Here is a 72,089-nt window from a genome sequence, read left to right as displayed (position 1 = left end):
CATAAACGCTGGCATAGACCAGTTGGGCTGAATGGCCTTTTTCTGTGCTGTAGACCCGATGAAATTCAATGTAGCTAGGAAATCGTGTGAGATATAAAGAGAACTCAAGGAATGACATTTCTCCTGTCGCTAATTTTAGCAAAAAACGTTGGCGGGATTTCCTCTTGAACACGCTCACACTAATGTTTTAGATTAAAATTATTAACAGGAATATCTTCTCCCTCTAGAAACAGGGAGAAAAGTTAATTAAAATAAACAAATCACTTCCTCAAATAGTTATTCCCAAAAATTAACAAGCTCAGTGATAAGCAAGATATCATTTTAGTGTGAGTGTGAGAACTCTCTATATCTATCATTCTATATCAATGATTTGGATGAGGGGACCAAATATAATATTTCCAAGTTTGCTGATGACACAAAACTAGGTGGGAATGTGAGTTGTGAGGAGGATGCAAAGAGGCTTCAAGGGGATATAGACAGGCTAAGTGAGTGGCCGAGAACATGACAGATGGAATATAATGTGGAAAAATGTGAAGTTATCCAATTTGGTAGGAAAAACAGAAATGCAGAGTATTTTTTAAATGGTGAGAGATTGGGAAATGTTGTTGTTCAAAGGGACCTGGGTGTCCTTGTACATGAGTCACTGAAAGCTAACATGCGGGTGCAGCAAGCAATTAGGAAGGCAAATGGTATGTTAGCCTTTATTACAAGAGGATTTGAGTAGAGGAGTAAAGATGTCTTACTGCAATTATATAGGGCCTTGGTGAGACTGCACCTGGAATATTGTGTACAATTTTGGTCTCCTTACCTAAGAAAGGATATACTTGCCATAGAGGGAGTGCAACGAAGAATCACCAGACTGATTCCTGGGATGGCAGGATTGTCGTATGAGGAGAGATTGAGTAGCCTGTATTCTCTAGAGTTTAGAAGAATGAGAGGTGATCTCATTGAAACATACAAAATTCTTACAGGGCTCGACAGGGTAGATGCAAGGAGGATGATTCCCCTGGCTGGGGAGTCTAGAACCAGGGGTCACAGTCTCAGAATAAGGGGTAGGCCATTTAGGACTGAGATGAGGAAAAATTTCTTCACTCAGAGGGTGGTGAATCTTTGGAATTCTCTACCCCAGAGGGCAGTGGAGGTTCAATCATTGAGTACATTCAAAACAGAGATCGATGGATTTCTAGATATTAAAGGCATCAAGGGATATGGGGATGGTGCAGGAAAATGGCATTGAGGTAGAAGATCAGCCATGATCTTGTTGAATGGCGAAGCAGGCTCGAGGGGCCCGATGGCCTACTCCTGCTCCTATTTCTTATGTTCTTAATTTCTAACTCCTTGGCAATGTTGCAGTGTTCTGATTATTATAAGGATGTAACAAACTCATTCAGGTTGTATTGTGTGACTCACCTTTTTAAAAGGTGGCCCAGTGGTACAGTGTACCAGTGCCTTGTGCCATGCAGTGATATGAGGTGTTGCTTGTATCTTGTTTTCCCATGTGATTAGTTCCTGGTTGCTAGGGGAGTGGACAAGAGGCAACTCGGGAAGCAAGTAAAGAGAAAATGCGAAATGGAAGCTTTGCTCTTGTAGTGTATGATGTCTTTACTTAATTTGAATTGCTGTCTTGTAACACTGTCAGTTATCCATTATATGATATGTATTAGCTAACACGGATGTTACAAACTCATATTCTCATGAGCTAGTTTAGTACAAGTTAAGGGCCGGTACCTGCAGAATGTGATTGACAGATCTGAATTATGCCATTTGCGGTGCGTAATGCTCTGCCCAGTGAAAACAGAGCCCTACTTACCAGCGTTAAATATTAGGAGAGTGTCAACAGATCCTTTGCTAACATTGAAATGTTTCAAAATTGAGCTTAAAAATGTTAAAAGTTGATTTTGCACTAGTTTGCTGTTTTACTGCAGCTAGTATGAATGAACAACAGCAACAACAATTAGCATTTATATAGTGTCTTTAACATAGTAAAACATCTCTAGGCGCTTGACAGGAGCGTTATCAAACAAAATTTGACACTGAGCCACATAAGGAGATATTAGGACTGGTCAAAGAGGTAGGTTTTAAGTTACGTCTTACAAGAGGAGAGAGAGGTAGAGAGGTGGAGAGGTTTAGGGAGGGAATTCCAGAGCATAGGGCCTAGGCAGCTGAAGGCACAGCCACCAATGGTGGAGCGAATAAAATCGGGGATGTGCAAGAGGCAAGAATTGGAGGAGCGCTGAAATCTCGGAGGGTTGTAGGGCTGGAGGAGGTTACAGAGATAGGGAGGGGCGAGGCCATGGAGGAATTTGAAAACAAGGATGAGAATTTTAAAATTCTCTGGCATTCCCTGGCCGGGAGCCAATGCAGGTCAGCGAGCACAGGGTTGATGGTTGAACGGGACTTGGTGCGAGTTGGATACAGGCAGATGAGTTTTGTATGAGCTCAAGTTTATGGAGGGTAGAAAATGGGAGGCCGGCCAGGAGAGCATTAGAATAGTCAAGTGCAGAGGTAACAAAGGCATGGATGAGGGTTTCAGCAGCAGATGGGCTGAGACAGGGGCAGAGACAGGCTATGTTATAGGGGTGGAAGTAGGCGGTCTTGGTGATGGAGTGGATATGTGGTCAGAAGCTCATCTCAGGGTCATTTAGGACGCCAAGGTTGCGAATGGTCTGGTTCAGCCTCAGACAGTGGCCAGGAAGAGGAATGGAGTTGGTGGCTAGGGAATGGAGTTTGTGGTGGGGACCAAAGACAATGGCTTCGGTCTTCCCAAGATTAAGTTGGAGGAAAGTTTTGCTCATCCAGTACTGGGTTTCGGACAAGGAACCTGACGTGTTTTCCCAGCATTCAGAGTTTACTCCCTAGAAATGGTCTTACATCTCTTATCTTTAGTGTACAGGCAGATTGCCAAGATGAACATACAAACTTTCTTTACATTAAAAAAATCATTGAAATGTATCAGCTAGTTAGACCATGATTTAAAAGAAAATGTCAGGATAGATACATGTGTAGAGAAATGAAAACTTCATTTTGAAGAGACACATTGCTTTAATTTTTGTGTTTTATTTTAAAACAAATTGTCTTCCCCTCCTCCTCTTGTGAAGGAACAATCTCTTCCTGGGGTAGGGTTTGACAGGCACTGGTACCTCCCCCAGGTGACTATTCTTCACGTGCGTTGAGACTGTAAGTGTTGCAGGCCTTTTCAATCATAGAGTGTATCACAGTCAAGCAAAATCCTATTCACACTGAATGTCCAATTATATACAGCAGTTGCTGGGCAACAATCAGAAAGGGGATCTCTGGCTTATTTTTATCTCTCAATCCCAAAATGTAACCCCCGAACTGCAGTCCCAGCTGATATCAGTGCAGATTGGAAATCAGACAAAGGATTATTTTGTTTGTTCAAAGTGGTGTTTCTATTTGACAATTGGTTTTCAATTTTGTTTGTACAATGGATAAAAAATTGTGTTTTGTTGGATTTCATCACAATTCTTAGCCAATTAGGCTTTCCTTATTAATATTTGTCATTTCACAGAACCATAGAAATTTATGGCACAGAAGGAGGCTATTCGGCCCATCATGTCTGTGCCAGCTGAAAAAGAGCCATCCAGTTTAATCCCACTTTCCAGCTCTTGGTCCGTAGCCTTGTAGGTTGTGACATTTCAAGTAATTTTTAAATGTGATGAAGGTTTCTGCCTTTACCACCCTTTCAGGCAGTGAGTTCCAGACCCCCACCACCCTCTGGATGAGAAAATTTCTCATCAACTCCCCTCTAATCCTTCTACCAATTACTTTACGCCTAAGATCCCTGGTTATTGACCTCTCTGCTAAGGGAAATAGGTCCTTCATATTCACTCTATATAGGCCCCTCATAATTTTATACACCTCAATTAAATCTCCCCTCAGCCTCCTCTGTTCCAAAGAAAACAACCCCAGCCTATGCAATCTTTCCTCATAGCTAAAATTCTCCAGTCCTGGCAACATTCTCGTAAATCTCCTCGGTACCCTCTCCAGTGCAATCACATCTTTCTTGTAATGTGGTGACCAGAACTGTACGCAGTACTCTAGCTGTAGCCTAACTAGTGTTTTATACAGTTGTAGCATAACCTCCCTCTCTTATATTCTATGCCTTGGCTAATAAAGATGATGTGGAGATGCCGGTGATGGACTGGGGTGGACAAATGTAAGGAATCTTACAACACCAGGTTATAGTCCAACAATTTTATTTTAAAATCACAAGCTTTCGGAGATTATCTCCTTCGTCAGGTGAGTGAGTGAATAAGAGGTTCTCAAATCGCATATCTTATATTAGGCTGGGACACCATCACACCAATCAAAGGTGTCGTTGGTGTTCAGACAGGTTAGCCACGGAAAACAGTAGGTCCCAGTATGCTGAATACATATTATGTCAAATTACACAGACAGAGAGAAAGAGACCCAAAAGGCAGTGAGAGAGAGAGAGAATATTAAAAACAGATAACTTTTTTTCCCCCTTGCTGGTCGGGTTACGTGTAGCGTGACATGAACCCAAGATCCCGGTTGAGGCTGTCCTCATGGGTGCGGAACTTGGCTATCAATTTCTGCTCGACGATTTTGCGTTGTCGTGTGTCTCGAAGGCCGCCTTGGAGAACGCTTACCCGAAGATCGGTGGCTGAATGTCCTTGACTGCTGAAGTGTTCCCCGACTGGGAGGGAATCCTCCTGTCTGGCGATTGTTGCGCAGTGTCCGTTCATCCGTTGTCGCAGTGTCTGCATGGTCTCGCCAATGTACCATGCTCCGGGGCATCCTTTCCTGCAATGTATGAGGTAGACAACGTTGGCCGAGTCACAGGAGTATGAACCATGTACCTGGTGGGCGGTGTCCTCTCGTGTGATGGTGGTATCCGTGTCGATGATCTGGTATGTCTTGCAGAGGTTGCCGTGGCAGGGTTGTGTGGTGTCGTGGATGCTGTTCTCCTGAAAGCTGGGTAATTTGCTGCGAACGATGGTCTGTTTGAGGTTGGGTGGCTGTTTGAAGGCGAGTAGTGGAGGCGTGGGGATGGCCTTAGCGAGGTGTTCATCGTCATCGATGACATGTTGAAGGCTGCGGAGAACATGGCGTAGTTTCTCTGCTCCGGGGAAGTACTGGACGACGAAGGATTCTCTGTTGGTTGCGTCCCGTGTTTGTCTTCTGAGAAGGTCTATGCGATTCTTCGCTGTGGCCTGTCGGAACTGTCGATCGACAAGTCGATCCCGTTCTTACGAGGGCGTCTTTCAGCGTCTGTAGGTGTCCATCGCGTTCCTGCTCATCTGAGCAGATCCTGTATATTCGTAGGGCCTGTCCATAGGGGATGACCTCTTTGACGTGGTTAGGGTGGAACATCAACAAGTTCCATCCCACCATCAAGCTCACCATGGACTACTCCTCAGAATCGGTTTCTTTCTTGGACACACAAATCTCCATCAAAGACGGGCACCTCAGCACCTCACTCTACCGCAAGCCCACGGACAACCTCACGATGCTCCACTTTTCCAGCTTCCACCCTAACCACGTCAAAGAGGCCATCCCCCTTGGACAGGCCCTACGAATATACAGGATCTGCTCAGACGAGGAGGAACGCGATGGACACCTACAGATGCTGAAAGACGCCCTCGTCAGAACGGGATATGATGCTCGACTTGTCGATCGACAGTTCCGACGGGCCACAGCGAAGAAACGCATAGACCTCCTCAGAAGACAAACACGGGACGCAACCAACAGAGTACCCTTCGTCGTCCAGTACTTCCCCGGAGCGGAGAAACTACGCCATGTTCTCCTTCAACATGTCATCGATGACGACGAACACCTCGCTAAGGCCATCCCCATGCCTCCACGACTCGCCTTCAAACAGCCACCCAACCTCAAACAGACCATAGTTCGCAGCAAATTACCCAGCTTTCAGGAGAACAGCGTCCACGACACCACACAACCCTGCCACGGCAACCTCTGCAAGACATGCCAGATCATCGACACGGATACCACCATCACACGAGAGGACACCACCCACCAGGTACATGGTTCATACTCCTGTGACTCGGCCAACGTTGTCTACCTCATACGTTGCAGGAAAGGATGCCCCGGAGCATAGTACATTGGCGAGACCATGCAGACACTGCGACAACGGATGAACGGACACCGCGCAACAATCGCCAGACAGGAGGATTCCCTCCCAGTCGGGGAACACTTTAGCAGTCAAGGACATTCAGCCACCGACCTTCGGGTAAGCGTACTCCAAGGCGGCCTTCAAGACACACAACAACGCAAAATCGTCGAGCAGAAATTGATAGCCAAGTTCCGCACCCATGAGGACGGCCTCAACCGGGATCTTGGGTTCATGTCACGCTACACGTAACCCGACCAGCAAGGGGGAAAAAAAGTTATCTGTTTTTAATATTCTCTCTCTCTCTCTCTCACTGCCTTTCGGGTCTCTTTCTCTCTGTCTGTGTAATTTGACACAATGTGTATTCAGCATACTGGGACCTACTGTTTTCCGTGGCTAACCTGTCTGAACACCAACAACACCTTTGATTGGTGTGATGGTGTCCCAGCCTAATATAAGATATGCGATTTGAGAACCTCTTATTCACTCACTCACCTGACGAAGGAGATAATCTCCGAAAGCTTGTGATTTTAAAATAAAATTGTTGGACTATAACCTGGTGTTGTAAGATTCCTTACATTTGGCTAATAAAGGAAAGTATCCTGTATGCCTTCTTAATCACCTTATCAACCTGTCCTGCTACCTTCAGGGGTCTGTGGACATGCGCTCCAAGGCCCCTCTGTTACTCTGCACTTCTCAGTATCCTACCATTTATTGCGTAGTCCTTTGCCTTGTTTGCCCTCCCCAAGTGCATTACCTCACACTTCTCCAGATTGAATTCCATTTGGCACTTTTCTGCCCACCAGTCCATTGATATCTTCCTGCAGTCTACAGCTTTCTTCCTATCAACCACACGGCCAACTTTTGTATCATCTGCAAACTTTTTAATCACTCCCCATACATTTAAGTCTAAATCATTGATATATTCCACAAAAAGCAATGGACCTAGTACTGAGCCCTGCAGAACCCCACTGAAAACAACCTTCCAGTCACAAAAACACCTGTCAACCATTACCCTTTGCTTCCTGCCACTGAGCCAATTTTGGATCCAACTTACCACTTTCCCTTGGATCCCATGGACTTTTACTTTTCTGATCAGTCTGCCATGTGGGATCTTGTCAAAAGCCTTGCTAAAATCCGTATAAACTGCATCAAAGGCGCTACCCTCATCGACCCTCCTTGTTACCTCCTCAAAAAATTCAATCAGGTTAGTCAGACATGACCTTTCCTTAACAAATCCATGCTGACTGTCCTTGATTAATCCATGCCTTCCTAAATGACGATTAATACTGTCCCTCAGAATTGTTTCCAATAATTTGCCCACCACCGAGGTTAGGCTGACTGGCCTGTAATTACTCGGTCTATCCCTTTCTCCCTTTTTAAACAATGGTACAACGTTAACAGTCCTCCAGTACCACACCTGTAGCCAGAGAACATTGGAAAATGATTGTCAGAGCCTCCGCTATTTCCTCCCTTGCTTCACTTAATAGCCTGGGAGACATTTCATCCGGGCCTGCCGATTTATCTACTTTCAAAGATGTTAATCCCCTTAATACTTCCTCTTTTACTATGTTTATTCCATCCAATATTTGACACTCCTCCTTAACTACAATGTCTGCATCATCCCCCTCTTTTGTGAAGACAGACACAAAAAGTATTCATTAGGAACCATATTCACATCTTCTGCCTCCACACACAGGCTACCTCTTTGGTCTCCAATAGGCCCTACTCTTTCCTTAGTTATCCTCTTGCTCTTTATGTATTTATAAAACATCTTTGGGTTTTCCTTGATTTTACTTGCCAATATTTTTTCATGCCCTTGCTTTTATTTGATAGAAAACTGGGAGGAGGGAAGATCTAGTAACACCTTTCTCTTCATGAGTCAATCTGACTGATATTTCATGGGTCAGACTGACTGAATTTGCTGCTATCTGCCTTTGCCAAACATTAATTGGGTCACTGCTTTACTTAATCCTTCAGCCAAGTTAACAGTAAAATTGAGAGTGAGTGGAACACTTATCATTTTATAATTTTTGATCATGTGGCTGCAGGATGATTCTACAAGTGCCAACTAAACTATAAAGTCAACATATCTGCCATAAAATTAGATATTTTTGTCATCATTGAGAATGAATGCAAGAAACTTCAAATTTGCTTACCTATGTGAAGGTTTTCATGAGTAGTAATCTGTTAATCAACTATTTAAATAATAAATGATTCGACTACTGACGAATGATGCTAATGTTTTACACAGTGGAGTTTCTAATGTAATTTTAGTGAAGAACTGCTGAAGTTGTACCTTGACTTTTAATGGTTTGGTGAACATTGTTCACATTTTTGCTTTTCTTGTAAAATGCCTTACAATGAAACTCTTTAAGCCTACCTTTCATGGTAATGTGGTTGTAGCATACTGTGGCACAGCGAGATGGGGTTTGAGTTTGTGCTGGTGATTCTCTAGACACTGAGTTTCTGGCCTTCTTGATTCATTGAATTACACAGTGCAGAATGAGACCATTTGGTCCATTGTATCTGTGCTGGCTCACTGAAAGACCTAACCACTTAGCCCCATTCTCCTGATTTTTCCCTATACCCTTCTAAATTTTTTTTTCAAATATTTAGCGACTTCCCTTTTTAAAAGCTTTCTGGATTCTGCTTCCACCATTGTTTCTGGTAGGACATTCCATGTCCTAATAATCCTCTGTGCAAAAAAAAATCTCCTAACTTCTTCCTTTGTTCTTCAGGTGATAATTCTAAAAATTTGGTTAATGACCCACTCACCAGTGGAAATAGTTTTTCCTGATTTACTTTATCACTGAGGAATGTGCAGAGTGGAGATTTGTTTGGTTCCCTAGAGAGAAGGAAAGAGAAAAAGATGAGTTAATATATGTTACTGTTCTGCATCTAGCTTCAATGTGAGAGGCCTTGAAGAAGATTGCCTCCCTGTTAGAACATGGGATGGAGGATGGATTTATTTATTTTTAAGTGACTGGATAAGCAAACATTTAATCTAAGTCTCAGACTCTAAAATGAGATCTGGGAGAGACTAATGCATGTCTGTTTATAATATCTGAAACCACAACATTTTGCGTGTCCATAGCTTTTGCACATTGTTTTTCAAAAATTTGTGTGAATTATATATTTAATTAGTGTTCCTTTAAATAGTTACTAAGCAGTAAATGTTTGGATCTCTTCCTAGACTGAAAGAGAACTATAAGTTACAAGTGATTTATAATTCATACTCTGTCACACTCCTCTACCTTCCTACACTCCAGCTGCCATCCCAGGCTTGAATCCCCCTTGGGTAAGCACACAGCTACCCTCTGTGCCTCTTTCAGCATACTGTGAAGATGGCATTGAGGCACCTATCACAGCCTTCTTGCTAGCAGTAACTCCAGATGCCCCATCACCTTCTCTCACTAACTTTCCAGCCCAGCGCACTTGCTGGGGTCTAATTATACCAACCTCTTTCCTGTCCCGCTCACCCCACCCACCACTGCTGCCCTTGACTCCACCAGCAGATCAACAATTACTGCCCTTCTCCGCATTTCCCTCCAGAATGTCCATTCACTTGTGAACAAGCCCCTTTCCATTCGCAGCCTTTGCACTGACATTGTGGCTTTGACAGAAACTTGGCACAATGGTGGTGACACCTTGACCCTCATTTAAATCTGGCCACCTGGCCATACTTTGCACCATTTGTCCCACCCAAACTGCCACAGTGGTGATGTGGCCCTTATGACCAAATCACATTTTGGTTTCTCCACCCTACTCTTCTGGTACTTTCTCCTCCTGCAAGCACCTCATCTTATTCCACCTCTTGTGCCTTTCCTTTAAAATCCTCAATCTCTAATGCCCATTAGCCCTACCTCATGTTTCTCACTGACATATCCTCCCTGCTGAAATATCTGGCCCCTTGTGCATCCTCCACTCACCTTGCTCCACTATTGGTGGCCGTGCCTTCAGCTGTCTAGCCCCTAAGCCTTGGAATTCCCTCCCTAAACCTCTCCACCTACCTCTCCTCCTTTAAGTCTCTCCTTAAAACCCACCACTTTGACCAAGCTTTTAGTCATCCCTACCAATATCTCCTTCGTTGGCTCGCTGCGAGTTTTGTCTGATTACGCGTCTGTGAAGCAGCTTGGGCAGTATTTCTACAATAACAACTTGCATTTATATAGCACCTTTAATGTAGTAAAACGTCCCAAGGAGCTTCACAGGAGCAATTATCAAACAAAATTTGACACCGAACATTCCAGGCACTAAATAAATGCAAATTGTTGTTGAAACAAGTCCTGCAATAATGTAATGTATTCTAGGTTTTAAACGAGCTTATAGTGTTAAGAAGGTGACAACAATTGCATTTGTAGTGGTCATGTGTTATTAGATATTGCTCAGGATGATCCTTTTAACCTGTACATTGGTCTGATACACATAATTGAAAGTGGTGCACAACTAAGATCAGAGAGGAAGTAAAATAAGTGGATAAAGTCGTGAAATTGCTTCAGAAAGAATAAACACTTTATATTTGAAGAAATGTTTAAAGGATATGTGGAAAGAACCAATGAATAAAACTCAGTGAATTGATCTTTGTCAGCCAAAGAAGGCGCGAAGGGCTGAGTGACCTCGTATAGTACAATAAATATATGGACCTATTGGGTTTTTGCAACATTTTGCCTGGATTTAATCAGGTAAATTAAAACATCGTAAAACCCACTTAAGATCAAAGGCAACAACAATTTTCATTTATAATGCACCGTTAGTGTAGAAATCATCCCAAGGTACTTCAGTGACATGAGAAAAAATAACAGCAAGCCAAAGAAGGAATAATTAGGAGGGGTGACCAAAATGTTATTCAAAGAGGTGGACCTCTATCTCCTCCTTTAAGAACCTCCTCAAAACCTACCTCTTTGACCAAACTTTTGGCCACCAATCCTGTCTTCTTTTTTGGCTTGGTGTCACTTTTCTTTGTCTGATTACACTCCTATGAAGTGGGACATTTTACTACATCAAAGTGCTATATAAGTGTCCGTTGTTGTTATTTTAAGGGGGACTTTAAAGGAGCAGAGGGAGTTGGATAGGCAGAGTAGCATAGGAAGGTAATTTCTGAATCCCAAAGAGGGGGATATAGGTTGCTGTAGAATCCATAGTGCAGCCAAATTGCTATTAAGACTCTACTATTTTAAACCACAGTTTAATTCCTAACACTGAAGTTGGAATTTTGTCCTCAGAATGTGGATCTGTTACCAGCACTCAACTATATTTCAGAAGCCAAGGGTTTTTCTCCAAAAATGATGCTTTTCTATTTCCTGTGTTTATATTGATACTGGTTATTAATCTGTTTAAATGTTGCAAAACATTATAAAATGTCATTGAGATTATTTTTTGTGGCTCTTGGTGTGCGAGTACTGTTTTATATGCACCTTGGTACTCTGTGGCAATAGCCTACGTGAGCTCAGGATCTGATCTTTTGATCGCTATACTTTTTATCGAAGTGAGCAAACTGGACTTCGAGCTCCTGTACAGATAAAAAGTAAGACTGTGGATAGAAAGGGAGGATAATTCCACCTCTTGGAGTGATTTATTGAAAATTAAATCACAACTGAGACAATTGCTACTGTGAGGCTAAAGTTTCACAGTAATAACATTGAAGATTCCAGCATTAGTTCCATTCCCATTTTCAAGTTACATTTTTTTTTGCTTAGCACATTCAGTGAACAGAATTGATGATAATGACCATGGGTATGATCAATACCCACCTTTTGGCACTTGGTCACAAGTTATTGAGTCATCTTATGGCATGTAGATCCTATTTCACATGCATCATTTTGTGTCTCTACATACACTGGCACAGAATTTCCTGCAATGGCGAGATCAGCAACGTATGGTGTAAATTTAGCTGTTTTGCTCACCAATCTCACCGTTGCGAAATCACTACAAAATTTCCTAGATTTGTAATTTCGACAGATGAGTGCAAGGTGGTGCATTTTGGTAGAAGGAAAAAAAGAGGCCAACTACTCCTTGGAAAGTAAGAGTCTAAACGGGGAAGAGGCGCAAAGGGATCTAGGAACATAAATTCACAAATCATTAAAAGTAGCAATGCAGGTTAACACATCCATAAAAAGTGCAAACATAGCACTGGGGTTCATTTCTAGAGGAATAGAATTTAAAAACAGAAAAGTTATGTTAAACATATGTGGAAAGGATTCTAGGAGTAGGAGGCACAGTCTAAAAATTAGAGCCAGACCTTTCAGGAGTGAGATTAGAAAACATTTCTACACACAAAGGGTGGTAGAAGTTTGGAACTCTTTTCCGCAAATGGCAATTGATGCTAGCTCAATTGCTAAATTTAAATCTGAGATAGATGGCTTTTTGGCAACCAAAGGTATTGAGGGATATGGGCCAAAGGCAGGTATATGGAGTTAGATCACAGATCAGCCATGATCTTATCAAATGGCGGAGCAGGCACGAGGGGCTGAATGGCCTTCTCCTGTTCCTATGTTCCTATGAAGCTTGATTAGACCACACTTAGAGTGCTGTGTACAGTTCTGGTCTACATATTACAAAAAGGATATAAAAGCACAGGAGAAAGTCCAAAAAAGATTTACAAGGATGATACCAGAACTGAGAGAGTACAACTATCAGGAAAGATTGAATAGGCTGGGATTCTTTTCTCTAGAAAAGAGAAGACTGAGTGCACAGATTTAAGGTTGTCGGCAAAAGAGCCAGAGGCAACATAAGGGAACATTTTTTTATGTAGCAAGTTGTAATGATCTGCACTGCATGAAAGGGTGGTGGAAGCAGATTCAATAGTAACTTCCAGGGAGGGAGTGCAGCGTAGTTTTACTAGAATAATACCCGGACTTCAAAGTTTAAGTTACGAGGAGAGATTACACAAATTGGGGTTGTATTCTCTAGAGTTTAGAAGGTTAAGGGGTGATCTGATTGAAGTTTATAAGATATTAAGGGGAACAGATAGGGTGGATAGAGAGAAACTATTTCCGCTGGTTGGAGATTCTAGGAGTAGGGGACACAATCTAAAAATTAGAGCCAGACCTTTCAGGAGTGAGATTAGAAAACATTTCTACACACAAAGGGCGGAAGAAGTTTGGAACTCTCTTCTGCAAACGGCAATTGATGCTAGCTCAATTGCTAAATTTAAATCTGAGATAGATAGCTTTTTGGCAACCAAAGGTATTAAGGGATAGGGGCCAAAGGCAGGTATATGGAGTTAGATCACAGATCAGCCATAATCTTATCAAATGGCGGAGCAGGCTCAAGGGGCTGAATGGCCTACTCCTGTTCCTATATTCCTATGTTCCTAAAAGGGAATTGGATAAATATTTGAAGGGAAAAAATTTACAGTGGGGAAAGAGAAGGGGAATGGGTCCAATTGGATAGCTCTTTCAAAGAGCTGACATAGGCACGATGGGCTGAATGACCTCCTCCTGTGCTGTACCTACTATGATACTATGAGTGGTGACCTGATAAAGGTCTTTAAAATTATGAAGGAGTTCGATAGGGTAGATGTAGAGAAGATGTTTGCACTTGTGGGGAAGTCCCAAACTAGGGGGCATAAATATGATAGTCACTAATAAATCCAATAAGGAATTCAAGAAAAACTTCTTTACTCAGAGAGTGGTGAGAATATGGAAACTGCTACCTAATGAAATGGTTGAGGTGGATAGCATAGATGCATTTAAGGGGAAGGTAGATAAGTACATGAGGGAGAAAGGAATAGAAGAATATGCTAAGATTAAATAAGGTGGAAGGAGGCTTATGTGGAGCATAAACACTGACATAGACCTGTTGGGCCGAATGGCTGGAATACAAAGGGGTGGAAGTTGTACTACAGCTGTACAGAGCTCTGGTTAGACCCTATCTGGAGTACTGCATTCAGTTCTGGGCACTTACCTCAGGTTGGCCTTGGAGGGGGTACAGCGCAAATTCACCAGAATGATACCGGGGCTAAAAGGGTTAAATTATGAAGACAGGTTTCATAGACTGGGCTTGTATTCTCTTGAACACAGAAGATTAAAGGATGATTAAATGATTTGATAGGATAGATAGATAGAAACTATTTCCTCTGGTGGGGGTGTCCAGAACAAGGGGGCATAATCCTAAAATTAGAGCTAGGCCATTCAGGGATGATGTCAGAAAGCACTTCTTCACACAAAGGGTAGTGGAAATCTGGAACTCACTATCCCAAAAAGCTGTCGAAGCTAGGTAAATAGAAAATTTCAAAACTGAGATTGATATATTTTTGATAGGCAAGGGTATTAAGGGTTACATTGAGTTACATTGGGCCCGATGTTAGCAGGGCTGCGGGTTCTCGGCGGGGCGCGCCCGGTGAAATTAGTCAGCTTCCCGCGTGATCGTAGCATCCAATCCACTAATTGGATCCACTTACCTGCTCCTCCGGGTTCCCCACTGCTGATCTGCGCGTCGGGCGGGCTGCGCATGCGCAGTAAGATCTGTCAGCTGGAGGAGCTCTATTTAAAGGGGCAGTCCTCCACTGACAGATGCTGCAACAAATAGCAAAAATTACAGCATGGAACAGCTCAGGGGGAAGGCTGCTCCCATTTTAATGATGCCTCACTCCAGGTATCAATACATGGGGTGAGGAGGAGGGGGAGGACAGAGATCTTCCTCCCGGCGTGCGGGAGGAAGAGGCCTGCCTCTGCCACCAGGAAGGCCTGGCTCGAGGTGGCAGAGGAGGTCACCAGCGCAACCAACATATCGCCCACCTGCATACAGTGCAGGAGGCGCTCCAATGACCTCAGTAGGTCAGCCAAAGTGAGTACACGTAGTCTTTCCCCTACACTCCGTCTGCCACATCACTGCCCCCACCCCACATCTCCTTCAGCACTGCCAACACTACTCTGTCACATCACCCCTCATACCCACTCAAACCTCATCCTCATCTTACCTGCACCTACACACCTCGCCAGTACTCATCCCGCCACGACCACTCAACCCAATCCTCATACAATCTCATGGCTCTATCTCATACTCACCCTCTCGTGCATCTCTTTCACGGCCAGCCTCACTCAACCTGCCACTACCTGTGCTGCAGCCACAGGGCGTGCATCACACATGTGCAGTAGGCAGCGTAAGGCAAACGTGTCGTGAGCATGAAGGGGATGCACAAGGGTGTTTGAGGGTTTGTCGTGGGTGTTACTTATATTGAAGTTCTGACCAACTCACATTACAAATTATATTGGCACCACTACTGCCATGTCTTCGCGAATCCTGTCTGGTTTGTGCAATAATGCCCTCTCCTGAGGATCACTATGAGGACCCACAACTGATGCCACCCATTGTGTCACTGCAGAGTGGGTGTAGGTGTATTTGCAGGGCTCTTTTGCGCAGACGACTGAGAGACATCGGTGATGTACCTGGTTGCACCCTGGAAGGATGCGGAGGAGAAGTTGTTGAGGGCAGTGGTGACTTTGACAGCGACAGGTAAGAAGATGGTGCTCGGGCCAGCCAGGAGCAGCTTGGCATGAAAGAGGCTGCAGATGTCCACGACTACATGTCGAGTGACTCTGAGCCTCCGTGTGCACTGCTGCTCAGAGAGGTCCAGGAGGCTGAGCCTCGGTCTGTGGACCCTGTGGCGAGGGTAGTGCCCTCTGCGACGCATCTCTCTCTGCGGTAGCCCTCCCTCCTGTTGTACAGGTGGATGTGTCACAGCGCTCTGTTGTGGAGCTCCACGTGTCAGAGGTGGACGGCGTGGATGGCGAGGCTGGTGAGGCTGGTGATGCTGTTCGCCCTCCGAGGAGGTCATGACTGCAGCTACGGCGGCCCCCATCCGCAAGATGTACATCTGAGGGGGTCCACAAGGTTGGTACATGTCTCTGGACCCCGGGGTAAGTGTGCAGGTTGGTGACTTTGACTGTCAGGCGGAGGGTGGTGGAGGCCAAACTTTGTCCCAAGTGACAGAGTGGCCTCCTGCAATGGGTGAGGGTCTCCCCCCCCCCCCCCCCACACCTGTCAAATGGACCTTTGCAGCTGCCACAGGCTGACAGCTGCAACACGTCCATTTGACCTGGGAGTGTTTCCCCCAGTATGGGAAACAGTCCCAGTTTGCTCTAAAATCCCACCCCTCCTCACATAATCCCTTAATCAGGTCAGTTAATGATCTGAAATACCTAAATAAATACTTTCAAGTGGCATCCTGCTGGCTTTAATTGCCTGCGGGATTCCCACCAGCGGGGGCTGCGCGCGCACGCCGGCGCGTCAGCGGGGAACCCAGAAGTGCGCGGGTTCGGGGCGGGCTCCGGTCCCGCACCGGGATTCTCCGATTTTCGGAGCCCCCCCGCCAGGAACGCACCCGATAGCGGGTGCTAAAATGACGCCCATTGAGTGTACAGCACAGAAACTGGTCTATGCCAATGTTTATGCACCACACAAGCCTCCTCCCTCCCTACTTCATCTACCCCTTTCAGCATACCCTTCTATTACTTTCTCCTTCGTGTGCTTACCTAGCTTCCTTTAAATGCATCTATGCTATTTGTGGTAGCGTGTCCCACATTCTTACCACTCTATGGGTAAAGAAGTTTCTTCTGAATTCCCTATTGGTTTTATTAATGACTATTTCATATTGATGACCTCTAGTTTTGGATTTCCCACAAGTGGAAACATTTTCTCTATGTCTTCCCTATCAAACCCTTTCATTATCTTAAAGACCTCTATCAGGTCACCCTTCTCTTCTAGAGAAAAGAGCCCCAGCCTGTTTAATCTTTCCAGATAAGTATATCCTCTCAGTTCTAGTATCATCCTGGTAAATCTCTTTTGCACCTTCTCCAATGCCTCTATATCCTTTTTATAATATTGAGACTAGAACTGCACACAGTTCTCCAATTGTGGTCTAATCAAGGTTCTAAACAAGTTTAACATAACTTCTCTGCTTTTCAATTCTATACCTCTATAAATGAGCCCCAGTACTTGGTTTGCCTTTTTTATGGCCTTATTAGTCTGTGTTGCTACTTTTAGTGATTTGTGTATCTGTACCCTGAGATCCCTTTGCTCCTCTACCCCATTTAGACTCTTATTATCCAAGCAATATGTGGCCTCCTTATTCTTCCTACATTTACCTATATTAGAATTCATTTGCCAATTACACGCCCATTCTGCAAGTTTATTAATGTCTTCTTACATTTTAACACATTCTTCCTTTGTATTAACTACACCCACCAATTTCATGTCATCTGCAAATTTTGAAATTGTACTTCCAATTCCCGAGTCCAAATCGTTGATGTAAATTGTGAACAACAGTGGTTCCAGCACCGATCCCTGTGGAACCCCATGTCCCACCTTTTGCCAGTCTGAGCAGCTACCCTTAACTCTCTGTTTTCTGTTTTGTAGCCAGCTTGCTATCCATGCTTCTATCCATCTGGAACAGCTTTCTATCCATTACGGAACCAAGGCGGATAGATGGAGTTAAGACACAGATCAGCAATGATCTAACTGAATGGCGGAACAGGCTCGAGGGGCTGAATGGCCTACACTTGTTCCTATATTCCTATGCTTCTTTGCTGTAAAATTCTATGTGATACGCCACAGCGAGCATAGCAGCAAATCAGAAGCAGCGGAGCCAATGTCTGAGCAAGTTATCTAGAGGAGATGTTTCTACTTGTGGGGGAGACCAAAACTAGACCAAAGAACGGTGAGAATGTGGAACTCGCTACCACAAGGAGTAGTTGAGGCGAATAGCATAGATGCATTTAGGCTAGATAAGCATGTGAGGGAGAAAGGAATAGAAAGGTATGCTGATAGGGTCAGATGAAGAGGGGTGGGAAGAGGCTCATGTGGAGCATAAATGCTGGCATAGACCAGTTGAGCCGAATGGCCTGTTTCTGTGCTGTAGACATTATCTATGTATAAAGAGTTCCACAATTTACTTCATCTATTACATCCTGAGTCGAGGATGTTTATGAGACAGGATCTTCTAAAATCATTTTGTCTATTTATTACTAGAACAAATATATGAAACAGAGGAATACCCAGGATGTAAGATTTTACTGAAATTGTACTTTTTATTGTTCCTACTAAACATGTAAAAGGGTTTGCCAAGCTGCAAAACTGCAGAAATATAAGAATTGACTGTATGAAATCTATTCCTTTATATCTGTCTGTGTTGTGCCTCCGAGAACTCGATTGGTTATGGCTATTTTGTACACGTTTTTGTAGTACTTCTTTTTGCTGATCTACATTGTTCTACATTAAACAGTTTATTTATTGATTATCTTTATCATGGAGAATGTTGTTAAATATGCAAAGGCTTCACTACCTTTGTGAGCTTTTAATTACCTTAACCCTAGCCATTTTGCAAAAATTGGGAGGCAAAACAAATATGTTGCTGGTACATTTATAACAATGAATAATGAGGGGTAATTACAATGTGTATGGGCTGTTGCAAATTGAATTTTGCATTACACTGTCACGCGTAACGGCAAGACCTACTAGCCTACATCTAATAAGATACAACTCAGCATTTCACTCTTGTGCCATGGTTATTTGATACATAACTTTTGTGAGTACATTTACATTTCTGGTAAGCCTTATACAAGCCATAAACTTGAGCTAGGCTCTTTGGCTGCTGCTAAGTCAATGGAAGATTGTTGGAGTAGGATTCAGAAATGGTTCAATGGGCAAAAGGAACAAAGATGAACGGAACCATCAGTTTAAAAAAAATACTTTGTTTCAATCAACTGATGATCCCTTTAGTTCCACAAACAAACCAGGCCAATTTTTGGCATGGATTGAAACGTTACAGCCGCAGGCCACGTTTTAAATGCATTCAATAAATCATAGCCCAATAATAAAACGGTGACTAATTTACCAAGGTAAAAAATCTCTTAGCAGATAGCCGAAATAATTTCCTGTAGTTTTACTTGAAAAATAGTAAATTGCATCCTTTAAATCCATAAATCATGCTGCTGGCAGGTCACTAAGGGCCCACTGCGTCATTATTTTAATCTAAGTGGGAGTGGTGATAAAAGTGTTGGAGAAAATGCGTGATATTAAGGGGGGGTGGGGCTATGATTAACTTTTCACTGTTTTGGCGAGGGTAACAGCAGAGCGATGCAAAAGTCCCAGGAAATTTTGTCGTGGCGTAAGTAACAGTGTGATCTATTAACACCATCATTTCCTCAAAGGGATAGTGATAGGTTAAGCGAATGGGCAAAAATTTGGCAGATGGAATATAATGTGGGAAAATGTGAAGTCATCCACTTTGGGAGGAAAAATAAAAAAGCAAAATATTATTTGAATGGAGAAATACTACAAAATGCTGCGGTACAGAGGGATCTGGGTGTCCTCGTACATGAAACTCAAAAATTCAACATACAGGTGCAGAAGATAATCCAGAAGGTAAACGGAATATTGCCCTTTATTTCTAGGAGGATGGAGTATAATAGGAGGGAAGTCAAACCCTCTGGGAGAAGAAATTCCTCCTAATTTCTGTCTTAAATGGGTGACCCCTTATTCTGAGACTATGCCCCCTAGTTTTAGATTCCCCCATGAGGAAGGACATACTTGCATTGGAGGAAGTTCAGAGAAGTTTCACTAGGTTGTTTCCAGGTATGGAAGGGTTGTCTTATGAGGAAAGGTTGAACAGGTTGGGTCTATACTGATTGGAGTTTAGAAGAATGAGAGGAGATCTTATTGAAACATATAAGATTCTGAGCGGTCTCGATAGGTTAGATGCTGAGAGGATGTTACCCCTCATGGGGGAATCTAAAACTAGGGGGCATAGTCTCAGAATAAGGGGTCGCCCATTTAAGACAGAAATGAGGAGGAATTTCTTCTCCCAGAGGGTCGTGAATCTTTGGAATTCTTTACCCCCAAAAGGCTGTGGAGGCTGAGTCATTGAATACATTCAAGGCTGAGTTAGACAAATTTTTGATCAGCAAGGGAGATATGGGGAAAGGGCGGGAAAGTGGAGTTGAGGTAAAATTATGATGTTACATAAAATGGCCTAGAATTTCCCGGAGACTTGTACCATTGTAATGGTGAATCTACATAATAGGTCCCGATTTACACACAATCAGCCATGATCTGATTAAATGGCAGAGCAGGCTCGAAGGGCCAAATGGCCTACTCCTGCTCCTATCTCTTATGGTCTTATGGTCTCTCTCTTTTGTGTGTAAATCGGGACCTATTACGTAGATTCGCCATTACAATGGTACAAGTCTCCGGGAAATTCTAGGCCATTTTATGTAACATCATAATTTGTTTTGAATGAACAACAATTTGCATTTATATAGTGCCTTTAGCACAGGAAAACGTCTCAAGGCACTTCACAGGAGAGTAATAAGACAAAAATTGACACCGAGCCAAAAGAGGAGATACTAGGGCAGGTGACTAAAAGCTTGGTCAAAGTGGTAGGTTTTAAGAAGGGTCTTAAAGGAGAAGAGAGAGTTGGAGAAGCAGAGAGATTTAGGGTGAGAACTCCAGAGCTTAGGACCTAGACAGCTGAAAGCACAGCTGCCAATGGTGGGTCAAAGGGAGTGGGGAATCCAGGGTTGGAGGAATGCAGACTTCTTGGAGGGTTGTAGGGCTGGAGGGTTGTAGGGCTGGAAGAGGTTATAGAGATTGGAAGGGGCAAAGCCATGGAGAGTTTTGAACACGGGGATGATAATTTTAAAATTGAGGTGCTGGTGGAACGGGAGCCAATGTAGGTTAATGAGCACAGGGGTGATGGATGAGTGGGTCTTGGTGCGGTTTAGAATATGGGTAGCAAAGTTTTGGATGAGCTCAAGTTATGGAGGGTGAAAGATGGGAGGCCGGTCAGGAGAGCATTGGAATAGTTGAGACTAGAGGTAACAAAAGCATGGACGAGGGTTTCAGCAGCAGATGGGCTGAGATGGACAAAGTTATGGAGGTGGAAATAGGCGGTCTTTGTGATGGAGACGTTATGGGGTCAGAAGCTCGGGGTTAAATAGGACGCCAAGGTTGTGAACAGCCTGATTCACCCTGAGGCAGTGGACAGGAAGAGGGATGGAATTGGTGGTGAGAGAACGGAGTTTGTGAAATGAAGGAAACCATTGTTAGAATAATGTGCAACATGAAAAAATTGGATTCTTTAGGTTTACTCAATGATTAGGTAAAGATGAAAAGAAAAAATATTCATGCTGGAAATCTGAAATAAGAACAGAACATGCTGGAAATACACAGGATGTCAGTTAGCATCTAGAAAGAGAAAAGGCCCCTTTAAGATATTTGGGGTGTGTAATCTGTTACGTTAGGGGTGTTTCATATTGGAGTTTAAACCAAAAAAAACACAAACATTGTTTAAAGCTAATAACGGTCAAGGTGGAACAAAATTCAGATTTTTGGCTCAATGTACTGAGTTAGCATTTCAGCCTTTTTTTAAAAAAATGAGCAGCTTTCGTATTAGGGCCGAGAATAATACACAAAAAAAAATTACAGTCCCTCCCCATTTGTCCTCATCATTTCCAGTAATGTGTCTCTTTTTTTTTTGCACTGTTACCGTAAGTCCGGCCCCTTTTTCTGACACACCCCGCTGGATGGGACGAATAAGGAGGCGACAGTGTCATAAAGATCACCCTGCCTCCCAGAAAGTATGATTAAAAGAGGTTGGGCCACGGTTAAAGCGGTTTAGCAGTCACGCAGGGGAACCTCGTTGGCGTGTGAGCGGAGCGCACCCACCTCTCCCATTGAACAGTCAGCGAGAGTCTGATCTCAGCGCAATTCCCATCCCGGTCCGCTTTAGCGCAACGCAAACCCGGGCTCTCTGAAAGATGATCCTGGACAGAGTGAGCGAGAACACCAGCGATGGCTGCGAGCAGGAGAGCTGCATGATGTCGAGTCCCATCAACCTGGGCTACTTTTACCAGAGCTCCCCCGCGGCCAGCGAGCCGTGCTCTCCGTCTGCCCCCATCTCGCCGCAGTCAGACTCGGACTCGCAATGCGGAGCGGCAGACGCGGGCTGCGAGAGGGCACAGTCCACAGGTACGGACATTCCCGGCACCTTTTCCTTTGTTTTTTTTCTCCCTACTTTCACATTTTAAATAACCTGACAACTTTTTCTTAAACTTCCACTTTTTTTTTGCCTCGTCAACTTTCCCCCCCCCCCCACTTTCTTTATAAACCTTTCCCTTGTTAATGATTTCACTCTTTTTGTGTGTTCCCCCCCCACCCACCCACCCACCCACCCACCCATCTGATTTTTTTGTTTTGAGTCTCGGTGCACCGTTTTCGGTATTTTTTATCTTCAGTATATGGCGCCGTGCTGATAAAAATGGGGGAGGGAGCGTACTTTTTTCCTTTTGACTGCACGTACAATGTTTCCCATGATATGTTTTTTTAAAAAATTTAAAACCTGAGAACTGAGACGAACTAAACACTTCCTGATCTACAAGCACTTTAGAAAAAACCATGTTAGTCCATTTTAACCGAGAACCGTACAAAATCACGTTGAAGCCAAAATTGGAGTTTTAAGGACAGCAGTGAGTTGAACTGTTAAAAAGATCATTCGGTGAGTTTCTAAATTGGTTGATAGTTTAGGGTGTGCATTAACCTGTGCTTTCATTTCCTCACCTGTGTGTAGAAATTGGATGAGTAATCTGGCGGTGGGTGGATTTTCCACTGATTTTTCTTCCGCCAGTTGGCGCTTTGTTGCAGTTGTTCGTCATTCATATTTTCTTCCTTACTAAACAACCTACTTTGGTGCAGGGAGATCTCCGAGGCGAACCTTCCAAGGAGTTCGAGTGAAGAATCCCGTGAAGGAGCTCCTTAACCATTTCAGGAACACCCGCACAGGCACCAACCTGGTAACTGACTCCATCCGATTTTGTTCAGCATATTAAACCTTTTTTTTAAAAAAAAACTGCTTATCTTGATAGTCTGTTAAAATAAAACAAAACTTACCGGTTTTGTTTGTTATATGGTAAAATTTACTTTTAGCATGTAACTTCGAAAAGTTTCAATGTAAATAGATTATTTAGACCAACTGCAGAAGTATTGTGGAAAATAATCCATATATCTTGTGTAAAACAGAACTTTTTCTTTCCCTTCAATTTAGTCCCCATCAAATTCATCAGAAGAACAGTTTTGTCGTAAGTAAATTTCTTGCCAATCAGTAATTTTAATATGAATATCTTTATTAGGCCAAAATGCTCTATTATCCATTGTACAGTATTGATCTGTTTTTGATTTTAGCAGAAATAAGAAATCTCCTGGGTGGGGCAAAAAGATCAGCTTTGGAGGACCTGCCTGATGCACCTCCTTATAAACAATCACTGGCACTTGCATCGTCTTATCTGCTGGTAAAAATATCTAACATTCTTTCTTTCAAAATGTAATTTTAATTTAATTATCACTGGATTGTTTTCTGTGATGATGTAGCCTTTGGGTTGCTGATGACACTAATATTGAGTGGATGACCTCTGGAATTTGATTGGGATAAACAATGATGTTGTCATTTTATCAAAAGACAATGGGGAAAAAAAACTTGTTTTAAAGGAATTTCAGACTTGTTACTTTCTGCTAGACCAGTAATCAGGCCTGGTGTGGCCATTAATTGTGCCAACAGAAAACCATTTAAATATCTTTGTTACGTTACTGATGTCCATATCTTTTTTTTCTATTTCAATAGACTCCACCCCAGACTCCAAACTCTGTAGAGAATTCAGATGAAACCCATAAAATTGAACCCAGGAATGATGTGAATCCAGATGTTCTTCAGGAAATAATCAAAATGTTGCAGAATGACACACATCAGATCTCTCTGAATACAGTCCAGGTCAGCTGGGCCAATGCTGCCAAGAATGACCACATTTTTCAGGAAGAAAGAAAATTGGACAAAAACAGTTACATGCAGGATCTGCACCACAGCCAACAGTCCTCTGAACAGTCTCAGTACTTTCAACAATTCCAAGTCCATAGTCCACCACAAGTCACTGGGCAACATAAGGTGTTTCAGCAGTTTCAGGGTGTAGACCATTCTCCAACTTTCCAGCAGTTTCTGGCCTGTGGACAGCTCCAAGAATTTCAGCATCAGCAGAGTGCATTTGACATCCAAGACTTTCAAGAGCATCCTTCTCCATCTCAGGGGTTCCAGAATCCTCCAGTTGGTGGCCAACCTGTGGGCAGTCAACCATCATCTGAATTTTATGTGCAGGGTTCTAGCCCTCTGCCAGCCAGCACTCAGGAAGAGATATCCCCACATGCCTCTATGTACTATCCATCTGCAACTCTTGTACCACAATCTCAGAGTAATTCCTCAATGAACCAGACACAAGGCAAGTCTTTCTTTCAATGGCAACTTGAACAAGAGGAGAAGAAGTTGTCCCACCTTACTCAAGAGCAACTCCTTGCCAAAGACTCTGATGGTGACACGTAAGTATTACTAAATCATAGAAGTTTACAACATGGAAACAGGCCCTTCGGCCCAACACTGGCTATACCAAAACACAGTACATGTCCTTTTCCCACCCTAAAGGCCTGTTCCATCATGTTCCACCGTTGGAGGCCTATTCCTGGGCCTCTTCTAATGCTGTTTCCTAGCTGGGACCTAGAAGGTGTGTGAGAATAGTTCTAGATGACTTATTCTACAACTTTCCCCTTTCTCCCAGGAAGTAGTGTTTAGCATTTGCCAAAAGCCTCCCAGCAGCATCAATGTTTGGATTGGGATATTGCCTATGGTAATTGTAGATATGAAATTGCAGCCTTTACTTTGTGGTGCACAGTCAGGAGTTCCAATGCACAGAGCCATCCAATACTGCCTCTAATGTACACTGTAAATTCTTTCATTCTGTGTTAAATAGCACATTGATACCTACCCCTATTTATCTCCGGTCTTGATGATTAGTTTTAAGGTTCAAACCTGGTTGTGGTCTGAGAGTCAGTATCAGCAATTGTTCACCCCAACTGATTTGTTGACATTTATTGAGAAGAGGTGTCCTGGTTGGTGCTACTTATTGAGCATCTCATAGAAGCTATACACACTCTCTTACAATTGGGTTACCCAGTCTCTGCATCAGAAGTAGTAGCACTGCAGAAGAAATGTAGATTAGGGTAAAATGCTCCAGGACATATGGTTTCATTTTTGAAAATCAAGGATTGAGTATAGAGGCTAAGATTAATACAGCAAAGGAACTGAATGATTATAGTCTAAACACCTTTTTATTTTATAAGCTTAAAGCATGCTACATTTATATTTTCCAGTCTGCTACACATTGCTGTTGCACAGGGCAGACGGGCTCTTGCTTATGTCCTTGGAAAGAAGATGGCAGCTATTAACATGCTGGATGTTAAAGAACACAATGGACAGGTAAGGATACATTGACACCTCAATCATTTACTTGACATTGTCAGACTGAGGGGCTTGTGGAAACTCTGATTTAAGCAGAAGGTCTGTGACAATTTTCAGTTTTTTAATCTTGCTTTTCCTCAATTGTGTATATGAAGTTGAAAAAAGGTGATTTTAGATTAGATCAAATTGTTTAAAGTAACACTTTTCCACTAAAGGGTAGATCTGTCTTGAAGCCTTCATTGTATTGCAGGCATGATAACTTAGTGTTAATGTGTACTATCTTGCTAATATTTAACTTAAATTGACTTGTTTTTCAGTAACTGTCTAACTTGTATTTGCGAAATGGCTGATAAGCTGTTTGCTTGTAATACTGGTTACTTATTAATAAAAGCCCTGTTATCAGTTAGCCATTTGCGTTTCCTTATTTTTGTCATCAATTTCCTTGTTGGTCATTTGTCAAACATTACAGTAGGTTTTTTTTGTTTATAGAGTGCTTTGCAGGTGGCTGTTGCTGCCAACCAACACCTGATTGTTCAGGATCTAGTCAGCCTTGGAGCACAAGTGAACACTTCGGATCGCTGGGGCAGAACACCGCTGCACGTGATTGCAGAAAAAGGTCATGTTCAAGTGCTTGTGGTAGGTGTTTTTACTTGAGGAGCCATTTTAATGATTCTTGACATTCTATAGAGGTCTTGATCTCAAGTGGTTTTTGGGATCTGCAGAAGTGAGAGCTTCACAAGTGAACAATTTCATCATCATTTCCCAAACACCAGTCATAACATTATGGACAGAAATAAGCATACCTTTGTAGTTATCACATCATTTGGATTATGTTGAAAATATCAGAAATCCAATTTTAAGATGTGTAACAATTATAGCAGCCTAAAGGTTGCCCTAGTCAGAAAGATTCTTGCACGATTTTAGGATTCCTTTTGGAACTTGTAGGACAAAGTAGTCTGGAAGACAATTTTAAATTATGACTCATGATTTACACACGTCTTCACCTCTCCACCATCCAACCCATAGTGACCATGGAAAGCTGCATGGTCACCCCCACTTAATGGGGGTGATTTTAAATCCAAATAACGGGTGGGTTGGGGGCGGGTGGGAGTTGAAAATAGTTGTTTTTTTGGGTCGCAGTGCAAAATTTTCGGACTTTGCATTCCCAGTGGGAAGCCTGTACTTTTAACAGCCGACGTTAAACCCGGAAATAAAGACGGGTTGCGGTCGCGACCCAAAGAACACCTGTTTTCAGTTCCCACCTGCCCCCAGCCCACCCGCTCTTGGGGTTTAAAATCACCCCCAATAAATCAGAGTTTACTTGGGTAGTAAACCAGCAATTTTTTATTGTATCTTCCTCAAACCCACCTCTTTGATCAAGCTTTTTATTACACCTCCTATCTCTCCTTTGGCTCAGCATCTTTTTTTTTGATTACATCTCTGTGAAGTGCCTTGGAGTATTTTCTACGTTAAAGGCACTATATAAATGTTAGTAATGTTTTTTTAAATGCTTTTTTATAAATGTATTGACTAAACAAGTGACATTTCATTTCAGTTAGAATAGTTAAATAAATTAAGTTGTTTACATAATCTGCCGTTTTTATTTAATTGCTTAACATTTGTTTACATATCCTTTTTGTGTTTCTATACAGGCCATTGAAAAGGGGTTGGCACTAAATTGTCAGCATCTTAATCTCGAAGTTACAAACTTTGATGGTAAGATCAATTACTATCTCTTTAGTAATGGCATAATGGATATTCTGATAATCCCATGTTCAAATTACTTGTGAAAGGAAAGTGACTATGCACAGAAATGCACCTTTAGTAGATACCACCTTTTTACATTTGGTTTATGCCTATAATTTTCAACAAACCAGACAGGAATTTCTCAAACTTTATTCAGTAAAAGAAAAGGCCGAGCAATGAATCATGGAGGTCTTGTACATTTATGTGCTTAAACAATTTGTATAATGTTTTAATGTAAACTTGTTTACATTCACTGCTAGCTATAAATAACTATTCATAATTTTGAACGTTTCCTTCTATGTTTTAGGTATGACTGCTCTACACTGTGCTGTTCTGGCTCAGAACAGTGTGCTGCATGAGTTACAGAATAAAATTCACCAGCAGCCACTATCTGTTGAGGTACAGGAACTGGCTGTGAAAAACAGGAGTTTGTTGGATACAGTTAAAACCTTTTTGCAGATGGGAGCATCTATTGAAACTCGAGTAAGTTCAGATCTGATGCAAATAGTGATCAAGCCACATGGGAGAGTAAACACCATTTAAAATGGTTCTTGATGTTTGAATTTAATTGCAAATATTAAAATTATTAGTTTTCACTGTAAACAAATCTGAGACAACCTTTGACATGCTCTTAAGCATTATTTCAATTTTCCCTAGGATCGGAAGAGTGGTCGTACACCACTGCACTTGGCTGCTGAGGAAGCAAACGTTGAACTTCTGCGTCACTTTCTTGAGCAGCCAACCAGCCTCAATGTTGTAAATGCTAAGGTAAGATGTAACCCAGGCACTTATCAACCATTCATTTGATGAAAGGAATTTGGTGCAATGAGCAAAGTATTTTGACACCTTTTTTAAGGGTCGTTTAATAATAGGTTTGCTAAGATTCCTGGCAGTTTTACTAACAGTAGTCAGTAATACTGATGATTATCAGTTTGTAAGACTTGTAACTTCTCAATGTGCATGTTATTTATTTTGATGTGAAAACACAAAAAAATTCACAGACCAAATCAATTTTTAAAGGAAAGAGATTTGTGTGGTGTGTACAGAAGTTGTAAACGCTATTATAGAAATCATTGTTTTCCCTTTTAATGATGAAACAAGTACCATTTAAACCAACATAGCAAATGAGAGTTCCAAAAAAATCTGCTTCACTTTAGCGAAACCCATTGGAAAGATAACCACAGCAGTGAATTCCTCTATTTCAGAATACTTGTGCTGGGAATTTCCCAATCGGCCACCATAATTTGAGTGGAACATTGGCAGAAACCCTGTCTACGTCGTAGTTACGGTGGCTGATTGGGAGAACGTTCGAGGAAATTTTCAATGTTGATATTTTTGTTGTTGATCAAGAGCTTTTGTTCATCTTACAGGCGTATAATGGTAACACTGCTCTTCACGTCGCAGCTGGCATGCAAGACCGGGTCTGTCAGGTAAACGCTGTCCGGCTTCTGATGAGAAAGGGAGCAGATCCCAGTGCCAGAAACCTGGAGAATGAACAACCAGTGCATCTGGTGCCAGATGGTGCAAGAGGAGATGAGGTGAATGAGAGACAAAGTAGTCTCTATCAATTTAACAAAAAAAAATCTAGTTTTGACAACCTAGAAATTACTTTTAAAGAAGAGAAATTAATGGAAAATAAAAATAAAAGCAGCTTCGTTATAAAATTAAGATTAAATGAAGCAAAAATAATGTTTAAGCCCATTTTTAAAATAATCTCTATCACTTAATTGCAGGTCAAACGCATTTTGAAGGGGAAAGCTGTCCAGTCAAGAGTGCCTCTCTTCTGACTTCCTGTTTTGGAAAATTTACCTGTCACCCTCACTGTCAGTTAGGCAGTCCTATTAGATTTGTATAGAGATATTTGCTAGTTACTGGCAAATGTGTGTTGTTTCTGTGAAAGAAACTTTCATTGTTGACTACAGTGTAGTATTTAGTAAAAATTATGGTAGTATTAACCTGTATCTTGTTTTAAACTCTGAGCATATTATCCATTTTTGTGAAGTTAAAAACTTAGGGCTTCAGCTGACTTTTGATACATTTAAAAAAAAAATGTATTCCAAAGGATCAGTGCAACAACATGTAGTTAAGACCAGGTGCTTTTATCTTTTTTAATTTAAAAACACAACTCAAGTATATTTAAATATCATGTACACTTTTTTGTCCTGAACTAAGTGTGTGTCATTTAGGCATAACATTCACATCTACTTGAAAATTGTTGTGTATGAGTTTTAACTTTGCCTTTGCTGTGGTTGGAAAGGTGTAGAAGCTCAGATGTTCAAATGCAATAGGTTAGAATGATCTCATTCAAATTCCTTTTTGCAAATGAAAATCCTAAAGGATTTATTGCATAAACCTATACATTCTATAGATTTATGGATCTTTAAGTGAGATGTTTTGGAAGGAAATGTCCAGATGAAACAATAGATATGATTTGGAATACAATAGATAAGATTTGAAATGGGTTACTTTCAGTTTTTTAACACTGACAAATGGATATTTGCTTTAATTCATACAAGACGAGCTTTCTCTGGTAATATGGTAGTCTATTCACAAACAGGCATCAAAGCAGTGAAAGCACATTACTGTTGTAAATGATTGTGGAATTCCTCTACTTGCCATGTAAATGTACTTTGCTTTGGTGATATGTATTCCATTAACACAAATGGGCTTTGCTTATTCTCGTACCAGATTTATTCACCAGAGTATTTGTAGTGGGCATCCTGAGATTGATGGGTATACCAACTGAAATGGAAAGGGGTCAAGTAAACAGTGAATATAAGGTGAGAGAAGGGGTTGCACATGGTGCATTTTTAAAAAAAAAACAAGCACACCAAGAGCAGGTAACTGAGGGGAAGAGGTTAGATGGGAATAAGATGTAGGATATGGGGAAAAAGTTGATGAAAGTCACTTGCAGATTAAGGAATTTTGGCTGAGGAGAGAATTATTTCACGGCTGTAAACCAGAAGACTGATTTATAAAACAGGCTGCATTCGTGTGTTGAAACACTGTGATAGGAAATGGATTGGAATAGATTTGGATGCAAATACAAATTGGTACGATGAGTGGGCTCTACTGCATGCTAATGCCTGATTCCTGAGTCAAGTGGAGGTATAAATATCCTTCTGTTATTGGGTATCTGTTTCTACAGGTATATAATTGTAGTTCTCACTAGTAAGGAAGATTGTGTTCTCTTAATTTGTGTAGCTTATGCTGGGTTTAAGAACATCTTAGTGTTTCACTATAATTGTCAAAAGTGATCATTCTATGCATATAATTGTTTTCCATAACTGATTTTAAGAGAATAAGTTTTTTAAATGTATCAGTTTTTTTGTTAACCTAGATTTTAAGCTCATACTGAAATATAGTTGCACTTGTTAAATGTATAGTAACTTTTTAATCAAGTTAAATGTAGTATGAATTATGTAGCCTTAAAGTGCTAATAAATCAACTATTTTAATGGTAGTTTGTTCAATCATATTTAATAAAGTATGTCTTGTAGACAGCTTCTCACTATTGAGATTTGTGGATAATATTACATTAAATAATTGACGCATTAACTAACTGTCTGGTGTCCTGTATGTAACTTAGAGTTTCAAGATTTTCAATATTCTCTCTTTGGTCTAACAGTGGTTCCCATGGGTGAACTTTGTAATCTGTGGGCTGAAGCTGTCTTTTCTTCACTCTGCTATTGTAGATGTCCATAGCTGAGGGGCTATCAATTATCCCACTTAGTGTATTTACTGGACTTAACAGTCTCGTGTTCATAGACTGATACAGCACAGAAGGAAGCCATTTGTGCCTGTGCCAGAATTCTACCAAATTCTCTTTGAAATGACACATTACTACACATAACAGTTGCTTCAGTTTCTAAATCTGATATCATTGTTTAGAAACATAGGAACAGGAGTATGCCATTAGTACCTCTAGCCATTCTATTAGACCATAGCTGACCTTTGCTCTATATCCCTTACCTAACAAAATTGACCCAGCAGCCACAGCCTTTTGGTGGAAGGGAGTTCCAGATTTCTACTACCCTTTTGTGTGATGACGTGCTTCCTGATTTCACTCCCGAAGGACCTGCCTATAATTTTATTATGCCCCCTAGTTCTGGATTCCCTCCCACAAGAGGAAAGTTTCTCTATATTTACCTTTATCGAATCCTTTTTTATTTTAAACACGTGATTAGGTCACCCCTCAATTTTCTATACTCGTGAGAATACTAGCCAAGTTTATGCAATCTACCTTCATAATTTAGTCCTTTAAGCCACGGTATCATTCTGGTGAATTTGTGCTGTCCCCCCCCCCCCCCTCCGAGGCCAATATTTGCTTCCTGAGGAGTGGTGCCCAGTACTCTAAATGAGATCTGAAGGATTTAAAGGGTTTAATCTTTTGGACAATATTGCAAGCTGCTATGACAGAATGGGTTAAAACTTTTGGACAATATTCCAAGGTTGTACTTACAGAATGAGCAGATCATAACAGCTTCCAAACCTGTTAAGTACAGACTGATCAGGTCAATCCAAGATCTGCATGCAAGCCATTGTCCATTTGTGTAGTATGCTACAGAGACTAACCTAATTAATGAATGAGGAAGACCATTAGGCTAAGGGCATGCGCAAAGGGAACAAACATTTTGAAACCAAACAATGCAGTTGTAAACATGACATGCCTATGCCTGTACCTGGTCTGGCAGTTTGGTTTGATTCAATTACAAGACAATTAATGCCTAGCAGCAGTGCATGATTGGCTAAAGTGGGACTTTCAGCAGCTGGCACACGCCCCAAACAAGAAGACTATAAGAGGACATCAAAACAGGATGGGGCTGCAGTTGGTGGGATTACAAAGAGACCCATCTAGGAAGAAGCTGACATGTTGAAACCTCAAGTGCCATTGGATTGATCACCTGGTAGCCTTGACAACACTGTCTAGTTTTGCAAGGTTGTATGAAATTGTGTGACTATTGCTGTGTGCAAATAAAATGTAGTTTAGCCTCAGACAGTTTTTTGTCTTGTGTTTTCCTCGATCTCACCGGTTATGTCCATGATAGTCTGGAATTCCCGATGGTATACAGAAACCGTACAGGTCTGACCAAAACTCTCTACAATTGAAGCACAACTTCCTCCCATTTGTATTCCAAACCCCTTGACAAAATGTCAAACATTCCATTAGCCCCTTTGATTGCTTTTTGCACCTGTCCCCTAGCTTTTAGTGATTTGTGTACATGAAAAACCAGATCTCTTCCACAGTTCCTAGTTTCTCATCATTTAGAAAATACTCAATTTATCATTCTTGGATCAACTCATCCTTCCCCACATTGAACACCATTTGCCACAGTTTTGCTCACTCACTTAATCTGTCTTATATCCCTTTTTAGCTTCTGCTCCTATCTGCATTATTTACCGTGCTTCCCAATTTAGTGTCATCTGCAAACTTGGATATACAACTCTTTATTCCTCCAAGTCATTGATAAATATGCTGAAAAGTTGAGGCGCTGATACAGTTCCCTGGGGAACATATCCCACCAATCAGTACATACCCTTTATCCCTACTCCGTCTCCTACTTTCCAACCCATGTTGCAAGTTCATTTCCAATTCCATGCGCTTTAATTTTTGCTAATAATCTCTTGTGTGGAACCTTATCAAATGCCTTCTGGAAGACCATATAGATAACATCCATAGACACTCTCCTACCCACCGAACTGGTTCTCAAAAAATTCAACTAGATTTGTCAGACATCACCTACCCTTCACAAATCCACCCTGACTTTCTTTGATAGCTCATAATTATTCAAATGCTCAGCCATTCGATAGATTCCAGTAACATCTTCACAACAGATACTGGACTGATGGGTCTGTTGTTCCTAATTTCTCCCTTCTAAATAATGAGGTGGCATTTGCAATTAAATAGTAATACAAAGCACAAATATTGCCAAACTTAAAGTATTAATAGATCAGCATATACATACAATTTTTAAAAAAGTCTATAATGGATTAATTACCCTTCATAAGAATAGCTTCACATTGAGAACTAACAGTTTTGGAATGCTTGATGAACAAAGTTCTGGTTTTTACATATTGAATTCAATCGGTTTTGTCTTTGCACATTTTCTGTACCAGTTTATCTTTCAATTAGGGAGTAAAACACCCTCCACAAACTTCAGCTCATCCAAAACTCTGCTGCATGTATCCTACTCCTTACCAGACCCAGCTCACCTATCACCCCTGTCCTTACTGACCTACATTAGCTCCTGGATTTTCAATGCATCCAATTTAAAATTCTTAATCTCATGTTTAAACCCTATCGGGCTTGACCCTCCCTATCTCTGTATCCTTCTCCAGCCTTACAACCCCTCCCCACCACCCCCCCACAACTTTCCTTTCTTTGGCCTTTTGTACATCACCCACCCCCTTTGCCTTACCATTGGCAGTTGTGCCTTCAGCCATCTGGGCCCTATGCCCAGGAATCCACTACCTAAACCCTCCATCTCTTCACCTATCTCCTTTATGACCCTCCATAAAACCTACCTCTTTGACCAGGCTTTTAGTCACTTGCCTTAATATCTCCTTCCTTGGCTCGATATCCATTTTTGTCAGATTATGCCTCTGTGAAGCACCTTGGGATGTTTTCTATGTTAAAGGTACTATATAAATACAAATTGTTCTTAAATGCTTGATATGTAATGTAACTCAAACTCGAAAATACTTCATACATCTATACAATCGATAACACAGAACAGATGTCAACAATACAGTTAAATATTTTTCATGTTCTGAGAGCTTTACAAACAAATTTGTTCAACAAACAAACCTTGAAAACCACCCAAACGCCCCTTCTACATTGCTTAAAACAAGTGTTAGGGCTGCTGGCTGCTAATGCATGGGTCTTGCACAGCTGTCAGCATTCTAAGTAAACTTGCTGGATCATGAACTAACATGGCAATTAACTCAGTATAAGGGCAACTCTTCTTTTTGCGTCAAAGGAACAATGCTGCTAATTCAAAACAGGAACGTTAGTGGCTTTGATTTTTTGTTTCGATACCATTTGATCTTTAAATAAACAAAATAAATAATTCAAATTTTGCAAGAGTTTTAAAATAACGTTGACTCAAATTAAGTCTATTGCTGTTTTATTGCTTTATCACTAACTAATGCAACTAATGCCCTACTTCTCATCAATGGTGGCAGTTACACAAGTCATTATTTGAATACTAGTTATCCAAATTAACTAGTTAACCAAACCCGTTGAAACAACAACAACTTGCATTTATATAGCGCCTTTAATGCAGTAAAATATCCCAAGGTGCTTCACAGGAGCGTTATCAAACAAAATTTCACACCAAGCCACTGAGGAGGTATTAGGACCAGAAGCTTGGTCAAAGAGGTAGGTTTTAAGGAGCGTCTTAAAGGAGGAGAGAGAGGTGGAGAGGTTTAGGGAGGGAATTCCAGAGCTTAGGGCCTAGGCAGCTGAAGGCACGGACACCAATGGTGGAGCGATTAAAATTGGGGATGCGCAAGAGGCGAGAATTGGAGGAGCGCAGAGATCTCGGAGGGTTGTAGGGCTGGAGGAGGTTACAGAGATAGGGAGAGGCGAGGCCATGGAGGGATTTGAAAACAAGGATGAGAGTTTTAAAATAAAGGCTTTCCCAGACAGGGAGCCAATCCAGGTCAGCGAGCACAGGGGTGATGGGGGAACAGTGCTTGGTGCGAGTTAAGATATGGGCAGCAGAGTTTTGGATGAGCTCAAGTTTATGGAGGGTGGAAGATGAGAGGCCAGCCAGGATACCATTGGAATAGTCCATTTTGGAAGTAACGAAGGCAGGGATGAGGGTTTCAGCTGCAGATGAGCTGAGACGGGGAGGAGATGGGTGATCTTACGGAGGTGGAAGTTGGCGGTCTTGGTGGTGGAGCGGATATGTGGTCGGAAGCTCATCTCAGGATCAAATAGGACACCAAGGTTGTGGACGGTCTGGTTCTGCCTCAGATAGTGGCCAAAGAGAGGGATGGAGTCGGTAGCTATGGACTTCCCAATACTTAGTTGGAGGAAATTTTTGCCAATCCAGTCGGACAAGCAATGTGACAAATGAGAGACAGTGGAGGGGTTGAGGGAGGTGGTTGTGAGGTAAAGCTGGGTGTCGTCAGCGTACATGTGGAATCTGACGTGTATTTATTTGTACTCTGTATCAGTTTTCATGCTGAAGCAATACCACATATAATGGTCTAACATTGAATTAATACCCAATAGTTATCTGAATTATTCATTTATTCAAATAGGTGTCTTCTGAACTGCTTAGATGGTGTTTTATCATATTAATATATATGTCTAGGGGATTAAATGCTAATTTATTTTAATAAAGTAGCAGATTTTACACACCAAAGAATTTCTTTTCATGGGTATGGTCAATATTCCAAACTGAAAGCTACTTCCAAGACATAACTCCCTCACTTACTTAACTCAATAACATTCTGTATTAAATTTATGTAAATTATGGTCCACTTCAGCCACAAGCTTTCCCATTCACAGATGTGCATCTGTTCAGTATAAAGAATGCAGTTGTCTTGACTCTTCGATTTAGTTCAGAAAAAATGTACTCGTGGATAACTTAAAACTGATTAGTATTTTCAGTAAACATGACATAAACATGACTTTTGCTATCAGATTCTTGGCACCTTTTAACAGGGCCTGTTGTCTTCATTTGCTCAGTAATAAAAATCTGATTGTTTGCCTGTCAGCAACAGAGCAATCAATATAACCATATTAACCTGTAGGGCTCTGAAAGATGGCCAAGAATGTTTTAAACACCAGCAGACCTCCCACAGCATAGCCCCTGTTAAGTCCGATAAAATGCTCTTTTATAATGGTTGTTACACCAAGTAATACACAGTACATTATTCTGCTGCTAAGGTGCCAAGGTGTTTAATTTGGCTTGTCCTTTTAAGGCCACATATTCTAATTGCTATGAATGGTAAATTCCAGAAGTCAATCAGAGTTTGATTGCTATTGGTGAGGCAAGTTTGCAGATTGCAAATTTATGGTTCCATGGCAGAAAAAACCAGCATGAAATTACTATCTTTTTTATACTTTTAGTATTTTAAAATGTAACCGACTCAAAGCTTCTATATATTAGATTTACAATCTATATAATCTATAATATATTAAAACCTTATGCCTATGCACATTTCCTGTCAGCTTTATCCATTATAAATTCCTATGTTCACATTTGTAATGGCAACTGTGTATGTAAACTTGTCACGCTGTAATTACACCTTTTTGCCTAAGGAAGTGCTGCAGTGCCACCACCGCTGGCAGGAGGGTATAATAACTATGACAAGTTTACATAGGCAATTTCCATTATAGATGTGGACCTAGGAATGGACAATGGAAAACTAAAAATAAGGGGAAAATGTATGACTTTAAAATGGGGACTGAAATACATCTGTGATTCCTGATCCAATTATCGCGCATCCTCTAACCTGAAGACTATACTTGGTCTTCACTCACCGTGTCAGCAGCATAGGTGATTCATTAGTAACATGATTTTTGTTTACTTCTGGTTACATTTTTAAAATATATATATATATATAATTTACAGAATAAACAAAGCAATTGGTGTAAGAGTTTTAGATGAAGTTCTGCCAGCATTTCTGTTCTTATATAATTACTTTATCTCAAGCAAAAAAACTTGCATCTTAACAAGCTACATTCTCTTTCTGGAGAGTATAGCAGCAAAAGAGCACCAGGAATAAACTCTTTCCTTGAAGGTCTATACAATAATAGACCTTATCAACAATTCCAAAACTCCCCGCCGCCATGCACGTACATGGAAAGGTGAATTCAAGTGGGAAGATGGTAGCACACTACGATTTGCTACTGGCATCATGAGAATAGTGACCCAATCCAACAGCACCTCCAGACAAGGCCGGGTATCCCCTGTGCACTATTGCTCAGCTAACCCTTCTGTCATGGCTGAACTCAAAATACTTTGATTCTGATGTATGACCCTACTGTATCAATTTGTACAGCTATGTCAGTAAATTATTGTAAATAATGAGGAGACTGAATCAGTTCCAATCAATCGTTTTAAAGCAAATTTGATCTCAAGTGTAAACAGAGTAAATGCAAATCAGAACAGGATGGCTGTGCCATTTCCTACTTTTGAGACCCATTTGTTCTGAAGCTGCCTGTATGGTGCAGCTCATATTACATTCCATCTTGCCATCCAACGTTTTCACTGCAGGGTCTCTACCTACAGCCAATATGTAACTTTCATATACGGAATACATTCAACAGTCACATTTCTGCACTTCCTGTGCTTAAATATGTCATGACATAGGTATATTAATCTTGGTTGTGTCAGGAAGCTGGGAAATATAGCTAGTGAGGAATTTAATATTGCAAGGAAGCATGGGAACTTAATGCTGCTTAAAAAGATGGATGTTGTATACTGAGACTGGAATTTGATATCATCTTGAATCTGGGTATAACAAGTTTTACTTTCAATTTAAAAGTGCTATTGGAAACTGAACATTTCTTAAATATGGTTTCATACTGGAATAGTATGGCATAGAAAGTAATGGCAATGATTACCAGGCAATAATCTCATTGAGCATTTCAGAATGCATTATAAACCACAAAAGTAGACTTTGAGTGGTTTATAACAGTCATCTAACCCTAAAGATAAGACTATTGTTTTGACAATTGCCCAATGTATTCATTATTAGTATGTGTGCTGAGGAGTTTGTGGGAATAATTTTATTTGTCACGGTCAGTTTTATGCTCTCCGTATAGTTAATTCTCAGTGAAGAATTACTGCAGGTTTGAATGATGATCAGTCACTCCAAGTGATTACAGAGGAAAAACGCAGTCAACATACAAGTGCAAGTGGGATAGTAGACACAGAACTTATAGGTTGAAACATATGTTACTTTTGGTACAACAGTTGAAACATAACAAACTTTTGGAGGCTTCATTGTGGTTTGATAGATTTTGGTTTGGGGTCATTTGGTGGTTAAATGGTTAAACCTTTGTCTATTTTTGTAACATTGTTAAAGTCAATTTTAGCAAAGTCATAACCTTTAAATTGATATAGAGAATACCATAAGAGAGGAAGTCTCCTTTGTTTTGCTCCATTTCTATATCTTTATCTGTTGACAATCAGCTTGGGAATTTCAACTCAAATAAATGTACATACTCCAAGTGCAGGATTGGAGTTTGGCAGAATTTCTCAGAGGATAATTACAAAAAGTATAAATCTGTGTTTGGAATAATAATTGGTGGGTCTTGAACAATGCATTATAGAAAGAAACAGAAGATTGGAGATGGAGTGGTAGTTGCAGAGAATGGAGGCCTTTAGAATAATTTTTTGAGGAGGGTGATAATGTGGTTTTGAAGGATGTAAGCAAAATGTCAGAGGACAGGTTGATATCAGCAAACGTAGGGCTAAGGAAGGCTGGGGAGGAGAGGGGGAAAGCTCTGGAGTAAAAGTGGCTGGAGCAAAAACTGTGGAGCAAACAAGTCAGGGGGTCAGTCTGGAAGAGGGCAGTGAGGACTTTAAATCAGGGACAGGGGAGAGCAGGAGTCAGAAGAAGCAGAGGCAGCAAAGTGGAAGCCCTCAGGTTTGGAGATTACATAGAACGTACAGCACAGAAACAGGCCATTCAGCCCAACAGGTCCATGCAGGTGTTTATGCTCCACACAAGCCTCCTCCCTCCCTACTTCATCTAACCCTATCAGCATATCCTTCCAATCCTTTCCCCCTCATGAGCTTCCTCTTAAATGCATCTATGCTAGTCACCTCAACTACTCCTTGTGGTAGTGAGTTCCACATTCTAACTACTTTCTGGGTAAAGAAGTTTCTCCTGAATTCCCTATTGGATTTATTAGTGACTATCTTATATTTATGGCCCCTTGTTCTGGTCTCCTCTGCTAGTCAAAACATCTTCTCTACGTCTACCCTATCAAACCCTTTCATAATCTTAAAGGTGTCTATCAGGTCACCCCTCAGTCTACTCTTTTCTATAGAAAAAAGCCCCAGCCTGCTCAATCTTTCCTGATAGGTATAACCTCTCAGTTCTGGTGTCATCCTAGTAAATCTTTTTGCACCTTCTCCAGTGTCTCTATATCCTTTTTATAATATGGAAACCAGTACTCCAAGTGTGGTCTAACCAAGGTTCTATACAAGTTTAACATGACTTCTCTGCTTTTCAATTCTATCCCTCTAGTAATGAACCCCCTGGTTGGTTTGCTTTTTTTATGATGTGGAGATGCCGGTGATGGACTGGGGTGGACAAATGTAAGGAATCTTACAACACCAAGTTATAGTCCAACAGTTTTATTTAAAATCACAAGCTTTCGGAGGCTTCCTCCTTTGTCAGGTGACTCACTCACCTGACGAAGGAGGAAGCCTCTGAAAGCTTGTGATTTTAAATAAAGCTGTTGGACTATAACCTGGTGTTGTAAGACTCCTTGCTTTTTTTATGGCCTTATTGACCTGCGTTGTTACTTTTAGCGATTTGTGTATCTGTACCCCCAGATCCCTCCGCTCCTATACCCCATTTAGACTCTTATTAAAGCAGTATGTGGCCCCCTTATTCTGCCTATCAAAATGTAATACCTCACACTTATCTATATTGAAATTCAGATGAAGAAGTCCATGAGCTCTTCATACTTGTCTGAGGTGAAGATAGAAAGTGGAGTGAGAGAAGGTCAGAGGAGCTGGTTAGTTGTAGAGCAGAGGAATTTCCATGCTTACCTCAGTCCATAAAAGTCCCAGTAACTCCAAGTCATTAAGTCAGTTTCAGCCATGTCAGTTTCAGCCACTGTTAATGCTGCTAAGTCATGGTTCATTTATCTGAAATAGCTACTTCCTCCTTGAGCTAAACTGCGGCTGTATTATTGGAAACTTCCACAGCCAGAACAAGTTAAAAAACAATCTTAATTCCTGTTAAGTGAAAAGCCATTGGTTACAATAAATCTCATTAAAAGATTGTGAATACTGTATTTATAGTTTGAAATTCAACTACTGTTAGAGGCGCATTGGTGAATTTTCTGATATGGGCGATAAAGCAGCAAGACCCCAGAGCAGTCAGCATAGTGCTCATTGATTTAACACTAGGCAGACCTTGCAAGATTTCAGCCTCAATTACCATTCAAAATGAGCCCCCGGCCAGGATAGGGCAAACTTGGGAAAGCTTGCTGAGAGTAAGAGGACTGGAAAATAGCATGCAGTTACAAACAAGCTAGTTATTCTATTGTTGCTGTGCAGAGACACAATCATAGCTGAGCAAAGATGCAGAGCACCTAAATTTTCAGATGGAGCTTTGGATGTGCTAATGGAAGAAATTCAGCAAAGGGGGTTGTCTGCTTTGGCATCTCAGGGCACCCTCCTCGCAGAAGAGATGCCCAGGTTGCTTCTCAAGAGTGAATGCAGTGACAAATATCAGATGATATGGGAGTAAATGAAGAAAAATGTTAACATCCTCAGGAAATCTGCCAAAGAAAGGTTAGCCAGCATTGCACTATGTCAAGTAGACAGGCAAAGTATGCAAGCCACCACTAATAATTTCTTCTCACCCTGTTGCACCCCGAATAAGGCTTCAAGCTAAATCCTCACAAAATAGCTCTTTCCAAGCTACACATGCATACCCATAATGCAGCAGGGCAAACTTCACTGCTGTCACATCTAATAGGAAACATGTTGTATGGCCATTTGAAAAGGTGACTTGACAAAGCAACCTTACAACACAGCTTACTTTCATAATGCATGTTCATTTACTCACATATAAGCTGGGATGCAGGATGGCTGTTCCTCTTTAAGTGGCCTTCAAAGCTCCAACATCTTAGCATGTGCTTGCAGGACAAAGTGATGCATAACTGAAAGTTGGTCCCCTCATTTTCAACCCCTCAGTCAATGAGAACAGGCCATATTAGACATGGTGGGACATGAGAACATAGAGGATGTGGCCTATAGTGAAGCTGGAGCATCCTTGAAGCTCAGGGCTTGTACCATCCTTTTCCTGTTATTCTTTCTTCACTCACTCACTCACTCATATGCATACATTGCAGAAAAGCAATATCACATATTTTAGCGATCTGCTTCAACAGATGCATTCAGCCACCATTCAAGCACATGGGAGTATCAGGAGTGGGAATGGGACGCTAAGTTCAGTGCCACGATTTTCGGAGTGCTACTGTCTATTTCCCACCTGGCAGGTCGATGACAATCGGCCCCATGGAGCTTTAAGTTTTGACTTAAAATGGAGGCTGTTATGTTTTTGGGTCTTTACTTTTACATGGAATCTACAGTACAGAAACTGGCCATTCAACTTAACTGGTCTATGCCGCTGTTTATATTCCACACCAGCCTCCTCCCACTGTAATTACCTCTTCCCACCCTGCCCTTTGTATCCCTCTACTCCCTTCTCCCTCATGGATGCATCGAGCCTCCCCTTAAATGCTTCAGTGCTATCTGCTTCAACCACTTCATGTGGCAGCAAGTTCCACATTCTCACCGCTCTGTATATCCTTCTTTACTCTAGATTTTTTTGCTCTCATATGTTAGATCACTCTCCTCTGTGAGTACCAACTTCCTAGGCTTTTGAGAGTGTCTTCACTAACCTTGATATCTAGGTAAATGTTTAGTAACATGCCAAGGATAATGAACAGAAAACCCTGGTCTGTCAGTTATTTTAAGCTACTGGAATTTATTTTTATCCACAAGATCTATTTCCAGTCCTTGATTAGATCTAGCCTTAAAATATTAAGCAAATTTATTAAATAATGAATGTTAATATGTAAAAATATAACAGATACATAGATTTGCAGTAGAAATTCGATCATTTATCGCTTTGAAGAAGAAAATAACACAAGGTCACAAATCTAAATACTAATCTGAATCTCTAAAAATAGTAGTTATACCCTCCTCCTTCTTATCTCCTTACAGGCTGTGAGAGCTAGCTAAAATCAACCTGCCACTCAATGAAGATCTCAATTTATTTGATTCCATTACTGTTGGCAGTTCATTGCTTTTTATAACTCTCAAACTATTGCCGAGGTTTATTAGCAATTCATAACTGCCAGCCACATTCACAAAATAACAGGCTGTCATTCATACCGTATATTTGTAAATCCTGTGTTAAACTGCCTCGCAAGCCTGTTACTAGGGAGCGTGTAACAAAAAAACTTCTCAACATAGGTAACAAAATAGGTTTGAGCCTGCAGATGTCTTTTTAAACTTGCAGATATTGGGGTCAATTTTAGGATGGCTGAGTGGGTGCGATGGAGGCGGGGAGGCTCGTAAAATCGGGGAATCCCAGAGCGGGTCCAGAGCCCGGCTCCAACCGCCCATTTCCGGGTTCCCCAGTGACGCATTCGGGTGCGCGCACAGCTCCCACATGCGGGACTCCCACCGGCAATTAAAGCTGGCGGGATGCTACTTTACATAGTTATTTAGATAGTTGAGGTACTTGACAGACCTCATTGACTGGAGATTTTGGCAAGGGTGCAATTTTCATGGATCCTCAGCGTGTTTCCCGTGCTGTGGGAAACACTCCCTGTTGCAGCAGACGTGTTTCAGCCAGCAGCCAGTGGGAGAAGCAAAGGATTTTTTGACAGTTGGGGGGAAAACCTAATTTATTGCAGCAGGGCACTCTGTCACTTCAGACAAAGTTTTGGCTGCAACACCTTTGTCTTTCCACTCAAAATTATTAATTTATACCCTAAACTCTGGAAACACATTTACCTACTTTGCGGACCCCCTCAAGCTCACACCGTCAGGATGGGGGGCGCCATGGCTGCATTCATCACTTCATCCGAGGACGAACAACATCACCAGCCTCGCCAGGCACGCCGTCCACCTCCGCCACGTGGAGCTCCACAACACAGTGCTGCGCCACAGGCACCTGCACAAAATAGTTGTGCAACTACACATACACCCACTGTAGGGTGACCCAATGGGTGGCATCAAGTGTGGGTGTTCATGGAGAACCTCATGAAAGGGAATTATTGCACAAGTCAGTCAAGAATGGCCAAGACGTGGCAGTAGTGGTGACAATATAATATTTAATGTGAGTTGAACCAAAATCAAATATAAATAAAAAACATGACAAACCGTCAAACACCCTTGTGCACCCACGTTGTGCTCACGAAATCTTTGTCTTACCCTTTGTACTACTCATATGTGATGCATCCCATGTGGCTGCAGCAGAGGTAGTGGCAGGTTGGGTGAGGGTGACTGTGAAAGAGATGCATCAGAGGGTGAGTATGAGACAGAGCCATGAGATTGTATGAAGATTGGGTTGAGTGGTAGTGATGGGATGAGTACTGGGGAGGTGAGTAAGTGCAGGGTGTGAGGAGTGATGTGATAGAGTAGTGTTGGCAGTGCAGAAGGAGTTGTGGGGTGGGGGCGGTAATGTGGAAGACGGAGTATAGGAGAATGAATAAGTGTGCTCACTTTGGCTGACCTAGTTAGGTCATTGAAGCGCTTCCTGTACTGTAGCCAGGTGCGGGATATGTTGCTGGTGCTGCTGACCTCCTCTGCCAACTCGAGCCAGGCCTACTTGGTGGCAGAGACAGGCCAGTTCCTTCCGTCTGCTGGGTAGAAGATCGCCCTCCTCCTCCTCACCCCATCCAGTAACACCTGGAATGAGGCATCATTAAACCTGGGAGCAGCCTTTCCCCTGGGCTGCTCCATGCTGTAATTTTGGCTGTTTGCTGCAGGAGCAGCATTGGAGGACTGCCCCTTTAAATAGGGCTCCTTCAGCTGACAGCCTGTGATGCGGGTGCACAGTCCGCCTGCTGCGCAGGTTGGGAAACCCGGAAGCCAAGGTAAGTAGCTTCAATTTACTTGCGATCGCGTGGGGAACCCATCGATTTTACTGGGCGGGTTACCTATGCGCCCAGTCAACCCCCTGCTGCCAACCCGCCTCCCTGGTAATATCGGGGCCATTGTGTCTGATTTAAAAGGATAGCTACCAGAACAAAACTGCTTCATACTATTATAGAGGTTTCACACACATGCAATGCCCACTTTGACAATGAAGTGCTGGGGTTGACCATACAGGAAGTGTGGGAAAAGACAGCTGTCCTATGTGGGACAGTAGAACACCCTCACACGAAGGATTCACAGAGCGCCCATGACAAGCAATAGCAAATGGGGCCAATGCTGTCTGTGTGATTCAGAGGACCTGGACACCACCACCACCACCACCACCACCACCACCACAACAACAACAACAACAACATGCATTTATATAGCACCTTTAACATAGTAAAACGTCCCAAGGCACTTCACAGGAGTGTTATCAAACAAAATTTGACACTGCATCACATAAGGAGGTATTAGGACAGGTGACCAAAAGCTTGGTCAAAGAGGTAGATTTTAAGGCATCTTAAAGGAGGAGAGGTACAGAGGCAGAGAGGTTTTGGGAGGGAATACCCGAGCTTAGGGCCTAGGCAGCTGATCGGCATGGCCGCCAATGGTGGAGCGATTAAAATCGAGAATGTGCAAGAGGCAAGAATTGGAGGAGCGTAGAGATCTTGGAGCATTGTAGGAGGTTACAGAGATAGGGAGGGGCAAGACCATGGAGGGATTTGAAAACAAGGATGAAAATTTTAAAATTGAAGCTTTCCCAGACCGGGAGCCAATGTAGGTCAACGAACACAGGGTGATGGGAGAACAGGACTTGGTGCGAGTTAGGATATTAGCAGCAGAGTTTTGGATGAGCTCAAGTTTATGAAGGGTGGAAGATGGGAGGTCAGCCCGGAGACCATTGGAATAGTCCAGTCTGGAGGTAACAAAGGCATGGATGAGGGTTTCAGCAGCAGATGAGCTGAGGCAGGGGCGGAGACAGGCGATGTTACAGAGGTGGAAGTAGGTGACCTTGGTGATGGAGCAGATATGTGGTCGGAAGCTCATCTCAGGGTCAAATTGGACGCCAAGGTTGCGAATGGTCTGATCCAGATCCAGATGAGAGAGAAGATAGCGGATCAAGAGAAAGCTGTCAAGGTAAGGTCACAGAATAGCTTTCTATGCCATGTAGCTACCCAAGTATGCATGCACAGAATGCTCGTGACTAGTAAATCATTTACTACTGCCCCATCTAAAGCATTCACACAAACATATCCTGTGCAATGCTGCCAAGAAACAATCAGCCCTCTGAATGTGTACCGTGCATGGCAGCAGTGTAGAGCATTCTGAAATTTTAAAGGGATTCAGAAAGCAAATCCTGATAGGACAAGTTAGCTGCATGATGCGTGTTTATTTACTGTCACACAGGATGGACCGCAGGATGAGTAGGTGTCTGTTACTTCCTGTATGTGCTTCCTAAACTTGAAATGTCTCAGGATAAATTCTCTGCTTGCAGGACAGGATGGCACATAACCAAAGGGAACAGATGCAAACTGGAGGAGAGCCCAGAAACTACAAGCCCTTGACTCCCTTTGAGAATACCTGTGATTTTTTTTTCAAATTCAAAAGTATCGTAACTGAAATTCTTCTGGTGCCCAAAGTTTGTCTCCACAATAGTAACTTGCAGCCATTGGCTAGGAATAGAGAAGAAGCAGTCAGAATCAGTTCTTATGTTTACATATAGTTGAAGTGTTATTTTCACACCAAGTTACATTTCGGTGGTGCAGCCAAACTCCTTAAAGTGTGGCAGCTACTCGATCATTAATAAGTGCAGCTGTAGCTCAGAGAGCTCACTGCGAGCTTAAAGGATAATAGTCATTAATTTTTAAGTTAGTTTTTATAGTTTAATCTTAATGGCACTTTTGTTTTTTTTATTTTTGAAGGGTTAAACAGTTAATCCAGTTGCAGTGAAGTACAGTGGGGGATTGTCTAAAGGTTAACATGTGCTTGCACAAACAAATCTTCAGGGAGGAGGGGGTGGGGTGGGTTGCTGACTGTTATTCTATCTTAAAAAAGTAATTTACAGAGTTGCCTTTAACATGCCGACAAATTGCCCTCTGATGTGGTGGGAGTAGATTGCTTCTGGTCGCTAATAAAATCACTGACTGGTTTAAGTTCCAAGTTACGCATGTGAGAATGTCTGGAGGGCTCAAAGTTTCATTTATACCAAGAAAAGAATCAACTAGTGTTAGCTATTTCATCTTAATTGAAACTATTAGGCTGTTTGGTTAATTTTGTATCAAATCTGACAATGGGGACACAGATGAACCCGGTAGAAAAAGAGTGCCTAATAATGTGTGTATTTAGTGTGAATGGTGCAGCGCATTGTGCCATGGACTGATTGTGCACCGGTTCATGTCTGCATGCCATCAGGGGAGTACAAACCGGGTGCTTCCCAACTGGGGTGGAGTGAAAACCACAGAGTGCCACCACTGGGTGCTCACATGTACCCAGGATGACCGGTGGCAGAAGATCACCTGCCTGCTGTCTTAGTTGGGAAATTATGGATGACAAACTAAAGAGAGGAAGAGGAGAAAATGCAGAAGAACTTCACAAAGATAAGTACAGAAAGAACCTGTATTTATACAGTGCCTTTCATGTTCTCAGGATGTCCCAAAGTGCTTCACAGTCATTGAGATATTTTGAAGTAAAGTCACTGTTATAATGTAGGGGAATGTGACAGCCAATTTGCATACAGCAAGGTGCCACAAACAGCAATAAGATAAATGCCCAGATAATCTGTTTTAGTGATGTTGATTGAGGGATAGATGAAGGAGGCCATTTGGCCCATTTAGCTCATCCTGCCATAGAAACCTCCATCACAGAATCTAACTAGAGCTTTTGCCTCCACTACCCTAAAGGACCACTCCAAATCTTAATCAGTCTTTGTGTGAACAAGTGCTTTCTGACACCATTTCTGTTACTTGTTTGTACCTATAGTTCCTTGTCCTGTAGTCATAGTTTAACTTGAAAGTGTTGCAGATTAACCCTTATTCTATTACGTGCATAATATAAGTTCCTTCTCATTCGCCTCCTTTCTGATAGCTGACGTGGCATGAGTCCTGTTTAGACCCCAGGAAAGGCCCCAGACCTTGCCAGAAGTAAGATAATTGATCCTCCAGGGGCAGCAATTATCCCATTGGAGCTGAAGATCTTTTCAATGCTGATTTCTCTTCAGACTGGGAATGACCTTGGGGGTGAACTTAGTGGAGCAGCTTCCAGCAGGTGAACTGGGACAGCTGCCTCTGATGTGCCGTTACAAGCATTGGCCATCTGGTTTGAATATGATGAGGTCCAGTAACTTGGGATGGGGTTGGCCCCCTTCCAGTGAGTGGTTGTGGGTTCCCTCTTTCTCACTTGCATTGGCGGAGTGGGCCCTTTGAGAATTTTGGCCCCTCAGTTTTTAAACAAACTCTGTTGAGCACACAGTGAGACAACCTATCTTTTCTATTTTCATACACTGATGGATCTGTTGTGTTCTTCTACTGTTGCTTGCAATAACTGCCATTGCATTATGGTCTACTTGAATGAGTGATATCAGAAGATTTGCAACACGCAATAAAATAACTCATGACTCTCTCTGCCAGTTCCAAATCCACTTATGTAAATATTTGGTTAGATTTGCTTGTTCCACTTCTATACATAATATTTACATATCACTTACTGGTAACCAAGGTGATGACCAATCAGCTGAAGGCACTTATTGTTTGCAGTTACTTGACATCATGTGTTTCATGTTTGTCAACTTTAAGAATTTTTTATCGACAGGAATTGGAGGTTTGAATTTTGGATAGAATAGAAAAGTATAAATCTGAACTGCTCAAAAAACAAAGCCAGTGAACACAAAAGTTAGGAGCAGTCTGAGCCAAATATCAAATTGGAATCAATCTGAAACAGAAACAGAAAACTGACTTGGGTATAGAGGGTATAATTTCTAAGTTTGCAGATAAAACGAAACTCAGAAATGTAGTAAACAATGTGAAGGATAGTAACAGATATCAAAAGGACATAGATAGACTGGTGAAATGGGCAGACACATAGCAGATGAAAATTAACGCAGAGAAGTGTGAAGTGATACATTTTGGTAGGAAGAATGAGGAGAGGCAACATAAACTAAATGGCACAATTTTAAAAGGGGTGCAGGAACAGAGAGACCTGGGGGTGCACATACAAAATCTTTAAAGGTGACAGAAGTCTGTTAAAAAGCATATGGGATCCTGGGCTTTATTAATAGAGGCATGGAGTACAAAAGCAAGGAAGTTATGCTAAACCTTTATAAAACACTGGTTAGGACTCAGCTGGAGTATTGTGTTCAATTCTGGGCACCACACTTTAAGAAGGCTATCAAGGCCTTAGAGAAGGTGCAGAAGAGATTTACTAGAATGGTGCCAGGGATGAGGGACTTCGGTTATGTGGAGAGACTGGAGAAGCTGGGGTTGTTCTCTTTAGAGCAGAGAAGGTTAAGGGAAGATTTGATACAGGTGTTCAAAATCATGTACGGTTTTGATGTGGAGATGCCGGTGATGGACTGGGGTGGACAAATGTAAGGAGTCTTACAACACCAGGTTATAGTCCAACAGCTTTATTTGAAATCACAAGCTTTCGGAGCTTTGTGACGAAGGAGGAAAGCTCCGAAAGCTTGTGATTTCAAATAAAGCTGTTGGACTATAACCTGGTGTTGTAAGACTCCTTACATGAACGGTTTTGACAGAGTAAATAAGGAGAAACTTTTTCCAGTGGCAGAAGGGTCAGTAACCAGAGGACACAGATTTAAGGCGATTGGCAAAGGAGCCAGAGGCAACATGAGGAAACATTTTTTTACGCAGCGAGTTGTAATGATCTGGAATGCACTGCCTGAAAGGGTGGAGGAAGCAGATTCAATAGTAACTTTCCGAAGGGAATTAGATAAATACTTGAAGGAAAGAAATTTACAGGGTGATGGGGAAAGAGTAGGACAATGGGACTTATTAGATAGCTCTTTTGAAGAGCTGGCACAGGCATAATGGGCCAAATGGCCTCCTCCTGTGCTGTACCTACTATGATACTATGAAAATGCCAGAAAAACAAAACCAATCAGGCAACATCTGTGGAGAGAATAAACAGTTAGCCTTTTGGACTGGGCCTTTCTATTAGAATTGAAAAATAAAAGATAAACAAGCACTTTAATAGCATCAAGAATAGAATAAAGTTAAAATAACTGTAATCACACAAATACTGTACTCAGATCCACATGCAGTACCTTTTCTACTCTATAATCAAATTGCTGTTTAGTGACCCCCCTCAAGCCAGGCCATCTCCACTTTTTGTTACTTCAAGACTATACTTAATAACAATTCTACTTTTAGTAATACCTGTGCATCTGGAAAGACCTGTATATCTGGAAAGACAGACAGATAGACTGAGCTCACTGATTGGGGTGGGGTGGTGGGGGAGAGAGAAAAGGCTTGGATCTGCAGTTACACACTGTGGCCTGTCAATCAAAACCTACGAGGGTGGACTTCATTTACAGAACCTTAACAATGGTGCCTAAAGGTGTGATTCTGGCTTGACCCTCTGAACCCTGAATGGAAGGGGCTATAACATCTTACCTGTTATCTCCATTAAGTAGCTGTGTACTACTGTAATATGTCTCGAGTCCCTAACACAAAGGAATGTACAAGACTAGTAGAGACCATTGTGGTCCATCTGCCCAGTTCCAAGATTTGAAAAATATCATACACTACTCTAATTCTCATCTTGCTGTATCAATTTTTCTGCCAAATATCTATCTGGTTTCTTTCTGAATTTGGTAATGTCGATGCTAGCATTGTATTTAAAAGGAACTTGTACTTATTTCAGCATTTCCTTTTTATGTTTGATGTTTGTTAGTTGTGAAGTTGGGGCAGTCTGTACAGTGAGCTTCTTGTTTTTGTTATACAATTTGAATGGGAGAGTGTTGGGGCCATCAAATAGAGAGCAAGCATTCCCCTACAGGAAAGGAGGGACAAAAAACCGGGGTAACAAATCACCCAGACCTTTTCCTGTGTACCCTCCATTACTTGGCTTAGGGTGGTAGCAATGCCAGAATTACGGGAACAGGTCATCCACCTACATTCTTGGGAATGGTGTCTTGTGGTAAGCACCTTAATATCAACAAAAGAGAGAAAAATAAAAGAAAAATAAACGGGAAAATATGAAGCAGAAGTAGCATCTTCACTATACACATAGAATCATATGGCCCAGAAGGAGTCCATTCAGCCCATCGTGCCTGTGCCGGCTCTTTGAAAGAACTATTCAAATAGTTCCACTCCCCTGCTCTTTCTCCATAGCCCTACAAATTTTTCCTTTTCAAGTATTTATCCAATTCCCTTTTGAAAGTTACCGTTGAATCTGCTTCCACCACCCTTTCAGGCAGCGCATTATAGCTCATAACAACTCGTGTAAAAATTGGTACAGTCATAGACAGAGAAACATAGAAACATAGAAAATAGGAGCAGGAGTAGGCCATTTGGCCCTTCAAACCTGCTCCGCCATTCAATATGATCATGGCTGATCCTCTATCTCAATACCATATTCCCGCTCTCTCCCCATACTCCTTGATGCCTTTTGTGTCTAGAAATCTATCTAGCTCCTTCTTAAATGTATTCAGTGACTTGGCGTCCACAGCCTCCTGTGGTAGAGAATTCCACAGGTTCACCACCCTCTGAGTGAAGAAATTTCTCCTCATCTCAGTCCTAAATGTCCTATCCTGTATCCTGAGACTGTGATCCCTCGTTCAAGACCACCCAGCCAGGGGAAACATCCTCCCTGCATCCAGTCTGTCTAGTCCTGTCAGAATTTTATACGTTTCAATAAGATCCCCTCTCATTCTTCTACGACAGACCTGCCATCCCAGGAATCAGTCTGGTGAACCTTCGCTGCACTCCCTCTATGGCAAGTATATCCTTTCTTAGGTAAGGAGACCAAAACTGCACACAATACTCCAGGAGTGGTCTCACCAAGGCCCTGTATAACTGCAGTAAGACATCCTTGCTCCTGTACTCAAATCCTCTTGCAATGAAGGCCAACATACCATTTGCCTTCCTAACTGCTTGCTGCACCTGCATGTTTGCTTTCAGTGACTGGTGTACAAGGACACCCAGGTCCTTCTGTACATCAACATTTCCCAATCTATCACCATTTAAGTAACACTCTGCCTTTCTGCTTTTCCTTCTGAAGTGAATAACTTCACATTTATCCACATTATACTGCATCTGCCATGTATTTGCCCACTCACTCAAATTGTCTAAATTAATTGTCTAGATATTATGCTTTTACGTCACCACCTGGATTCTGCAAAACAGAACAAGTTTTGGTCTTGCCTGCCAAATGTGATGGTAGATCCCCTAGTGCTGGCAGCTCTGTGTATAAATGGAGCTGCAAATCTCCCTATGTTGCAATGAGGCACTCCTTAAACTGCAAAATGAAGAAGTAAAAGCAACATTGGTCAATAATTAGAACAGTGTACTTCTTGTCTTTTGTTTTCGTTGGGCTCAATCTTAGTGACATGTCACTGTAATTTCCTGTCTATTTGTAACTATAGAACCCAGCTGTTCCTGCAACACTTCTCTGTTTGTCTATAGCAAGTTACTGAATGGTTATTTTAAAAATAAACTGAAATAGTGGCAAGAAGCAAAAGCAGAACAAAGTAAAGCTGATTCTTCAACTGAAATATTCAAATATCAGTGCAAGTTTCTACTGGTACCGATGCAATATGAATACAGAAGTAAACATATCTCACACTTTATTCAAATAAAATTGATCATACATGTGTTTCCCAACATTTGTTACTTTCAGATTGCTCAATGGTACCTGTCACTGCCATGTGGTCTTTGTAATTTCGGTATCTATGGAATCTAAAGATGCCTTATTGTTAAGGAGTTCTTTTGGCTCATTGCAAGGACAGATATTTGCAGAGATTTAATAGGTCATTTTTGTCATCAAGGGAAATCAAGACTTGCTTTTACAAAGACTCTTATCCATGTCTGCATGACTAGAATCCTGGAGAGTTATGCAGAATGTTTGTAGAGGTTCAACTCATTGGTATGCAATTCATCAGGGACAGTAACGCAAAATGGACGATAGCGAATCGGCAGTCTGTTTCACACTCGGTTCGATTTTCAGCCCCATCATGTCTGGCTTACACAAGCTTTGAAGTTACTGTCAATACCATTTCATGATCAGCTTTAAGTTCAACGTGGCTCAGATTCAACTAAAACAAACATAATCAGGCTGATCAATTTATTAAAAATTAATCACGTATGATCTACGTCAATGATATACAGCTTCAGAGGCTTCAGCAGATGGATTTAAACTGCTGGCACAGAAAATCAAAGGTGTAAGTATCTACATTGTGAACACAAGTCTTCTTCAATCTTGTTTAAAATATTTTTGGGACACTTTCCAAGGTGCAATGCCAGTCTTATCTTATCGAAACATATAAAATTCTAACAGGACTAGACAGACTAGATGCAGGGAGGATGTTCCCGATGGCTGGGGAGTCCAGAACCAGGGGTCACAGTCTCAGGATACGGGGTATGCCATTTGGAACCGAGATGAGGAGAAATTTCTTCACTCAGGAGGGTGGTGAACCTGTGGAATTCTCTACCACAGAAGGCAGTGGAGGCCAAGTCACTAGATGTATTCAAGAAGGAGATAGATACATTTCTTAATGATAAAGGGATATGGGGAAAAAGCGGGAACAGGGTACTGAGTTAGACGATCAGCCATGATCATTTTGAATGGCGGAGCAGGCCTGAAGGGCCAAATGGCCTACTCTTGCTCCTATTTTCTATGTTTCTATGTCTTTCATGAGTCACCAAACACATTAAAGTGTTGTTAATTGTGAATGTGTGTCTTTTTCAAATCTGGATAATAAAGACTTGGATTTTCCTGCGCTATACTGCCCAGAATTTAGGCATAGCAGCAGAGGAGAAGGGAAAATCGGATAGGGAGGCCTGTCAGCAGATCCCTGCCCCGAAACCACTGCTGAAAATTTTCCTCCACCCCTAGCAGGGAACTTGACTGCCTGATCCTTGACTGGCAATGCATTTAAATGATGGTGGGGAGGGGCGGGGGGGGGGGAGGTTGGAAAACCTGCTGTTTTCCCTGCCTCCTGCTGAAGTAACACCAACCAAAGGTATCAGTAGAAGAGGGGTGGCAGCACATGTTGGGGCAGCAGTGGAAATCCTATTGATGGCCCTATTGGCCGGGGAAGGCCCCGGTAGCGGCCACCCCTCCCGTTCTTCTGCCCCCATATCCGCTCTAGAAGAGATCACGGCTCATGGCCAATTCTTTTTCTCATTTTTAAAAAACTCTTTGGAGTGCTTCTGCCCCGTTTAGTGCCGACCCTCCTGTTTGTGGCACTGCTGCATGTGTCACTCTGCAGCGCTGCCACCTTTCACTGGTTGGCAGCGGGGGGGGGCTCCCTCTGTGTTGCGGAGATATTGCTGGGAGCCTGCCTGCATGTTTAATGATCCCCGACCCTGGAAAATGGGTCAGGGTCCTAGCGGGTTGGGGCAGCGAACAGAAGCCCTTCCCCGGCCTACCTCTGGTGGCAAAACCACCCTGGAGGGAAATCCAGCCATAAGACTTACAGAAACAGATGATCCTTACACTGTGTACTTTTATCCATAGGTAAATCTGCGACCCATCTTTGAATTAAATTTAGATAAACGTGTTCCACTCCTTCAAGTGACCATGATTTATCTTTTCCTCTGATTTTCTTTTCAATTTTCTCCCTTCCGACCTGCCCTTCGAGAAGGCGCAAATTCCTGCTGAAATACTGTTTCACAAGCACCAGCAGCCCTCCAGTACCTCACTCAAGTGGCCACTCTTCATAAGTGAACATCAACGGAAAGAGTGTCAGCAGACTACTCACCTGTGGCTGCCAACACAACTAAGCTCAGTCCTGTTCTCATCTTCCAAATTTACCTACTTTCTAGCAGCGGGTCATTGGCTAGCCATCAGGAGCAGGAACCTGTCTGATTTTTTTTTGCCTTCCTAATCTAGGTGTGCTTAGTTAGGTCAGCTGTAGTGTCCAGAGAAAGTGTGGGAATACATCCCAGTGGCCCGGTATAAAGGAGCAACCGAGAGCGGAGAGAGAGCAGCCCACAGAAAGCGGGAATACACCCCAGTGGCCCAGTGTAAAGCAACAACCGAGAGCGGAGAGAGAGCAGCCCAGAGAAAGCGGGAATACACCCCAGTGACCCGGTATAAAGGAACAACCGAGAGCGGAGAGAGAGCAGCCCAGAGAAAGCGGGAATACACCCCAGTGACCCGGTATAAAGGAGCAACCGAGAGCAGAGAGAGAGCAGCCCAGAGAAAGCGGGAATATACCCCAGCGGCCCGGTATAAAGGAACGAATTAAGGAATAAATTAAAGGAAAATCGTGTTTGACTAACTTGATTGAGTTCATTGAATCATAGAAGCATAGAATGGTTACAGCACAGAAGGAGGCCATTCGGTCCGTTGAGCCCGTGCCGGCTCTCTGCAAGAGCAATCAAGCTAGTACCACTCCCCCTAGCCCTGAAAATTTTTTGCCCTCAAGCACTTATCCAATTCCCTTTTGAAAGCCACGATTGAATCTGCCTCCACCACCCTTTTGGGCAGTGCATTCCAGATCATAACCACTTGCTGCGTAAAAAAGCTTTTCCTCATGTTGCCTTTGGTTCTTTTGCCAATCACCTTAAATCTGTGACCTCTGGTTCTCAACCCTTCCGCCAATGGGAACAGTTTCTCTCTATCTACTCTGTCTAGATCCCTCATGGTTTTGAACACCTCTATCAAATCTCTTCTGAACCTTCTCTGCTCTAAGGAGAACAACCCCAGCTTCTTCAGTCTATCCATGTAACTGAAGTTTCTTTGATAAAGTAACAGCAAGGGTCGATGAGGGTAATGCGGTTGATGTGTATATGGCCTTTCAAAAAGCATTTGATAAAGTAGCACATAATAGACCTGTAAGCAAAATTAAAGCCCATGGAATTAAAGGGACAGTGTCAGCGTGCATACAAGATTAGCTAAGGGACAGAAAGCAGAGAGTAGTGGTGAACAGTTGTTTTTCAGATTGGAGGGAAGTATACAGTGGTGTTCCCCAGGGGTCGGTATTGGGACCACTGCTCTTTTTGATACATATTAATGACCTGGACTTGGGTAGATAGGGTATAATTTCAAAGTTTGCAGATGACACGAAACTCGGGAATGTAGTAAACAATGTGGAGGATAGTAACAGAATTTACATGTCACGCTACACGTTACCCCACCAGCGAACAAATGTTATCTGTTTTTAATACAACGGGTCATTTGCTGTCTTTTCGATGTTTCTGCCTCTCTCTCTTTTTTTTTGGTGGTTTGTATATTCGGGTGATCTGTAGGTAACACCTGTCTGTCTGCACACTGATTGCCTTGGCAACGGGCAGTTGAAAACACTGTCTGTAATCACCAAGCATTGTTCTGTGATTTATAAATGCGATAGGTTCGAGGATTTCATTTCCACATTCAACTGAGGAAGGAGGAAGCCTCCGAAAGTTTGTGAATTTCAAATAAAATTGCTGGACTATAACCTGGTGTTGTAAAATTGTTTACAAGAATTTAGGAGGACATGGACAGACTGGTGAAATGGGCAGACATGTGGCAGATGAAATTTAAGACAGAGAAGTGCGAAGTGATACATTTTGGTTGGAAGAATGAGGAGAGGCAATGTAAACTAAATGGTACAATTTTAAAGGGGGTACAGAAACAGAGGGACCTGGAGGGTGTATGTACACAAATCTTTGATGAGAAGGTTGTTTTAAAAAGATACAGGCTCCTGGGCTTTATTAATAGAGGCATAGAGTACAAAAGTAAGGAAGTTATGCTAAACCTTTATAAAATGCTGGTTAGGCTGCAGCTGGAGTATTGTGTTCAATTCTGGGCAACACTCTTTAGGAAGGATGTTAAGGTATTAGAAAGGGTGCAGAAGGGATTTACCAGAATGGTACCAGGGATGAGGAACTTCAGTTATGTGGAGAGACTGGAGAGGCTGGGGTTGTTTTACTTACAGCAGAAAAGATTAAGGGGAGATTTGGTAGAGGTGGTCAAAATCATGAACGGTTTTGATAGAGTAAATAAGCAGAATCTGTTTCCAGTGGCAGAAGGGTCAGGAACCAGAGGACAGAGATTTAAGGTGATTGGCAAAAGAACCAGTGACAACATGAGGAAACATTTTTTTACGCATTGAATTGTTATAATCTGGTGGAAGCAGATTCAATAATAACTTTCAGAAGGGGATTGGATAAATATTTGAAGGGAAAAAAATTACAGGGCTGTGGGGAAAGAGGAGAGTGGGACTAATTGGATAGCTCTTTCAAAGAGCTAGCACAGGCATGATGGGCTGAACGGCCTCTTTCTATGATACTATGACACATCACATTCTTGCTTCAGGTCAATGGTTTCGGCACAGGCTGGGGATCAAAACTGGGATCTTCCTAGTATGACTCAGTTCTAGTAGCTCTGCTAAATTTAGACAAAGCTGTAAGTAGATGTGACACAAAATTAACTTCCTATTAATAAGATCTATGAAACGACCTGAAAGAAAATCCTTACTCTGATCCAAATTTTATGTAAATCATCCCAAATTTCAAACATGATTGCTAGGGTAGATTTTCTGAACCTTTTCCCATGGTGAGGTACTTGGTCCATTGCGAATGTGGATCGGAAAATTGTGAGGATTTAGGCGGAAAATCGGGGTTTACAATCCCATGATTTCCTGTGCTTCCTGTGAGCACTGCTTCTTGTTGGGAATGTCTGACTGGGTCATTAGCTCTCAAGACTCTTCTTACAGTCTCCTCCTCTAACTCAATCATTATCTTAAAATTCTGGGACTCCTTACCTCCTTCAGCATTCCCTTCTTCCTACAACATACAGGCCTTTAAATGCCAAGCTTAATGTCACATGATCAATATTTCTTGATTTACTTTGCCCTCCTTCTAAAGCATTAAACCATGATAGCGTCCTGCACTATGGGCCTTAGCCCTTTGCCTGGATTTCTCAACATAATAAAGTGGGAACTTGGAAAACAAAAAATGAGAGAAAGAAATTATGAAGCAGAAAAAGAAAGACAAAAACAGCAGAGAACAAAAAATAAACACAGCAGGAAAAAAGGAAACTAGAGAGGAAATGAGAGAAAAAGTGGGTGTTAAGTGTATTTTGTTGACACTTGTGTGGAAAAATATCAGTGGAAATAAAATTCCTGTTTACACATCTATCACAATGACAAGGTGACATCAGAAAACAGCTTTACTTGGGCTATAAAAACTGTCAACGTTACTCATTTAAATTTATTTTTTCAGTTTCTACCTGGTACAAATAATAAAAATAGAAGGGCCGAACTTCATCTTCAGGTTCTGTTCGAGAACAGTGTGATCACAACAGTGTGCTGCACATGGAGTATGGCCTCAGTGCTCAATCTTCCCGTGGGGAGTGATATAAATATTGTAGTCAGGAGTTTTATTGGAGCAACTTAAAGGGACAAGTCAGAGAAAAGCCCCATGAGAGAGGCTGAAGGACCTAGAATCTGTCAGGTAATGGGAACAAGATTTTTCTGTGGACGGTTTCTGAAGATATGTTTTTAAATCCGTTTATTCATGCTAGAAGCTGTGAGTTGAATATCAGTGGCCTTTCCAATTTATTTAATGGTGCCATTGATTGTGAATGAATTTGTTTTTTCTTAACCATTGTTGGGATGGCAACAAAATCCCAAGCACATGTCCAGGTGCCCTTGAAGAGGGCAGTACTGTTGTGCTAAGCAGTATGTGGCGGAAGAGGGAAAACATGTGTGGATATGAAGAATGATGGTACAGGAATATGAGAAGGATACTGATCTGATTGTGAAGCTTCTTGTCTTCAATTACAGGTGGCAGGATGCAGGGTCGGAGGAGGGGGGATTCCTGTCTCTGGTAGGGATCAAGATGTCTGTTACACAGGAGGGGGCCAGACAAATTTCTTCAGAAGCTGCCAAGGGTTGTTTCCTCTCATCTGCATCCAAATAAGCCAATCCGCAAAAGAAGAGGGGACCACAGTACTGAACATGGCCTGCATCACTAAGTGTAAAGGACAAATAGAATTCTGCAACAAGAAGCAGCAAAACCATTTTTTGTTAACAAAATTCCAAAATAAAGGACTTTCTTAGCAATACCAGTCTATACCAGGGAGTTCTGTTGGGGTGGGACTTCTACTCACCCCTCTGTATCCGCTCCAGCTCTGACCCATTCTCTTGGGTCAGGGCTCATTAAGTGTACTTGGTGGGCTCCCGGTAGGATTCCTGCTGTCAAAAGGGAGCCCGCCAGTGCAAAGGCGAAGAATCTTGGGGGTATTGCAGCAAGAACATGCCTTTGTCACCTCCAGACCCGACAATACTAATGCTCTCCTGGCCGGCCTCCCATTCTTCATCCCTCGGTAAACAGCAGCTTATCCAAAACTCTGCTGCCTGTATCCTATCCAACACCAAATCTTGCTTGCCATCACTCCTGTCCTTGTTGATTTACTGGTCCCCAGTCCCTTAACATCTCTGATTTAAAATTCTCATCCTTCTGTTTAAATCACATCCACGGCATCATCCGGCCCTATTTCTGTATTTTCCTCCATCTCTGCAACACCATCCCTCCAAATTCTTTCTTCCTCTGACTCTGGCCTCTTGGTGCACACCCCATTCCTTCATCCCACCATTGCCGGCTGTGCCTTCAGATGCCCTGGCCCCATGCTCTGGAATTCCTTCCCTAAAACCCTCCACCTCCCTCTCCTCCTTTTAAACTCTCCTTAAAACCCACCACTCTGATGAAGCTTTTAGTCACCCCTCTTAATAAACCCTCCTTTGGCTCATTGTCCATTATATTTCCTTACAGCTCTGAGAAGTGCCTTGGGCAGTTTTCGTACTTTAAAATGTAAATACAGGTTGTTGTTGTTATTGGTGCTGCTGGTGCATCAACACACTGCCTAAGGATTAATTTGTTAGTACGCAGCTTTCAGTAAGTGCTTTCTAATTGAGAACAACTGGTGCAGTGCCGGTGGAATTTTGGGCAACTGGTGAGTGTTATAGGATGATCTGGACATTGAGTTACACTTGATTTTGCAGCAGTGTAGAAAGAAACGCTAGATTCAGAGGAACTCTACGTGGTACAATACACAAGGGAGCTCTGTGGGAGACAAAGAGGAACTAAATAGGGGGGAAAACAGTGCATGTGAAAGTGGAATTTAACTACAGTGTACTCACAGGGGAGTTTATGGGAAAAAATAGTACATGTGATAGCAGGGAATAAAGTGATGACATTTGAGTTGGGGTTTACTATTTTGTTCTTAATTCTGTCACATTTGCTGGTAGCAAATATTGACATTTCATAGACTATGGGCTGGATTCTCCTCTGAATTAACTCCCGTATTCAAGTGGAGTTGGGGCATAAACCAGAGTAGAATGGATTCTTAAAGGTTACTGCCTCAAAACTGCTGCAAAAAAACTGCACCAGAATTATCCTCCCAAAAAAAAATCACCTGTCCACTTTAAAAGGTCCCCTGGTAATCTGACCCAACACATGTAACCGAGGTCAAGAAGGCTTGGCTAACTCCTCTGGCCCATTTTTCCCAACTTCCACCCCAAATAATTACCCCTATTATATAAGTGGCAATATGAGTTGAAGTAAGGTATCCCCCATTCAGAAGGCCATTTTGTGTGTTGCTACTGATGGTTGGTTTTATTTTACCTGCGTATTGATCTCTTTAATACTTTCAGGGCTTTTGCTTTTAGCTTTAGCCAGCTGTATTCAAAGTGCTGCTTTGCATTAGGGATGTGAATTTCCCAGTGGGAATCCTCTATTCTTATGAAATGAAAAGGAGGAGAATGAGGACAAAGAAGAAAACTTTTTCACACAATGAGTGGTTAGGATCTGGAATGCACTACCTGAGAGAGTGGTGGAGGCAGATTCAATCATGGCCTTCAAAAGGGAACTGGATAAGTATTTGAAACAAAAAAATGTGCAGGGCTGCGGGGATAGGGCGGGGCAGTGGGACTAACTGGGTTGCTCAGGCATAGAGCCGACATGGACTCCATGGGCCGAATGGCCTCCTTCCATGCTGAAAATTTCTATGATTCTATGATAAGAGGCTAATTTGGAGGTTCTTAGAGAAAGGCATCACAGAGGTACCTTTTCCCGAAATGCACATAGCCGCTCACCAGGATCTACAGACCAAGAAGGTCTTACTTAGATGTGTCTGACTGTCACTGCCTCAAAAGGCTGTGCTTCCCTCCGCCCCCCCCCCCCCAACGGAGGTTTGGGCGAAATATGTCAAATGCTGGCTGAAGACCTGCAGTTCACTTCCAGCTGGGGGACAGCATTGTCTGTAACAGTCAAGGTTACCACTGCCTTGACTTTCTTTGCCACTGGATCCTTCCAGGCAGCAGTAGTTGAACTTTGCCACATTAGTCAGGCAGCTCCTCACCAATGCATTAAGAAAGTCACTGATACTCTATTTAGGAGAACTGTGCAATTTATATCCTTCTCAATGGAATCAGAGAAACAAAGAAAGAGAGCTATTAACTTCTACATACAGGCAGAGTTCTCACAGGTGCAAGGAGCAATTGATGGAATGCATGTGCCACTCAAAGCCCCAGATGACAACCCCCTCAATTTTATGAACAGGAAAGGATTTCATTCTATTAATGTTCAGCCAGTCTGTGATGACAATCATTTTATCCTGCACATGAATGTCAGATACCCAGGAAGCTATTATGATGCTTTCATCATGCGACATTCCCTCATACCAGGGCTCATGACTCGGAGCTGTATATCAGGATCCATCCCATAATGAAGTCCAGGCTACGACAAGACAATTCATAGATCTTAGGAATTCTCAAGTCTTGCTTTAGGTCCCTGGATAAATCTAGTGGACCCTTGCAATACAGCTCAGTGAGAATCTTCAGATCACAATGAAGAACAGTTATGGGAAGCTGAGGCGATGATGATGACTAGATGGAATGATTTCCCTCCCCAAAGAATGAGAAAGGTGCAAAGGAGGGAGAACCCATGGAACAGGACATTTAGCTCCTTCTCCGAAAACCTCCAGCCTAGAAATAGAATACAGAAAAGCCTGAAACTAGGCAATAGCCAAACTGCCTGATGTTAAAAAATTAGTCAGCAACTCTCCACCATGATTGTCTCCTCATCTCAAAATGTAAAAACTATAATATGACATTTTTACCACAACCGAATCAGATCTGCATGTCATACTTTTGACTTGTGTGTCATGTTGCCATGAAGAAATTACTATTCTGCAGCAAACTTAGTGCTGGATCCTCTAATTAAAGTACTGAAGTGCTACTCCATGAACCAGGCCGAAATGTCAGTATACTTCCATGCATGAAGTGTGGAATGTAGGGTTAGAAATTTGTATTGGCCTGTTTTTTGGGTGCATAACGGACAGCGTGCACTTCTAGCACACTCTCAAACCAGGAGGCCCGAGGCTTGACAGAAATTGGGCCTTGGGCTTCAATTTAATAATCGTGGTGAGCTGCTGGAGCCTGTCATACCTCCAGAGGCAGCTCATCCATTTGCTGGGATCCAATTTGGGCAGGCTGTCTCACCAGCAGCAGCCTTCAGGAAAGTCCTAGGACTTAGGGGGAGCAGAATGAGTGGGGGGGGGGGGAGGCCGCCATTAGTAGTGTTGTAGAAATGGGGTTAGAAGCTCAGCTGGGTCAAATAGGACACCGAGACTGTGAACAGTCCGGTTCAGCCTGAGTCAATGACCAGAGAGGGGAATGGAATGGGTGGCAAATGTACGGAGCTCAAGGTGGGGGCCGAAGACAATGGCTTTGATCTTCCCAGTGTTTAGCTGGAGGAAATTGTGACTCATCCAAAATTGGGTTGTGGATAAGTAGTCTGACAACAGAAAGGCAGTGGAGGAGTTGAGAGAGATGGTTGGAGAGGGAGAGTTGGGTGTCATCAGCGTAGATGAGGAAGTTAACCCCATGTCTGCGATGATGTCACCAAGGTGCAGCATGTGCATGAGGAAAAGGAGGAAGACAAGGATAGATCCTTGGGGGATTCCAGAGGTAACGGTGCAGGGTAGGGAAGAGAAGCCATTGCTGGAGATGTCTGGTTAGGATTGGATAGGTAAGAGTGGAACTAAGCAAGAGCAATCCCACTGAGCGGGACAATGGAGGAGAAGTTTTGGAGGAGGATGGTGTGGTCATATCAGATTAGGTGGGTGATTGAAGGAAAGTTGGGGATAGGATGGGTCAGCGAGTTGAGTTAGAAGATCAGCCATGATCTTATTGAATGGTGGAACAGACACAGGGTGCCATATGGCCTACTCCTGCTCCTATTTCTTATGTTCTTAAAGTGGAGTAAAAGCATATGAGAACAAAACGTGCACATGGGATTAGGACTACTGCTTGTGCGGTATTGCTTGTGGGTCGAATAGCCTGTTTTTGTGTTGTAATTTCTTGCAATTCTGTGTAATTCTCAGAGTAATTCTTGCCTCCATGTTGTGTTTGGGGCCTTTCTTCCAGCACAAAAAAAATCCTGCCCTGCAACCTCTCTGTAACGCATGGTCACAAATGTACGCAGGGTCTCATGTATGGAACAAGCCTTTTAAAATTGTACTCGGCCATGTTGCAAAAATATTTTACACTTCACAGCATTTATAGCAGTTAAACGGTTCATTAGCTGTTTGAAATGTGTTAAAGGATCATTATTGGAAGTGCATAGTGATTGGCTTTTTTTTCTGTTTGCACTATCAAAATTGCATTCAAATCAATTGCTCATTTCAAAACCAGGCACCTATGTCATTTTGTTAGAAGGCTGTGACCAGCAATAAAAAAGTGGAAAATATAGCCTTCATTGAAAATAATTTGCCCTGTATTCCCTCCAAGGCATACACTATTCCTTGGCCAAAAGGATGGGCAGGTGACTTACTATCATACCTCTGCCAGTGCCAACCTGTATGGAGATGAGTAACAGCAGCTTGGCATATCTTGCTCTCTCTGTCAGGAAGAGGCTGGCCTTGATTTGGCACAGCCAAGATCTAGTGCCCCGATGGAAATCATTGGCATAAATGTGTAGCACATCATTTTATGGTGCAGCACATTTACATATCAAAACTATACCACCACACTGCTACTTCAGTCTCTGTTTTCTTCAGTTGTTTCATATCAGCTGTTGATGTGGCAAATAATTCTTGCCCTGATTTTAACTCTGAGCGGGTTTTGGGCGGGTGGGTGGCGAGGTGAGTTGGAAACTCATCCGCAGCTACTGAAATGAGGCCTGAGATATTTTAACTCCCGGGGCATTGGTCGAAATATTGCATGATTCAGCGACCGCCCGCCCGCTGACACAAGGGATCAACTACCGGGGGGTGTTTTTTGGGGGTTGCGTTCAGGAAGGGGGAGAAAGGAGTCCATGGGAGGCCTAAACTTTACGAAAGAATTCTACTTTATTCAATTCTTTGTCAACTAAAATATTTTAAACTAACTAGCTTACTCATCAACGAAGCACCAAATCCGATGACACAACATCTCGTGCAGTGCATTCGGAAAACCCTCTGAGCATTTGGTTATTTTAAAAAGCCACCTTTGAGAAACTCTGCATGACTTCAACATCTATATTAGTCAAAGGGCATGGGGGGGAATCCCTGTAAGTTAATACATAAGGAAACCCCAAAGTCACATTACTGCATAAATTGTAACACGTAAATATAATTAATCAACTGTAACAAACTATGAGTTCCATTGGTGAACAGACATTTTTTTTAGAGTATCTACATTACTCAATTTGTCGTTGAGATGTCTAAATGGTGTTTTTCTATTGGACAAGCAGCCTTTGATGTGTTTATTTGAACTTCTGTATATGTCAGGCTTCCAAGAACAGACATATTTTGATTGCACTGTGAAAGTTTCATGTCGTCATAAGTTTTGACACCAATATGAGAGTATCTGCAAATTGCTGACATTTGTTCAGTAAATATATTACGATGAGAAACTAACACCTTTGGTGATGTAATTGTTTTTTCAGGGAATTGCTTTGGTAAAAGGCTAACCTAATGAGGTCTGCAATCGCAACTTGTTCTGGTTATGAGTTCAAGAGGTTAGAAAAAATGTATAAGGGTAAATTTTCTGGTCCTAAAGCCAGAGGTACAGGAGAAAAACAGGAACTTCAGGACAGGAAAATCTGCCCAAGAGGCATATAGCTGGATTAAAGCCACTTTTGCGCCAAATGCGATTGTCTGGCAGGTTTTTTAGACTGGCTTGAAGTATCCACTGTGAAAATGAGCCATAGCTTAATATTAATATTATAATATATTTAAATGGCGCCTTATTCCATCTTCCTTATACTTAGACTGGGATAGAGCTGGGAGCTTATTTCTCCCATTTGGAATGGGCTTAAGGGTAACTACATGATTAAAGGGCCCAAAGATTGTTTTTTGCTTTGCAATATATTTTTTAGTACAGATTTCTAATACTAATTGTCTTAATTTTATGAAAAAAGTGTTCTTCAAATTTTTTTTTGGAGCATTTTCATTTCCTCCTAAAAGCATGTTTTTGTGGAACTTAAACTAGCCGATACTGTTTGCTAGTTCACCTGAAAGTCAAATGAAACTGAAGCATTTAGAAGCCTTTAGCTGAACAGAGAGCTGAAAAATTGGGAACACAAAAATAAATCAAACTTTCATGGGAAGTCAGGGAGCAACAAGGCATATAAGTGAAGTGTGATATCCTGGTTGGCAAGTCAAGTTCAGCTTAGTGACGAGTTTAGTTTTGAAGCATCCCAAATACAGTGGAGTACATTTTCACCTTCCCTGCCTGGGTAGTAATCTAGCAGAGTGCATCGCCTGCCTGTTATAGAACACGCCTGATTTATATACCATTACATTCCAGATAGTGAAGACGAAAATCTACTCCACTGTATTTCATGGTTGATGTGGTACAAGGTAAAAGAAGGATTGCCAGGGAGATCAGCAGCACCTAACTGCCTACACTTACCATAATGAAAGGACTGCTGCCATGTGTCATAGAGAGGGAGGGATAAATGAAGAGCAGCGCTCACTGTTGTAGTGAAGTCACTGAAGTGCTTCATTAACTGTATCCAGGTCCTGGGGTTGGCACTCCTAGAGCTGACAATCTTTCTCCATGCATGGTGGAGAAAGTGTTTGGTAACCTACCTCACGTTGCTGGGGAACAGCAATTCCCTCCTCGCTCTCATTTCTCAGAAGATTCTTACTCTACCACCTTGGAAACGAGAGAAGCCACAAGGGAATGCAACTTTCCTTTAAGATGTGCATTCCCGCTGTAATTGCTCCCCCCAGAAGTAGGCGGGTTTACCATTGGGTCAGCCGATTCAGTGGGAAAATCGGTGAGATTATAATGAGGGCAGGGGATAAAATACCCCGGATATGTTGTTAGCTGCAGCGGGCAAGTTTTAAACTGAAATGAAGAAGGTAATTTTAATCTAACCCGCCCGATGGGAAACTGACACAGTCAGATTGGCTGCCCGTTTTATATGCTGCCTGATTTTACTTTCCATTGATTTCAATGCAAAGTAAAATTGGGCATGGCGTAAAACGGGCAGGTGATTGGATTCCGTCAGTTTCCACCAGGCGGCTTAAAATTACTGCCCGCCCCACCCCGAGGTAAAATTGAGGCCTTGGTTTCCTGCCTTTGCATTCATTGTGTCTACCACTATGTTTTGCCAGACACTTTCTTTTTTGCTCCAAACAGTCTTTGGAAAAGGTGAAATATTCATTTTATTTACAACCTTTTTAAAGATTAACAAAATGTTTGTCTCTATATGTGGCTTCTTACTTTTTTGTGCTCTATCACTTTAATTTTCCCAGCAGCCCTTTGAAGGTTACCACGCATCATTTTCCCCTCTCTGGTGACCTTCGAGCACTAGGTTCACCATGTGCCAGGAGCTCACCTGCACGTTTGATTAGGGCTGATCTCAGGAAATCCCATGGGATTGGCTCAGCTGGAAAGTAGAATGTGCAAAACTTGCTAGTCCATCACATTTTGGATATTTGTAAACCCATCAAAAAAAATCTACCCCATTCTGTTGCTATTATAACATGCAGTCTGAAATGTTCAGCGTACAGAATTTACAAAACAAATCTTTTAAAATCCGCAATTGGAACATAGGAAGGAACATAGGAACAGGAGTAGGCCATTCAGCCCCTCGAGCCTGTTCCACCATTCAATTAGATCATGGCTGATCTTGACTCCATCTACCCACCTTGGTTCCGTAACCCTCAATAACCTTGCTTAACAAAAATCTATCAATCTCAGTTTAATTGCATTAATGTTCTTAAACAATTTCTACATTGATATTTTTTGTCGATTATTTTTATGCTCAACAAAAGGATGTTAGGGAATGGAGGAACGTTGAGATGTGGAGTCCAGTGTCACTGACAAGCGTACCCAGGTCAGGCATAACAAAATTGGATGCTGAGAAAGATTACCTCTATTCAGCCTGAAGAATTAGATACTTTTGATTTTTCTTTGCTTTGTGTCAGGTGACAATTTGTGTGAGCTGGACACATGATATACGATAAAAGCTGATCTGAGTTCAAGATGCAGATAAAGAATATTGATGTGACTTGCTTCGTGTTGAAGGCTTAATGTAGAGACTTTTGGAAAATGGGGGAAAACCCTTTGCTACTCACAACATCTGTTCGAGCTTCCATTACACGTGCTGTATAATAGGTTGCCTAGTTGACATTTGGCAAAGGGCAATTTTTACGAGTGTTCATTTTTTGTTAAATTATTCATTTCAATGGAAGCCAGCATATGGCCAAAATAAACAACTAATCAATGTAATCGAAACACATTGCTCAGATGTCCTTAATCTAAAAAAGGCCAATTTACCCAGCAGTGAAATAGTTAACATGCTCACACGACAAGTTTTACATGTCTGAATGGCTGCCTCATCGTCCCAATTACTGAAGCAAAATAATTGCTTCGTTTTTATTTTCCAAATGAATTAAATCTTGTTCAAATGCAGCTAGCTTCCTATAACAACTCAATTGAGGGGTATGTACAATTTCATCAACCCCCTCATCAAAAAACTCACCCTCAACCCTTCGGTCTTTGCAAATAACTGCCCCATCACCAACCATCCCTTTCCTCTCCAAAATCCTTCAACATGTTGTCGCCTCTCAAATCCATGCCCATCTTTACTGCAACTCCATGTTTGAATCTCTCCAATCAGGTTTCTGTGCCTGAAACAGCCAGAATTAAAGTCACAAGTGACATCCTCTGTGACTGTCCACTGTAGTGCATTGTCCCATCTCACCCTCCTTGACCTCTCTACTGCCTTTGACACAGTCGACAACACCATCCTCCTCTAATGCCTCCCCTCCATTGTCCAGCTCATTCAGACTGCCCTTGCTTGGTTCCACTCTTACCCATCCAATTGTAGCCAGAGCATCTCCAACATTACCTCTGGAATCCCCAAAGGATCTATCCTGTCCCCCTCCTCTTCCTCATCTGCATGCTGCCCCTTGGAGTCATCATCCGCAGACGTGGGGTTAGGTTCCATATGCATGCCGACAACACCCAGCTCGACGTCTCCACCACCTGTCTCAAAACGGGTCAGTGCCTCTATGTCATTAGACAGATTGTCCGACATCCAGCCCTAGATGAGCCACAATTTCCTCCAATTAAACATTGGGACGATCAAACCCTTCGTCTTCAGCTCCCATTACAAACTCCGTCCCCTCACCAGAGATTCTATCCATCGCTCCAGCCATAGTCTCAGATTGAAACAGGCTGTTTGCAAACTCGGCGCCCTATTTGACCCTGAGCTAAGCTTCTAACATATTGGTCCTGATATTAATGGGGAGGCGGAGAGGGAGAGGAGGGCGCTTGTCAGTGGCCGGGAAACCTGGATATATGGGAAAGGCAGAGGGTCCTCCTGAATATAATGGCAGGACCTCATTAGAATATTTTCACTCAGGTTGAGAGGTTGACTGGCTGCTGGGCGGGAAAGCCTGCTGTACAAGGCCGCAGCCAGGGACCAGAGAGGAGGGAGGGAGGGTGAGAGCGCGGTGGAATGGGGGGGGGGAGGGGAGAGATTAGATCGTGGTGGGGTGGGGGGGGGAGGGGAGAGATTAGATCGCGGTGGGGTGGCCTGAAGGTCACGGGGGGAGAGATTGGATCGCTGGGAGGGGGTCTGGAGATCGTGGGGGGGGGAGAGATCGGATCGCAGGGAGGAAATCTGAAGGTCGTGGTGGGGGGGGGCGGGGGAGAGATCGGATTGCGGGAGGTTCTGAAGATTGTGGGGGGGGGGGGGAGATCAGATAGATTGCGGCAAGTTTGTTTGGGGGGCTGGGGGGAAGCACTCCTGCTCTTCCTGGCTCACAAGCAGTGCTGGAAAATCACTTACCTGCTGGATCCGACAGTTCTCGCCTCCCTTTAGCTGCCGGGTATGGCAAGCCCTGGGAAACCCGTGCTGGTGGTGTTAAATCCGAATGGTTGACAAAATCTGAGGCATTGAGCCTCATTAACATAATATAATTACTGACCTACCTCTCAAGAGCGGGTTACTCGCCCGACCCCCAACCCGCCCCAGTTAAACCAGAAGTAGGCATGTTCATGCTGGGTTGGGGTCGGGTTTCCCATTTCTAACAATTTAACCCCTCTCCCACCCATCCTGCGGGGTTAAGATTACCCCCATTCTCTCCATCACAAAGACCACATACTTCCACCTCCTGTAACATTGTCCGCCTCGCCCCACCTCTATCTGCTGCTGAAACCGTGATCAATGACTTCATCGCCTCCAGACTTGACTGTTCTAATTCTCTCTTCCCATCCTCCACCCTCCATAAACTTCAATTTATTCAAAAATCTGCTGCCTGTATCCTATCCTGCACCAACCTGCTTGCCCATTGTCCCTGTGCTCGCTGTTCTACGTTAGCTCCAGGTCCTTCCACACCTCCAATTTAAAATTCTCATCCTCATATTTAAATCACTTCTTGGTGTCACCCCTCCCTATCTCTGTAACCTCCTCCAGCCCTACAACCCTTCGAAAACTTTGAGTTCCTCCAGCTCTGACCTCTTGTGTATCCCACCACTGGCTTTTAGCTGTCTAGGCCTTAAGCTCTGGAATTCCCTCCCTAAACTCCTCTGCCTTTCTAACCCCCTCACCTCATTTAAGACCCTCCTTAAAATCTATCCCTTTGACCAAGCTTTTAGTCACCCCCTCCTAATGTCTCTTACTTTGGCTCGGCGTCAAGTTTTGTCTGATTAAATCTCTGTGAAGTGTCTTGGGAAGTTTTTCTAAGTTATATAAATCCAAGTTGTTGTTGTCATTAAAGCATCACCGCTGAATTCAAGTTCAGCATCCACAAAAAAAAAAAATCCTCGTTTTTACCCTAACAATAGCACCCGAGTCTAAAATTCAGGTGGTCACCATCTCTGGATAGTTTAGTGAAAAGAGTAAAGGAGCTGCTTGGGGTGGTACTGAGCCCAGGAAGGTGCTTTTCTCAATCCCAAATCAGTGCAGAGTTAGCTTATCTCAGGCAGGACTCCCATTATTACCATAATGTCCCCAGAGCAGGGAGGAGAGCAAACTCACTGCATTTCCTGTTTCTGATTGCTAACCAAAAACCTGACAATGAAAATTTGGGTGTGGTACTGAATGCTCGTCAATGCTCATGAGTTCCTGCTTCTGACTCACTTGTCAGAATATGGTCATTATCTCTGAGCAATCCTAATAGCTCCACCCTTATTCTGTTTCAGGCATTTAGAAACATAGAAACTTAGAAATTAGGAGCATGGGCTCGATATTAGGAAGGAGGCGGGTTGGCAGTGGGGGGGTCGACTGGGCGCCCAGTGAATTCGGGGTGCTCCGCATGCGATCGCAGCCTAATCGAAGGCACTTACCTTGGCTTCCGAGTTTCCCGTTCTAGACCTACGCACCGGGCGCACTGCGCACCCGCATCACAGGCTGTCAGCAGGAGGAGCCCTATTTAAAGGGGCAGTCCTCCAAAGCTCCTCTTGCAGCAAAGAACCAATTTTGGATCATGGAGCAGGCCAGAGGCAAGGCTGCTCCAAGGTTCTCTGACTCCTCACTCCAGGTGCTGCTCGATGGGGTGAGGTGCAGGAGGGAAATTTTTTTCCCATCGGATGGGAGGAAGTGTCCTCCCTCCACCACCAAGAAGGCCTGGCTGGAGGTGGCCGAGGAGGTCACCAGCAGTAGCAATGTGTCCAGAACCTGGGTGCAGTGCAGGAAGAGATTTAATGACCTAACCAGGTCAGCCAATGTGAGTATACTTACGCATTCTCCCACACTCCGTCTTCCACATCACCTCCACCACCACACAACTCCTTCTGCACTGCTGCTACAACGCTCTCGCATCACTCCTCACATTCACTCAACCATCATCCTCACCTTGCCTGCACGTACTCACCGCCCCAGTTCCCATTCGAACACTACCATGCAACCCAATCCTCATACAATCTCATGGCTATGTCTCACACGCACCCTCCCATGCATTTCCCTCAGGCTCACCCCCACCCACACCGATGCATGCAGCAGGTCACCATGCAACCATCACTCAATCACGCCTCTGTGTTTTGCCTTGATAGGAGAAGAGATGCCAGAATGCCCGGGAGAGGGCAAGGACCGGAGGGGCCCGCCACACCAGGTGGCCTTAACAGATGCGGAGCAGCAGGCACTCGAAATAAGCCAGACGCTGGAGTGCCTGTCCATGGCGGACACCGAGGCTGGGAGTGCACAAGTGGCTGATGACAGAAATCTAACACTCAACACTCATGATAGCGAATAATCTTAACATCACTTGGCATCTGCAGCACCTCAACATCTGTCCACATGCTTAATATTGCTTTCTGTTCTCTTGCAGGGCCATCTGCCGTGACTTCTGTTACCAGGGCTGGAGCGCTTCAGCTATGAAGAGAGACTGGGAAGATTGGGTTTGTTTTCCTTGGAGCAGAGGAGGCTGAGAACATAAGAACATAAGAAATTGGAGCAGGAGTAGGCCAATCGGCCCCTCGAGCCTGCTCCGCCATTCAATAAGATCATGGCTGATCTGATCCCAACCACAAATCTAAAGAACACAAGAAGTCGGAGCATGACCCGGCCAGATAGCCCCTGGGCCCTCTCCGCCACCCACAGGGCATTGACCGATCCGAACTCAGCTTCATGTCCAATTTCCTGCCCGCTCCCCATAACCCCTAATTCCCTTTACTTCTAGGAAACTGTCTATTTCTGTTTTAAATTTATCTAATGATGTAGCTTCCACAGCTTCCTGGGGCAGCAAATTCCACAGACCTAACACCCTCTGAGTGAAGAAGTTTCTCCTCATCTCAGTTTTGAAAGAGCAGCCCCTTATTCTAAGATTATGCCCCCTAGTTCTAGTTTCACCCATCTTTGGGAACATCCTTACTGCATCCACCCGATCAAGACCCTTCACAATCTTATATGTTTCAATAAGATCGCCTCTCATTCTTCTGAACTCCAATGAGTAGAGTCCCAATCTACTCAACCTCTCCTCATATGTCCGCCCCCTCATCCCCGGGATTAACCGAGTGAACCTTCTTTGTACTGCCTCGAGAGCAAGTATGTCTTTTCTTAAGTATGGAGACCAAAACTGTATGCAGTATTCCAGGTGCGGTCTCACCAATACCTTATATAACTGCAGCAATACCTCCTTGTTTTTATATTCTATCCCCCTAGCAATAAAAGCCAACATTCCGTTGGCTTTCTTGATCACCTGCTGCACCTGCATACCAACTTTTTGATTTTCTTGCACTAGGACCCCCAGATCCCTTTGTACTGCAGTACTTTCCAGTCTCTCGCCATTAAGAAAATAACTTGCTCTCTGATTTTTCCTGCCAAAGTGCATAACCTCACATTTTCCAATATTATATTGCATCTGCCAAATCTCCGCCCACTCACCCAGCCTGTCTATATCCCCTTGCAGGTTTTTTATGTCCTCCTCACTCTCTACTTTCCCTCCCATCTTTGTATCATCTGCAAATTTTGATATGTTGCACT

At 42.6% G+C, this 72,089-nt stretch overlaps 1 protein-coding gene across 2 annotated transcripts; it reads left to right on the top strand.

Moving 5' to 3' along the window:
* The first annotated feature begins 21,685 nt into the window (after positions 1 to 21,685).
* nfkbiz (nuclear factor of kappa light polypeptide gene enhancer in B-cells inhibitor, zeta) lies at positions 21,686 to 32,130 on the top strand. Of its 2 annotated transcripts, none has more exons than XM_067993086.1 (12): positions 21,686 to 22,084; positions 22,808 to 22,905; positions 23,157 to 23,190; positions 23,294 to 23,400; positions 23,730 to 24,472; positions 25,301 to 25,406; positions 25,878 to 26,024; positions 27,041 to 27,104; positions 27,442 to 27,617; positions 27,792 to 27,902; positions 28,505 to 28,672; positions 28,868 to 32,130. In XM_067993086.1, exons 1-12 carry the CDS (start codon positions 21,874 to 21,876, stop codon positions 28,919 to 28,921), a joined length of 2,019 nt encoding a protein of 672 aa, XP_067849187.1. In that variant the 5' UTR covers positions 21,686 to 21,873; the 3' UTR covers positions 28,922 to 32,130. The 2 variants fall into 2 exon arrangements, with proteins under 2 accessions (XP_067849187.1, XP_067849188.1); XM_067993087.1 differs by having other exon boundaries at positions 21,687 to 22,084; positions 23,297 to 23,400.
* The last annotated feature ends 39,959 nt before the right edge of the window (positions 32,131 to 72,089 follow it).

This window comes from Heptranchias perlo, chromosome 11 (genome assembly GCF_035084215.1).
Source record: "Heptranchias perlo isolate sHepPer1 chromosome 11, sHepPer1.hap1, whole genome shotgun sequence".
In the NCBI taxonomy this organism is placed as follows: domain Eukaryota; kingdom Metazoa; phylum Chordata; class Chondrichthyes; order Hexanchiformes; family Hexanchidae; genus Heptranchias; species Heptranchias perlo.
This window is presented reverse-complemented; position numbering and strand designations above follow the sequence as displayed.

What these genes read in the sequence shown, in the direction of transcription:
- nfkbiz (XM_067993086.1), top strand. Translation starts at nt 21,874, where the DNA reads ATGATCCTGGACAGAGTGAGCGAGAACACCAGCGATGGCTGCGAGCAG. An exon ending in CCCGCACAGGCACCAACCTG is followed by an intron (nt 22,906 to 23,156) that starts GTAACTGACTCC and finishes CCTTCAATTTAG; the next exon opens with TCCCCATCAAATTCATCAGA. An exon ending in GAGCATCTATTGAAACTCGA is followed by an intron (nt 27,618 to 27,791) that starts GTAAGTTCAGAT and finishes AATTTTCCCTAG; the next exon opens with GATCGGAAGAGTGGTCGTAC.